General features: G+C 36.3%; 4 protein-coding genes across 8 annotated transcripts; 2 read left to right on the top strand and 2 right to left on the bottom strand.

Moving 5' to 3' along the window:
- Positions 1–1,049: 1,049 nt before the first annotated feature.
- Positions 1,050–3,833, top strand: LOC143627189 (uncharacterized). 5 transcript variants are annotated; one of them, XM_077097071.1, is made up of 7 exons: positions 1,050–1,310; positions 1,984–2,435; positions 2,516–2,562; positions 2,683–2,767; positions 2,863–2,934; positions 3,025–3,132; positions 3,324–3,833. In XM_077097071.1, the coding sequence occupies exons 2-7, from the start codon at positions 1,986–1,988 to the stop codon at positions 3,630–3,632; spliced, it is 1,071 nt and encodes a 356-aa protein (XP_076953186.1). In that variant the 5' UTR covers positions 1,050–1,310; positions 1,984–1,985; the 3' UTR covers positions 3,633–3,833. The 5 variants fall into 5 exon arrangements, with proteins under 5 accessions (XP_076953186.1, XP_076953189.1, XP_076953188.1 ...); XM_077097074.1 differs by having other exon boundaries at positions 1,063–1,301; positions 1,984–2,420; positions 2,686–2,767; XM_077097073.1 differs by having other exon boundaries at positions 1,064–1,301; positions 1,984–2,420.
- A 7,969-nt stretch (positions 3,834–11,802) lies between these two features.
- LOC143627188 (fasciclin-like arabinogalactan protein 16) lies at positions 11,803–14,782 on the bottom strand. Its single transcript, XM_077097069.1, has 2 exons — positions 13,398–14,782; positions 11,803–11,911 (listed from the first exon to the last, which is right to left on the bottom strand). Exons 1-2 carry the CDS (start codon positions 14,674–14,676, stop codon positions 11,847–11,849), a joined length of 1,344 nt encoding a protein of 447 aa, XP_076953184.1. The 5' UTR covers positions 14,677–14,782; the 3' UTR covers positions 11,803–11,846.
- A 34,424-nt stretch (positions 14,783–49,206) lies between these two features.
- On the bottom strand, positions 49,207–51,220 carry LOC143627202 (sucrose-phosphatase 1-like). Its single transcript, XM_077097084.1, has 7 exons — positions 51,107–51,220; positions 50,731–51,030; positions 50,342–50,638; positions 49,974–50,258; positions 49,689–49,875; positions 49,560–49,606; positions 49,207–49,490 (listed from the first exon to the last, which is right to left on the bottom strand). The coding sequence occupies exons 1-7, from the start codon at positions 51,164–51,166 to the stop codon at positions 49,398–49,400; spliced, it is 1,269 nt and encodes a 422-aa protein (XP_076953199.1). The 5' UTR covers positions 51,167–51,220; the 3' UTR covers positions 49,207–49,397.
- A 16,468-nt stretch (positions 51,221–67,688) lies between these two features.
- On the top strand, positions 67,689–70,727 carry LOC143627187 (nicotianamine aminotransferase 1-like). Its single transcript, XM_077097068.1, has 6 exons — positions 67,689–68,003; positions 69,181–69,520; positions 69,624–69,842; positions 69,927–69,986; positions 70,083–70,238; positions 70,363–70,727. Exons 1-6 carry the CDS (start codon positions 67,738–67,740, stop codon positions 70,570–70,572), a joined length of 1,251 nt encoding a protein of 416 aa, XP_076953183.1. The 5' UTR covers positions 67,689–67,737; the 3' UTR covers positions 70,573–70,727.
- The last annotated feature ends 1,362 nt before the right edge of the window (positions 70,728–72,089 follow it).

Genomic DNA, 72,089 nt, shown 5'->3' with positions numbered 1-72,089 from the left:
ACCCATGAAAACTATGCCTCAAAATGTACTGAAAGATCTGAAATGGTGGTATGTGGATTGCGAGACAGCTGAGGCGGTTATGGAAGATGAGGACGAACAAGAAGTACTTCGGATTTATGACCCGATGCATCTTGTTAATCTATCGCAGGCTGATCTGGAAGTGCTGAACAACAAGAAGATCTTCTACATTCCTGCTTGGAAGGATCAAGCGAGGAAATATCAAGGAGTTGTGTCGGTTTGTGTGAGAGAAGGGGCGCACGCGTGAAAGTGCAAGATTACAAGACTCAGAGATCAAGATATGAAGCTACTGCCAAGGGGGAGTCTGTTGGTACATGTTTGTCAGTAGTTCATAGTCTAGTATTTGTTATCGAGTCTGTAATATAGTTAATGGTTTGTTTATGGTTTGTTTTGTAAACTAGCGAAGTTATCAGCAAGTTCGCTATGGCGAACTTGCTGATCTAGCGAGGTTACTGACAACTTCGCCAGTGGCGAAGTTGTCGTGTTTAAATAGAACGTTTCAGCAGAGAACGTGGGTTAGGGTTTTGGTGTTACGTTTTGTTTCGTTTTGTTCTCTGTAACAGTGACCTACTGTCACGGGTTTGGTTATTCAATATAACGTGTTTACCTTATAGCTCGTGTTCATTGTTCGTGTATTCAATCTCTACAATATCTACACTCGTACCTATATACGCAGGGATTCCGCACCTGCGTTGTTAGAGATTTCCCGTGTACGATCCGCGTTCAGGAACCTTCAAGTTTAAAGCTTGTGTACCTTCAAGCTACCAAAAGAATGCTAATCTTTTGAACTATATAACATAATATTTAATTTCATAAGAACCACAATTTTGGATGACTAATGTACCCTGGACATGAGCTGGCAGCACATGGGTATACACCATCCATACACACACCAGCTAATAATTTGATTAATCATGAATCAATGTACCAAGATTTCTCAAGGGCATATTAGTAACATTCACTAAGTCATGCTTGAACCATGCAAACTCATGTTTCACGTGTTGTAAATCACTGTACAAGTAATTGTACTTTAAGCAATAAAATGTGTGCCAATGGCTAAACACATACTTATCAGTCAATCACTACAGGGGCATATCAGTCATTGCATATTCAGTTTACCCTTACCCCATCATTTTCATACATGATCTGCTCACACCCCACTGAAATCTTCTTCACACACTCATCAAGACTCAATTTTTATTAGCAAGATTTGAATTTGAAGGCCAAGTCTTTGTTTGTTCTTGAAGCACAAGTCAAACCCACAAAACTTTCAATCAAAAAAGGTAATCTTGGTATGTTTTGTTCTAAATCTTTTAACATTTTTCATTTAAATGTGGTTTTACTCTGTTTCTGATCTTGAATTGGGTTGAGCTTGTATTTATCTAATGATTTTAGTATTAGTTGTTGTAAATTTAGCATGAAAGTAAGTGTTGCACATGTTGTTTGTTTGTCTAGGGTGAAAATGACAATAGTAGCATTAAAATCCCGGGAATCTGTAGTTTTCATCATCATCGTACTCAGTAAATCCCACCAATAGCAAAGTTATGGATGAGTTTGAGGAGGGTAAGATGTAGACAGCCTTACCTATACCCCGTAGAAATAGAGGGGCTGCTTCGGCCCCGATTGGTGCACGTGCCTTGGTCTTTCGGCTATCAATGTCACCACATGGTGCATGATTAACCTTCCGCCACTTTTAACGTTATTATCATGAAACTAGTAAAATAACATCAAAACTAGTGCAACTTCACTCTTGCCCGCCCGAGGGCCCACACATATGTACATTATATGCGCACAGGGCCTGGGAATCTGTAGTTTTATAAGGTTTAAAACGTTAAATTCAGTAAATAATTTATCTAGGTTTTGTTTATTTGTGTTTAATTTTTGTGGGTTTCAAATTTTATGATCCGTGAGTATGGCTAGCAAATTGATCTTGAATTTGTGTTTTTTGTGACTGAAATCGAACAGAAATGGAGGCTGGAAATGGGGTTCATGTGGAAGTTGAAAATGGTGTTGTGGATCAAGAAAACTCAACTGAAGTTGAACCATCAAAACTGGAAGTGAGTGAATCTTGTGAGGATGTTAACGGGACAAAAATCCCAAATTCGGTTGAGGTAAGTAGCAATGGGGTTGCTAGTAATGAGGTTGTTACTAATGAGGGTGCCTCAAAGAACAAAAAGAAGTCCAAAGACGGTGTAGCGGTTAGTCTATTGGCCCGTAAACCTAAATCCCATATAACTCAAAGTTTATCTTTCCCTGCTAAACCGCGAGCCCATGACTCCATGAGGACTAGCATGGACGGGCACCCTGTGAAGGGTCGACCCGCATTGTCAAATGCAAATGCTATGAATCCTGCTAATAGAAGAGCTTCTACTGGTATGAAAGCAAAGGAATCGGGTCCAAATGTGCGCGTGTCAAGGGTAAATCCGTAAATTCCTTTTCTTGGTTCTTTTGGTTTGTTATGTCATTCATATTTATTATGTTTTCTTGTTTGTTTTAGCCAAGGAAGTCAACTGGAAATGAAGATGGTCCTCCTGCAGACAGCTTGTATGTTTATTTCAAGAATTTGACCTTTTTTTTAATAAATATCTTGTTGCTAAAGTAATATTGTTTCTTTTTATAAATTTCAAGAATTTGACTTTTTCATGAATCTATCTTCATGATTAGAAGTGTTGCCTCTAGTGGGCAGCATAAGAACAGTGTGGTGGGATTTTCTTCTAGGCTGGAAGAACGGGCTGAAAAGCGAAAAGTGGTCATTATCCAACCATCTATATGTTTATATCTTTCGTTTCTTTTTCACATAACGCGTATATCAGTCGTTAATCATGTTTATTTTGTGTGCTCTAGTTCTTTTCAAAGATAGAGGAAAAGATTCATGCAAAAGAAGCAGAGAAAACCAATTTGCAAGAAAAGTCAAAGGTTTTAGCTTGTAAAATCTTTAGCTTATGACATAATGTGTAGAACTCAAGCACTTAAATCATGCGATAAAAATCGGTTTTTTAAATGCAGGAAAGCCAAGAAGCAGAGATAAAACAGTTGAGAAAAAGCTTGATGTTTAAAGCTGCACCGATGCCGAAATTTTACAAGGAACCCCCTCCAAAAGTTGACTTGAAGAAGGTATTCAACTATTTATAACATCCTGAATTTATAATTCATGCTTGCATCATATATTCTACGTCAATATGTTTATCTGTCAAGATTAAATCTTTATGCTGTTTCTGTTTTCCTGTTGATCATATCTCTGTGTAGTGAATACTTATAGATCTAAATGTATTTGGGTTATCGATTTTTAATACTCGAGTACACAGATACCAACAACACGCCCAAAATCTCCCAAGCTTGGCAGGAACAAGAGCAATGTGGCTGCAACCAGCAATGGGACCGCGGTTAGCCCACGTGTCACTAGAAACAAGACCGTAGTGAACACAACAAATGGTGATAAAGACACTGCTGTTCCCAAGAAACTGATAAGAAAATCTTTACCTAAAACTCCATCCTCTAAAACTGAAGTCAAACCAGAAAAGTCAAAGGAAAAGGTGGTTAAAGAAGAAGAGAAAGCATACAATGAACAATCCCATGAAATCCCATCTCCAAATCCTATTGAGGTTGAAGGTTAAAATGTTAAATTGCGCGGTAATTTGTTTAATATTTGTATCTATTAGAGTTCTTTTATATGTTTTCCAAATTGTTAAGTTTTCGCCTTTTCGGTGTTGTGAATAGCGACTGTATGTTACTGTCACATGTTCAAAGATCTTCTGGTTTATAACTTTATATGATGTTTGTATGAATTGTTTTTTCTCCTTAAAATCCTGAGTTGCATAATTTGCAGAAACTGTGTTTGTTCTTGTGGGATTGAAAAATGCATTATTTTCCATATGTTAGTTATATTCATTTTTACCCAGAATATACACTTTTGAGGAGAAAAAAAAACATATTTTATATATTGTATTCATTTCATCCAATATTTAGTGATATCTATAAGATAATGGTTGGTAGTATTTGCAATACTTGGTGGTGAGGCAGTAGGTGGAGAAGGTGTTGTCGGGTTTTCGATTTTGTTGATGGTGGTGGATGGGAAAAGAGGGTAACATAAGCAGCCGAAAACCCAAAGTTTGTCGGATGATGGTTTTCGCTAAGAAAGGAGGTTAGTCGGGGTGGCAAAGTTTAGGAGCTTGCTTTGTAGAATGCATTTTACGTTTAGTTTTACTGTTTCAAGAGGATGTGAGAGAGCAAAAAGATGAGACACCATGACCATTCCATGTTTGTAAAATTATTGAACTGTTTACATATTCCTTACCATTATCACATTGAAAACATCTAATGACGCGATTAAATCAGGTTTTAATATGATCGTGAAAATGAAGAAAAATAGAGAAAGCTTGTGATTTATTAGCTAGAGGTAATGCCAATTGTCAAATGCTAAATAAGTAGCATAAGTAGAATCAACAAATGACAATTTAATATGTTTATAAAAACACATTATTGACAATGTTTGAATTTTTAACAATCTTTTTCTAGGGTTGATTTTTTCATTCAATGTTATATTATCTAGCCAGGCCCGGCTCTAGCCCCAGCCAAATAAGGATTTCTCTTTGGGTCTCCATTTTTTTAGGGCCACAATTTTTTTATATAGTTCACTTTAGATTAGGCCCAAATATATATTGTGATACGTATTCCAGATTTCCATCCATTATTGTAGATTTGTAGTTTTCATAACATAAATCTCCATTCCTAATGTTACCATTTTTCTAGTTGACCATTCAAACTTGATTGTGTTTTGGAGTTATTCAGTATTTTGATTAAATGGTTATTCCGGGTATGTTGTTAATGGCTTTTTCATGAACATAAAGTGCACTAGTGATGCTAATCGTCAAGGATTATTATAATTTTAATCATGCTCTAAAATGCAACTCTATTAATTTCATTGGAGTTTGAGAGGTGACATGAATTCTTTTTTGTAAATTAGAAGTTAAAACAATTTGCATTTGCTTAATTGCTTACACCTTAAACCGAAGAAGGCCCCGATTTTAAATCTCGCTTTAGGCCTCTGGAGGCATTGAGTCGGCCCTGTATCTAGCGTAACTAACAAACGTGGTCTAAAATTGTTAATGTTGGATGACGATGGGAATAATTGTGATAAAATAAAAAATGCTGTATATAAAGAGATTTTCTCAAATTTATAAATTTGTGATTCTATCATTCATATTGTTTGTTATATATATTTCATTTATTTTTTACTTTCAATTGTTGTTTCTTATTTCAAACAACAAACCTGAATTATATTTATCAAATGTAATACACGGATTTAAAAGTTAGTTAGCTTATATAATAACTATTATAATGATGCAAAAGAGACCAATAGAAAACCTATAGTAATGTAAAAATACAAATACATCCATATGTGTGTTTTCTTAATTAAAATATTTACCAAAATGCCCTTATACTAATATTAATATTAATAAACCAATTCTAGAAAACTCTCATTAATAAAAAATAGTTTTCTTGGTTTTATAGAATCTGTGTTTTTCTTAATCCTTTCCCATATAGATTATTAGTCATTTAGAAAATAACAAACAGCAATATATTAAAAAACACACACAAACACAATAGATGAATAAATTGTTTCAGTAAGATCATCCTTTATGGTGAGGGGCTTCGAAGCCCCTCCACCGTGACACGTCAACGCCACGTAAGCAACAGGTGGCATCGAAGCTCGCCCCGCTATGGTTTAATGCCCCCAAAGGCGCGCGCGCGCGCACACACACACATATATATATATGTATGTATGTGTGTGTGAGAAAGGGACCCACATTCACCATGAACCGCGCCGGCCGTTGGAACTACCCAACCTTCGACGCCCTTGGTTGGACCGCGCCCCACGGCGGTGTTCCGCGCTCATCAGCGCCCGCCACGTCACCCGGTGGAGCCCCATAGTGGGTGGTCTAAGGCTATCCTCAATGGTGTAGGGCTTCGAAGCCCCTCCCCAGTGCCACGTCAGCACCACGTGGGCACTGAGGGCTTCAAAGCCCCACCCCAAAGATGCCCCTCTATGGTGAAGGGGCTTCGAAGCCCCTTAATTTTTTATTTTTTTTTATAAGTTTAATAAACCAACAAATTTATTAAATACAATAATAATAAAATACAAACTAAATTAAAATTAAAAACATATACCTAAAAAAACAACTATTTTTATTCGTCGTCGTCGCCGTTTTCTTGTTTGTTTCTCCAAATATTTTCAACCAAATCCTCGAAGACTGAAATTCGTTTATTTTTTTCGTATTCTTAATAAATTAGCAAATTTCTCATCTTCGTTTAGCGTTGTCATCGGATCCGGCAGAAGTCGGGTGTCGAAGATAAGTCGGAAGACATTTTTTGAAGAAAATTATATAAGTTTGTAGATAAGTTTGAAGATGTTTAAGTTTGAGTGAATGATATATATATATATGACTTTTTTTTACCGTTGTTAGAAGAGCCGTTGAAGGGAGGGGGGCCACCAATTTTGTTTAATCTCGCCGGCCGTTTAAAAGACTGGATCCTTGCCGCCCACCCTCTAACCGCGCCTCACTACGGTGTTCGCGGCCCTCGGCGCCCCCATAGCATATGGCCTAATCAATCAAATTTTGAAAGACCACAACCGAAAGCGGAGCAGATATAAAAATATTTCAAGGCCTACTTTGTAATTTACATTAATTCATTTTGGGGAAGGATAAATTTACAAATGTGGTCAAATATGGGAAAAAAAGATGTTTAAAATGAAGTAACAAAGAAAACGAAAAATTAAAAAAAAAAAAAAAATCTAAACAAATAAATTCCCGGTTGGTGATGTTCATCAATCATAAACCTAACAAATTATACATTTAACCAAATGTATCATGTAACATCTCAACAAATTAAATTCTAGTTATATTTCTAGACCCTTCATCCCCGAATTTTCCTATGCAACAAAATACATGGATCTTTTAAAAATATAATAAAAGTTGAATGATTAATTTTCATGTCTCTTGTCTTCTTTCTTTTGAACTTTGATTTATGCATCTAATAAACTATCATATCACATTATATGTTCAGATCAATCAATTTTTTGGAGTTTAAATTCGGTAAACCCATTTTAATTCAAAATAGTTGTCTAAATGTCGTGTTTATACGTAATTTGGTGTTAGTAGCGGATATAAACGACTTCAAAAAACTAATCTTTTAAATGATAACCAATGTTCAAGTCATTGATCGCACATTGTCTTTTATATGAGGTATCTTCACTTGATTTAGTTGTGTACTTGTATATAGGGACATGCATCATACATAGCAATAAAGCTAAGTGTATAAATGATATTTAGAAATGTAGATGAGTGTTTTTAGCGTTGAGTCTGAGCTCGAGATCAAGCCCGATCCCAATCTTTAGCTCAAGTTGAAGCTGATTAGTGATTTGTCTTAATTGACTCGTTCATTAAATGACTCTACTAGGCTGTGTGTAATGGGGCGTGAGATTGGGCGAAAAGGGGCGAAGAGGGGCGAGATGTAAAGCCCCGTTACCGGTAGCCTTACTTTCGTGTTGGATTTACTCATAAACGCAGTTCTAAATATGAGAGTTAATTAAAACATTCGCGGAATATAAAAACTTTCATAAAACATTTCATAACAAAACACCTCTTGTCTTAAAACAACATCTTGTCTTTCAAAATAAACAAAACATTAAACTTAAACGTCTTGAGTCTTCCGATGCCAGCCCCTTATTCAGTGCCACATGTCTCCTCAAGCGAGCTGCCTCATCCTACTCACCTGCGTGCATACTAAAAGTCAGCTACGCTGAGTGAGTTCTAGTTAATCACATAATCATACAATAGCTTCTTACATTTCATACTTAACCTCTTAACTTTCTTACATACACACGTAAGTGCATATACTTTCATTTTTACCTTCATACTTCCTTTACATACATAATCATACGTTTTAAAGAGCCTTTCGCCCTATAACCTCACAGATATTATAAGGGTCTGGTCCCTAACATCACAGATATTATAAGGGTCTGGTCCCTAACATCACAGATATTATTAGGGTCTGGTCCCTAACATCACAGATATTATTAGGGTCCCTAACATCACAGATATTATTAGGGTCTGGTCCCTAACATCACAGATATTATTAGGGTCTGGTCCCTTTGTTTCGTGTAACTGTACCGTACCTATTCATACATACTTTCCTTGACAATACGTGCAATCTCCGAAGAGCGTTCACGTACCATCATCATAACATACATACATTATGCATACATCATATATTCATACATACATCCTATCTTTCATCATACTTATCAATCATATCTTAACTACCACCTGACGGTACATGCAATATCCGAAGATCGTTCACGCACCGTCAAACAATCATCATACATAAATCATACAAGGCATACACTTACCACTTAAGATAAGTGTATTAACTATCACATCGAGTATGCACACAGCCCCGAAAACATAACAAGGGAGTGGGGCTAGAAACTCACCTCAATGCGGTTGCGTTCACCGTTTACGGTTATTCCCTTCTTGAGCTGTGCACGACTAACTGTATAATAATTATACGTTTCAGTAAACTATCACTACACATATCGCCTTTCTAGTTTAATCATTACCCTCAACGAACGGGGGTTCGGGGGCAGCGCCCCTGGCAGCGGGGTTCTAGGGGCGGCAACCCCTAGCGGGGTCCAAGGGGCAGAGCCCCTGGCTGGGGTTAAGCTGCCAGGTCAGTTTGGAAAAATTTTATTTTCATTAACTGTCTTATCACATTTTCCATTAGCATTTTTAATCATTGAATAATATGCTACTTAAAAGTTCAAGGGTTTATTTGTAATTAAATCATTCTTTTCTAAGTCCATGGACCATTCTGTCATTCTGTTAAACTACTAATTCGTTACTTATCCTTAACGAACTGACTTACCATGACGAACTGGTTCTTGTAACGAATTGGAACCTTTAACGAACTGGACTCTTAACGAATCAGTCCATGTAGCGAACCAGTCCAAGTAGCGAATTGGACCTTCTAATTCGTTATCTACTTTAACGAACTGGTCATAACGAATCAAGGGTGATTCGTCACCCCTTTCCCTTAACGAATTGAAACTAACTGTAATCAGTTCGCTATGTTCCCATGGACGAACTAGCTAGCGAATCACCTTTAATTCGCTATATTCCTGTAGCGAACTAGGGTTAGGTCAGGAATGTCAGAACATTCCCTGACATTCCCCCTTAACCTCGTACCACTTTCCGGCGCCGCCTTTCCGGCGCCGTCATTGCCGGAAAGCCGCCGGAAAAACGCGATTTCGCCGGAAAAACGGGTTTTAGCTCGTTTTTCACCGTTTTTCGTCCCGTTCAATCCAGACCTGAGCTAGGGTGACTCCTAAGCTCATCATATGTTCGATTTATACCCGAATCCACCCGGATCTCGTGACTTAAACGGTTTAACGGTGGCGGCTCGTCGTTTCATAATTATATCTAACGGATTTAAGCTCAAACAATAAAATACTATCATTACCTCGGGTCGGTTCTCGGTTTCCTTCTTGATATCGGTTTAGAGAGAGAGAGAACTAGAGAGAGAATCTTAAGTGTGTGTTTTGGATGGTGTAAGGGATATGTGTAAATGAATTAAATGGAGGATTAAGGGTATATATATTTTTGATCATGGGCTTAAGCCCATGGTCTTTCCTTCATTCCTCCATAACCCAAGTCCATAACCCATATTCATTTACCCAACACAAGTTCATCTCGTATTCTATTCAACTAAACCGATAATGGCCCAATAAACGAACTTTATTTTATTAATATAACCGAAAGTAGGATGTTACACGAGAACACCGTCCCCCGACGATATGTGGGCGAAAAGGGGCTCCGGCGAGTTCTGCTTGTCGCCTGGAAGAAGGGGCGACTTTGAGGTGGTGGGGCCGGCGAGTTCTGCATGTGAGTGTGTTATATATATATTATTAAATTCATATTTGTAGCCCCTACACCATTACTCCCCAAAAACAAATTCTCAACCCTTGCTGACTGGGCGTCACACGACACAAAACGCCAAAATTTATAGCCCCTTCATTACGCATAGCCTTATTGGCAAACGCTTGAATAGTTTTCTACATTGACAAGTTAAAAGTGATTTTATTATTTAGCAGTTAGCATACCTATATGTTTTTATTTTTATAGAAAACCAAAGAAAATAAAAACGATATAAATGATTTAAAAAGCGCAAATGATGTAAATCTCGATTTTTTTTTTTTACTTTTTTATTTTTATATTATTTTTGTTGGTAAGCTGAAATACTTTTAATGTTGAAAATTTTAATTAAGAATTTAAGATGGTTGTGATGTCTTTTCTTGATTAGATATAACATTGATTGTAGAATATTTAAAATATAAATTGACTTCAGTTTTAAATAAATAATGAAAGGACAAGCGTACTAGCTTCCCACATTAAAGTTTTCTAATGTACAAATATTAAAAGAAAAAATTCCAATTTACTTATTATTTTTTATTAATGTATTCTTGATATTTCATCATTTTACGATTACCAACGTATATTTCATTTTATTTCAATACACTTACCAATTAAAAGTGCCTCTAATCACTAAGTAAACCATATTATTATATTGTAATGTTTTTTATTATAACTTATACATACTTATTGTATAATCATATATTAGGGGAAATGTTAACGTACAAATGAAATTAACGTGTTGAACGTGAGAATCAAGTAGAGTAATTATGTAATTGCATCATAAAGTAATTATTATAGTGTAATTACATAATTACTCTACTTGAATATATAATTACTCTACTTGATTCTCACGTTTAACACGTTAATTTCATTTGTATTTGATCAAAACCCCATATATTAGTTATATACTATATAAAAAGTTGCAATATTTATATAAATAATATGCCCGTTTAGCCTCACGACTCATAAGCATAGCCAAACTCAAAATGTAAAGTTGATGTTAAAGCTCTTTATTAAACGAACCGTGATTTAAGCTCAGGAGCTTAGGCCGCTTAACCTTAATCATTACTCGTTTCAAACTTTTAATGAGGCGATCTTGTGTCACAACTTGTTTCAAGCTTTTAGCAAGAAATTTCAAAATTAACTAATAAAGGTAGTAATAATTCTACTATGGGTTTCAATAATTCATACCACCGACACCTATTTTCTATATGGTCCAACTAAATTCAATACTATTTATTTATTATTTAAACTAAAAACAAAAGTATTGGTTAATATTATTGGTAATGGCCACCTAACAACAAAGAAATCTTTTTTAAATTTCTTTTTTATAAAATATATTAATTAGTTTAGACTTTAGAATAAAAAGTGTCAATTTATGAATTATTTAATATAAAAAAAATCAAACTCAAATCTTTCATATGGAAAATAATTGTGCCACAAGATTTTGCAGGTTTGGGCAAATACAATTTCTGCAAAAAAATCAAACGTATCTACATAAAAGAAAAAATCACTTTTTTTACTAATTACAGTATTTATACAACACCATTAACAAATAAAATTGTGAAAATTATTGTAAAAAATAATAAAATAAGAAAGGTTGTTTTGTTTTGTTTGTTCTCATGTGAAGGGATCTGATTCTCTGGGAAAACTTGCTTCAATGCCAAACTGCACCATTCGTTTCCCTTTATGTCCTATTTTCCACACAGTTTTCCTAAAAAATAAACTGCCAATTTAAATAATATTTAATTAATCAAATTATTCCTTTTTAACTGCCACCTTTTTACATAAACAAATAAATAAATTCCCACCTTTTTTTTTGCATAACAATATATATTTAAGATGTATATGTATATATCAATTACAACTTGTAAAACTTCCGAATGCTCCAGCAATCGAACATGCCACTTCCAATAATTTCCCTGCATTTACCAAAAACATGTTATTATTGCCTAATTCAAGAATAAATAAATGTGCATTTGGTATTTATGCTTTTATTCTTGGACTAATATGTTAAAACATCCATTAAACTAAAAGATGCTTAAAAATCAAGACGTTTTTAGACAATGAGTTAACTACACTCAAAAGTGGGCATAAAGATTCTACCATTAATAGTTGTGTAGCTTGTGCTTTAAAAGTTGTACTTTTTAAGTAAAACGAGGAAGATGACCAAAACGTCCCTTCGATAAACCAATTCTTGTAAGGCCCACCTAAAACTCGCCGGTCTAATCGCATTTTAATCATTACTTGACGTGATAATTAACCTACCAGCATTTGTCGCTTGTCCAAAAAATCTCGTTGGAATTGAAACATAAAAATACATGGTGGGAATCCAAAATAAATCTCGTCGGACTTCAAAATAAATAAATATCATTGGACGCCAAAATAGATCCCATCTGAAGCCAAAACAGGGCCAGCCTAGGGGTGTGGCCGGGTAGTCGACGGCCACAGGCCCGACACCCGCTAGGCCCGAAATTTTTTTTTCTTGAAAAAATTATATGTATTTTTATGAAAAAATTTATGTATAATCAATGTTTCAACATAATTTCATAACCACTAGCTTGGTCTAGTGGCAAAGAGGCATGACATCTAACCAAGAGGTACTGGGTTCAAGTATTAGTTGAGATATTTTTATGTTTATTTTCATACACAAGTTTTTACACAACTCAAATCATAACTAAGTAAGCCCACTTAAAATTAATTTGTTTAAATCCAAAAAAATGCTCCTTTTACTTAATGCCCAAAAAAATTTTCGCCTTTGGCTCAAAAAAAATTTCGTCTTTTCAGAGCTGGCCCTGAGCCAAAATAATTTCATTGGACGCCAAAATAATCATGTGGTCTTTGATGATTTTTTTTAAAACCAGCGACCTAGCAATTTTATAACGCATGACAGAATCTGGTTGGTTAAAAATCTCGTCGAGTAATGATTAAAAATCTCGTTTTAGAGTGAACATTTTGAAAATTAGCCAATAAAATGAACATTCCGTTAACACTGAACGCTCAAATACGAACATTTTGGACATTATCCCCTTAAAAAGATTATGCCTTGTGTTATGACTTATGACAATAGCACTTCCAAAGGGGTAGAGGAATAATGGTATGTGAGTGATGTGACCCACCAGCCCACCCTAAAGTTATACCGTGTACCACCGTCACTTAAAAATATCACCATAGTTCCGGTGAATCTATAGTTGGATTAAATACAAATTAAATTAACGTGCTAACTGTGAAAATCAAGTAGTGTAATTATATATACAACGTAGTATAATTATAGCATAGTGTAATTACGTTAAGATGTAATTACACAATTACACTAATTGTAAATATACCACTTGATTCTTACCGTTAGCATATTAATTTAATTTGTAAATTACCAACAATTTGACTAAATTAACGTTAAAAACTAACCTCGTCTTTGCTTAGCAACGACCTTAACCGCCGCCGTGGTCGACACCTTACTCGCCGGTTTCTCCGTCGTCTCCTCCACGGGAAACAAAACCCCATCAATCCCTTGAACCGATATCCTCCCATCCGTATATATATCCGGGTCAAACAAATACGCCGACCCATCACCCGACCCGAACTTAACCGACCCATCAGCCTCCTCCGCCACCACCTTGTGCGGCAACCTTAACGTATCATACTTCACCTTCCCAAACCTCCGTACAGAATTATACATACTCTCTTCCGTCTGATACTCCGGTATCAAATGATAATACATTATCTGCTCCGGTGCACCCGGGTCACTCAACTGATCCGTCGTCAGTTTAGCCATCGCCTCATCATTTGGCGCCAACACCGTCAAAACATAACCCTCCGACACTAGTCTACCCATCTCCGTCGCTAATGACGTCAGGTTAACTAATATATCCGCTAATTCATTATACCCACCGTAATGTAATAAAGTATGAATAAAATCCTTAACCTGACTCTCGCCGTCGAAGTGGTGACGTGGCCCTCCCGGTCCGGGTGCCGGAGCCGGAGCCAACGACGGACCCGGCGCCATCGCGTCGTAAACCGGTAAAACCGGTGGTGAACCGGGTTTAACCTGAACCGGTTTTTTCAACCGGTGGGTTCTCGGATCCACCACCGGAGCACCTTCCGGTAAGACAGCGGATATCGAAGTCAAACTCCTTCTCCGGTTGAACTCCTCTTGTACGGACCGCGGGATTAATAATCTTTCGATCCCGTGGATCAGCCCGTCGGGTCGGGTTATGTCGTCGGGTCGGGTCAGTTTGGATACACCGGCTATTGACTTCACACCGGAAGTGGTTTCTTCTAACGGGAGATGGTTTTCAACCTCTTCGGTGCATAGTGTTTTGTGATGACCCGACCATTGGTTTGACCCGACCCGGGACGGGATGATGTGGAAGAGTAGTAGCTTTTGTAGTGACTTGATGTTACCGGGTTCAAGTAAGAACCGTTTGAATTCGGGATCCATTTGTTTCTCCAAGGCTTCATTGTCGGGTGCAAGTATTGTGATGTTGTGACGTGAGACTGCTTGTTCTAAGGTTTGTAATAATAAGGCTTTCTCAACGAGTTCGGATAACTCGGTGTAGTGTGAGTCAAGTAGTGCCACGAGGACCGAGTTGGAGTTGATTTGAGTTTGACTCGGCAATGCGGTTGTTGTAACAAGGATTGTGAAGAGTACGAGGTTGAATGCTGCATCATAGTTCATGGAACACATGATGCTTGCTCTATGGTTTGTGACAAAATATGTTGTGGTTTGTTTGTTTGTTTGTTTCTCTCTCTAGGATGATGATATTAGGGGGTGATTTACAGGTGGTGGAAGGAAATGGAACGTAATGATACGGCAAGAGGTGATGTCGTTTAATGAGTTAGGAAGTAGACACAGGCTGGAAGTAGGGCCCACGTGAGTGGAAGAAAGTAAGAGGAGTATTGTGGTTCGGTTTATACAATTATACGGCTTGTCGGCTTGGCTTAGAAGGTGATATTTTGTTTTGAGGAAACGGGTTGCATTAAATGTAACGTTCTAAGAATAAACAGGACACATGTTCCATGGCTTAATAAATCAATATGAAGGATTTAATGACTGGTTGAGAACTTGATTATATTTGATTAGTTTATGATTTTTGATTCTTTGTTTACGGTAAACATTACAAAATCAATAATATATATTTGTCTGACAAATTTGATTCCATATATTATTTGTTTATATATTAAAACACTTTCATACCCTATGGTTGTAATTAAGTTTTAACTAAAATGCAAATTAGTTACTCCGTATTTCTCAAGCTGAACTTTTAGATTCGTTTCATTTATTTATTTTAATTGTATTGTTTTCTAATTTAGTTACATTAATAGCTATATGCATATATTGATATTTATAGGTTATGTATATGATATCTATAATCTATAATATACTAGATTAGATACCCGTGTAGAACACGGGTTAAAATAAATAAATTTATTTAAGTAATAACACAATATGAAATATAAAAAAGTATGTTCTACATATATAAAGATATAATATATGGTAGAATAAATTACACAATATAAAAATGTTGAAAATTCGTAAATCTCTAAATTACGATATTTATAATTTTAGCTGTAACTTTATCCTTCATAACTGACAATGTGTTAAAACATGTTGTCTTAAAAACAAACAAAACATCTAAAGCGATTGATCTTAGCTTTTATTAATCTTTATTGAAAAAAAATAAAGTGAAAATTACCTTTTTTAAAATTTGTAATTAAATATTTTATCTAAATTAACGTGTAATTTCGTTACTTATACAAGCTTAATATTAATAGCTAATACAATATATTTATATAAAAAAAGTAATATATTTATGTTGGTATTAAAATTTTTAAACCAGGAAATATTTATTAAAAATAGAAAATAATAAATTAAAAGAAAAAAGAACAAAATACAAAACTAATTTTTAATCAAATATAAATGTCTAAACATAGCATTTGCTACTCTATAGCAGTAGACATCTCACCAAAAAATAAAATACTTTATAATAGCATTTTTGAAACCTGCTTGATACTCGGATTCCGTTTAAAGAAAATTATGAAATGAAGATAAATTTATAGCAATATTTTTACTATAAATTATATGATAATAAGTTACATTTACAATTTACAAATGTACTGCTACAAATACAAATATCTAAAAACATTATATACAGCATTGGATGAGCTTTTCAAGCAAATAAGTTACCTATTCCTTGGTTTTTCAACATACAATCAGCAAGGTGCTGAATTGAACCAGTCCCTAATCATATATGGATTAACTCCGTTATTATTTAACATTAATCCATATTATTCCTCCTACACATAAAATTGTAATGATCTAAGGGCACGGTAACGATACACCTTGTATGCATCAGTATGACTGAGCAATACACGAACTCCCCCTGGCTCTTTGGGCAGAAACGGATGGTGTGCTTGAGTCATCGGCCTTTATGCTTCTTCCAGACCCATTTTATCAAGCAGGAGCTACATTTATCTTGGACCAATGATTGCATTACACCTTAAATCTTCCTATGCGGAAATTGCAGCACTTCGAATGGGCTTGGTCCATCAAAATTTTGTGTTTCTTTCTGAGCTATGTACTATTTTATAAAGCCTCCAATTCAAGTCATGATAAGTCCATTTGGCTAGCTTCTCTTATAAACCAATCTGCAAAGGACCTTTTCCACCATGCTGTTTAATCTCTTGTATTAATTTTGTCTATTCCATAATAATCTGCAAATGGGCTTCTTTCATCATTTGGTTGTGCTTGCTATTATAATGCTTCCATAAAACTGTGCAAATAGCCTTGTCAATATTTTAACACAAAATTAATAGAGTTGGATATATCCTCTTCAGTTCCACCACTTGTGAGAACTGAAAAATGTTTCCATAAAACTGTTGCTTTATTCTTTATATCTGCACTATATTTCCTTTCCCTAATTGATCATGATTAGTACCAGTGTTACAAATTTATTAAATCAATCCCCACACCACAAGGAAAAAACTCACCAATTTTAAACCAATGGCAATGTTTAAGCCCAAACTTGCGCCAATGAAGAATTTTATGTCCACGTGGTGTTTTTTGATTGGGTTATACATTCATGTAACGGTGATACCTTTCAATAGATTTGGTAAAATGCCTAATTAAAATGGCCATTATTATTATTATTACTATTATTATTATTATTTTATTTACCTGCTAGTGCAGAACTCGTTCACTCTAGGAACTCAACAGCAGAGTCGAGCAACTTTTTCTGGGATGCAAGACCGGTCCCGTGTTGAATCTCATCTCGAACCTAAATAGCGAAAGTCTAAGTATGAATAATTACTCAATTGAGAAATTTTCAAACTTTTTTTAACAGCTCCACCAACCATATTCACTTTGGATTTTAAAGGCGGCAGGTAAACAAAACAACTTCATCTCCTTCCCTTCATGTATTTACTGGTAAAGAGAGAGGATATTAAATAATTATAATTGTAAGAATTAAAATTTGTAAGATTTAAAATAATACTTTCTGAAGGGTACACATGGAAAATGTGAAGCAATTTAGAAGCTCATTCTTTGCATATCATGGAAGGATACGAACCGAGCCTTCTTTGTTTTATCAAATGTGAAAATCAACGTTTTTTCCTTCACCATGCCCTAAGAGGATTTTAATAATTAGATATCTTAATGAGCTTATTTAGATAAAAACTAAATTAAAGCCTAAAATATAACTAAAAGTGACAAGAATATCAAGATTGACATACTTTTGGTCTAAAGTGCAAAGGCAGATTCATGAAGACTCGCAAACTCATGCATCATTATTGATTCTAGTATTGTTACTGGAACATGATTATTCATAACACCGTCCTTTGAAATCACACCTAGAACAAATGTTAATAAATTTTTTTAACTATTATAAAACTAAGCAGATGATACCGAGTAGGATGCAGAATTTGTAAAGCCATTGGCAATGACTCCGATTTAGGAGCAGACTTTGTAGATTCTTAGAGAGCAGGTCAAGGGGTTAATTCAAATATATGATTACACGGAACATAACCCACCTATTGAAAATGAATCGAAAATTTTGCCATTGATTTTCTTAAGCAATGAATATCAAATTAACACAGTTCAAAGAAAATAGAACCCAATTAGATGAGTTCGATTTGCTAAGGAAAGGGGCAAGAATAAGAATGGTTTAGGGTTTATGAAACTAAAACATCACGATGATGAGATAGGTTGTTCGGGTTGTAACTTCAAATTAGGGTCGGGTAGAGGATCCGTTTCGTGATTGAGAAAGGAGTATAGGAGGCGGGATTTCAAGAGTGAGGATAGGGTAGGTAGATGACGTGGTAGAGGAAAATATTTATTTATTAATTAGTATAGATAGATATAAATAAAGACATAAAAATTCTATGTTCGTGATGTGGTTGCTCCTCTTTTTTTAAGTCACCAGATTTGCTTGATTTTTAAATTGAGACTTCTCATGCATTTGACCCGAATTTATGGGTATGAGTCTTACCAAACCCAGATATTCCTTAAACGGGCTATAAAATCTCATTAAATTAAAAATTATTCTCACCAAATTATTGATGTAAAAATCCTATAAAATAGGATATACTAAAAATTAATATCTTATTTATTTTAATATATATTATTTAAATTAAAAAAAACAATTTGATAGTAAAAAAAATAAAACGGGTCTTTGGTACCATCAAACTATAAGTACATTATTAACTTTCATAAATATTAATTATAATTAAAAAACCAATTTTATAGTAAAAGAAATAAACGGGTCTTGGGTCTCATCAAAACATATAGCTTTTAAACCGGGATATAACATCTCATTTATTTGTCAAACAATTTATCATCAAGTATATTATATTAACTTTTATACAATAAAAAAATATAAATGCAAAAAATAAATAAATATTAGAACAAATAATATAAAACAACCTCGTAATACGGGGGATAAAAACTAGTATATAAATAAACGAAAACACAAAAATCATATGTGTCGCGATGTGGTCACTCCCGTTTTTTGGAGTTATCAGATTTGCTTGATTTTTAAATGTAATTTTCTCATGCATTTGATCCGAATTTACGGGTATTGGTCTTACAAAACCCAGATGTTCCTTAAACGGGTTATAACATCTCTTTAAATTAAAAATTATTCTCACCAAATTTAATTTGATGTGAAAATCCTATAAAATAGGATATACTAAAAATTATTATATGATTTTTTTAAAGAATATTATTTATAATTAACAAACAATTTTATAGTAAAAAAAACAGGTTTTGGGTCTTACCAAACCCAAATAACTTTTAAACCGGGTTATAGCATCTTAGTTATTTGTGAAACCTTTTTATCATCAAACTCTAAGTATATTATAAATTTCATTACAATAAATAAAATTAAACCCAAAAAAATATATAAATATAAAAAACGAGTAATGTAAAACAGTCCCCGTAATACGGGGGATAAAAACTAGTTCCTTGTATATTGGATTTTAATAATCCCTATTGAATGGTATTGGCCGATAATAATCCCTATTCATTTTATCGCCCCTGGCGGTCCCAAGTTCAAAAAAGTTGGCCCCCAATGGTGGTCCACCGTTATAAATGACTTAACGGCGTTATACTTTTTTCCGAATTTCAAACTAACTTTTTTGGACTATTAATCGGAAGGAAAATACGAGTCGAATGATATAAAACTTAGCTCCAAACAATGATCTAAACGACTTGATTTTGGTTAATTGTAAGTTCAAACACCCGAATTGAAGCATTGCTTCGTCATTTTAAAACACTGTTTCGAACTAATCGACTCGTATCCTCCTAACAATCAAAAGCCCTAAAACATTGGTTTGAAATTCAGAAAAAATGATAACGACGTTAAGTCATATTTAACGGGGGACCGCTGAGGGCCAACTTTTTTGAATTTGGGACCGTCGGTGGCGATAAAATGAATAGGGATTATGATTGGCCAATACCATTCAATAGGGATTATTAAAATCCAATATTCCTTATTATTATCATAATTTTGTAACCTAGCTAATTTGTTAAATTTATTTTCAGGCTTGAGTTTGTTTAAATTTGGGTTGATTAGACTTTTGAAGTATGTTTTCGAGTGGCTAATGAGTGTCTCGGCTCATTTATACCCTGACCTTTGTGTACAGTTTTGATACTAAAAAGATAAATTTAGCATGTGTTTATTATAAAGACTAATTCAAAAACTGTTACGAGCTTAAGTCGACGCCAAACATTTAACTCGTTTATAACCTTAAAACACAATTTGTACATGACAGGCTTGTTACATATTGTATGCCCATGAAAATATTCAAAACAAAAATGGTACATATAATCGTAGCACATAAATACCGTCTTAATTCAACTTATTAACGTATAAATCAACTTAAAAATGTATTTACGTCACCTTTTTATAGTGTATCATGTTATCTTTAAAAATATACAGTTCCACTATTAAAATAATTTCTAGAATTTATTAAATTTAATTTAGAAATCAAAGGAGGAAATTGCATAGTGAGTCACGTGTAATTACCTAAAAGATCTATAAACCATAAAGTAGCAAACCGAGTGATGTTTGTATAATAAAAAGAAAGGGGTTAAGTAGAAGTAAGAGTAGGAAAATAATTTGCTAACTCTTTACTAAGGTTGGCAAACCCAACTCAAATGAATTGTTTTGGGTCAAGATGAATAAACTTTAAAAGTTAAATGGGTTAGGATGGATTATAAAATTTCTTCAAGTGGGTCAGGATGGGTTGGAAATATCCAAGTGAGTTTCATTTATAAGTTAAAATGGGTCAAAACAAAATATCCAAGTTATCCAAAATTTATCTAATTCAAAATACCCAAAATATCACGTGCGAAACAAAACTCATCCGAAACCCAAAAAACGATTAAAACGAAACAAAAACCCCGAACCGACTAAAGCGAAACTGAACCGAAATAGAAAAACGACCAAAACGAAACAAAAAAAACGGGAATGAAACCGAGAAACTTACCAAAACGAAACAAAAAAAGCGAAATGCAACCGAAAAGCTAACCTTAACAAAAACAACGAATCGACCAAACCAAAACAAAATTGAATAGAAAAAAAAAACGACAAAAACGAAACAAAAAAAACCGATATGAAACTGAAAAGTTGACCAAAACGAAAAAGAAAAGCGAAATGCAACTGAAAAGCGCACCAAAACAAAACAAAAACACTGAACCGACCAAAACGAAACAAAAATACCAAAACGAAACTGAATTGAAATAGAAAAACGACCAAAACGAAACAAAAAACCGATATGAAACCGAAAAGCTGACCAAAACGAAACAAAAAAAAAACGAAATGCAACTGAAAAGCTGAAATCAATATAAAACAAAAACACCGAATCGACCGAAACAAAACAAAAAAACCAAAACGAAACTGAAACGAAATAGAAAAACGACCAAAACGAAACAAAAAAAACGAAATGCAACTGAAACCTGACCAAAACAATACAAAAACACTGAACCGGCCAAAGCAAAACAAAAAAACCGAAACGAAACTGAACCGAAATAAAAAAACGACCGAAACGAAACAAAAAAACCGAATTGAAACAAAAAAACTGACCAAAGGAAACATAAAAAAATAAATGTAATTTAAAAACCGGACCAACACGAATCAAAAACACCGAACTGACAAAACGAAATAAAAAAACTGAAACGAAACTGAACCGAAATAGAAAAACGACCAAAACGATACAAAAAAATCGATATGAAACCGAAAAACTGACAAAAACGAAACAAAAAAAACGAAATGCAATAAAAAACTTACTAAAACGAAACAAAAAAACTGAAATGTAGCCGACCAAAATAAAACAAATGAATTGAAACGAGACCGAAAAAACTAACTAAAACAAAACAATAGTGAAACCAAAAAACCGAGAAATTGAAACCGAAACCATTGAAACCGACCGAAATGAAAAAAAAACAAAACCGAACCGAAAAAACCCCCGTAAAACTCGAACCTAAACCGGTACAAAACGGTTTTTTTTAATGAACGAGGATGATGGGGGAAACATTTTAATTATTTTACATTTTACGTTTTTTATTTATATTTTGAGTTATTATTTTTTTAATAGTTTTTTTGAATATTTTTTTGAGGGGTTTTTAAAACCCTTTGTATGTCAACTTTCACTTGGGTCAATATGGGTTAGTTTTACCCATTTTGACCCATATCCATCCTAACCCTGTATTTAAAAAATTCATCCTGACCCCATATCCATTCTGATCCATCACCCAAATCCAACCTAACCACTCCCATTGTCACCTCTACTCTTTACAATTAATTCTTCACCAACCCTGTCAAAACTACATCACTTAATAATCCACTAAATAATGAACAAATATTTTTTTTAACGACCAACTAAGTAACGCCGGGTACTCCGTACGCGGCCCCCATTGGCTAAAGGTAGCTCGAGCCTGGCACTAGTCCAAACGGACGGCCCCTAGCGGTCCACCTATTGAGGGATTCACCGGATAAAAACCGACCCCCACCCCCGTCAAATGGCACGACAGCGATGAGCCGGTAAAACCGGGTGAGATCAGGACTCGAACCCTAGCAATCCAGGATCATCCCTCATATCTCCCATATAAATTGATGATAGTGATGTTTAAACTTTCTATCTCTCACTTGTAAAATGAGTGCTCTACCATTGAGCCACATCCGATTTATAATAATGAACAAATATACTTGCAATGCATTGTTTCTCGTTGATAAACGTTTTGTGCATTTAATAAAATAAAAATAATGCCATTGTAAATGGCATGTGAGTCATGATACTTTATTTATTTTATCAAAAAATTTCTAATTGGAACTTGAAATTCGATTAAGATAGTGGTGTATCACTAACAAGTTGGTTGACATTTAAGTTTTCCATAACCCACGACAAATCGATGGATAGGTTAGAACGGGTTCATGTCAGAACAAATTGATTAACATACGGCAAGTCAAACAGGTTCGAATTAATATGGATTCAAAAAAATTACTTCGGTCTATGACTAAATGAAGTGATAACATGTTACATGCGATATATTTTAATGACGGCTAGCTACGAGGAAGGATGTGGTCTATGTGGTTGCAGTGAAGACGTCAACGACGGTGTTGGCAGCAGTTGCGTCGACGATGAAGGTGGCAATACTGACAATGATGGTATAGATGATAGGGGACTGGGGAGGACGTCGTGATTGTATCAATGACCAAAGTGAAAGTCTTCGCTTCCTTCGACCCTCTTTAAGTGAACTTAAAGAGAATGAAATAACAATCTTTAAAGTTTTACTAGCCACTTGATCAAGGTCCATTATTAACATCTATGGTCTCTAGACTTCATTCAAAAACTACACATTCCAAAGTTGTTAACTAAGGTTCTCAACAGTACTTCGTACACATGCAAATGTCTCGTTAACATTTAAAACAAGTCTGTCGTGCATACAAAATATTGCTTAAAAAATATAACAATTATTGAAAAATAAAACCCTTCTCCATATTTTAATTTTTTTGTATAATATACTAAAAAATAGAATGTTATATCAAGCACATTTCGCATTGATGGGAAGTGTCAAGTGTGTGTAAATAAGTACAGGAAGTTACAAATATTAAAATATATTATGAAAGGATGATCTACACCATTATGTTTATGATAATATCTTAAACGTTAGATCCAAATCTTAACTATCCCTGTAGTGGAGATCTCACACGTATTAATTGGTCTACCACCTTTTAAAATATTATGTAATCATTTACTCAATTCGTACTTTTTTAAGATAGTTTACAGAACATCATATCAAGAGAGGAAATTATCACTGTGAGAAAATCCTTTAAGTTTCAAACATAAGACCTTAAGTTCACAAGTTTTAGTAATCACATCATCTAACTATATAAGTGACAATCAATACGTATTAAGATATACCAATGGAATATAAGTAAACTCATTTAATATGAATTAATTTTGAGGATGTGTATATATAAAAGTAAAAGCAACGTCTACCCCATGTAGCAGGTGAAAAAATAAAAATAAAAATTGTGTGAGTAATTAGTTTAGCAATCCTTATCCTTCAACTGCTTTGATGTTGTATTCTTTACCTTTGTGCAAAGCAAACCGTCCTTCACTTTCTTTCCTGCTTTCTTATTCTTATTTTACATGGGATCGAGTAATCACTAAGTCACACCCTTCTTCATATAACATATTCATTTCATTTTATTATAGTTTCTAGACTTTAATAAACTTATAATGCACATAACCTATTGAAAAAGATCGCACACCTGTATAAAATATGGTCTGTTTAGGACGATTACTTACAAACGGCTAAAAATGTAAACTTGTAGGCTAAATTTAGCATATTTGAAACACATGTCATATTTTGATCGATGTTGTAAAAGTAGGATTACAAGGCCGAGGCCGAGTACTCTCCGAGTACTCGCTACAAGGTATGTCACCGAGGCGAGTATCTGTAAATCCGCCTAGTTACTAAGAATCGGTCAAATGTGATCAACCTCAACCAGAATCACATCTTATCGGTGAACTTGGGCCGATTTTGACTCAAAAAAATAAAACATAGTTGTTATTTCAATAATATTATAGAACAAATATCATTTTTTTTAATTAATGATTAGTAATTTTTTGAATATTTTATATTTAGATATATATTTCTTTTATTTATATTGATATTCATCTATTTTGTTATAAATATTAGTAAACTTATGATATTTGACATATATATAATAACCAAATATTAATTTCTTTATATTTACCATGTCCGAGTACTCTCCGAGTACTCCCCGAGTACTCCGAGTACTCCCTCCAAGAGAGTCGGCCGCCTAGAGACCGCCTAACAACTTTTGCAACATTGATTTTGATTGGTCCAGACTTAGTTTTTACTTTTATCATTGCCCAAAAATTAACGGCTAAGACTTAGCCCTTTAGCCGGCTTGTCTCTCGTGATACAATCTGGTTATTTAAGTGGGTTGGTCTCCCTTTTTATGGTCTATTATTATTCAACTATGTTCGTATAACATGTAGCTTATAACTTATTTTATTGTTTTCTTTAATAAATCTGGTTCAAAGTAATAGCACTACAAGACAAAAAGCACGTGTAATTAACCTTAAACTAGAAAACTAATACTTGCAATCAAACAGCGGCGGATTCACGAAGCTTCGGAGTTTTGCAGAATGACGGTTGGCTTTAATTAAGCCAAGCCACATAAGCCGAGTAAGGAACTAGCTCGCTTAGCTGGAAGGCAGACTGTCATTGTCGTGATATTTGTTTTATTCTTTTTTGTTTGTGTTTCATTTGTGATCCTTCAAAGGGTTCATTTTATTTTGATTTACGTCTAACCTTCTTTTGTTTCCGATCAATCACAGGAATTTATTGGCGCCAAAAACAGATATAATTTTTAAGAAAATCATCATAATAACTAGGACCGGCAAAGTAGCAAATGGGTTGGGTTGGGTGGGTTTTGGTCACGCGTCAGAACGGATTTGGATCAGAACATGTTAGGGTCGGAATAGGTCGATTCAAAAGGCTGGGTTATTTTGATTCAGATCAAAATGAATCCTGTTACGCGTTAAGAAAATGAGGTATACATGTGAAAATGAATTGGATACATTGAAAACAAAATATAGAAACTCGACAACCTTTTTGTGTACAAGTTCTTTTTGGAATAGGACGCATTTTTGTTTTTGTGTACAAGTATAAACAAAAAAGAAAATAACTTATGATATTCGATATATTTTGATGATGTAAGAACATATGAAGTAAATATGTAAAATAATTGAGTGTGTTGTGTGATTATGGAGATAAATATTGTTGGACATGAAAGCTGACATATATATCCGCAGTTATTCGTATAATTTTCTCTTAATTTTTTTTTCATATAGTCTTGATAGATTATAGACAATCGAAACCAATATTAAAATCAAACTTTGGTTATAAACTTGATGGTATAGAAGTGAGCTTGCAAATTAAACCAATTATTGAATTGAATAAAAACAATTAAAAAAAACTAAGCTTAATGTTGGACATAACATCTTATTGCCTCCCGTGATCACATCTCGCCTAAGTAGTTGCTTGTAAAATGTGATTGCCGGATAACTGCAGGGTCCCAAATAAAAAATGAGACTCAGGGCCATCCATAAGAATCCTCCAAAATTCAAGGGTGGGCGGGGTGAGCAGCAATCGCCCACCTGCGCCTCCTCCGAGTTGGCCTAATGAGACCGAAACAATGTAACACATAAAAATATGAAAAAAGAAAAATCAAAAAACACTATGAATGGGTGATTGTGTGGGGTGCATTTTGCATAAATAACGAAAGAATATATGGAATCCAAGAAAATGGGACAGCTCTCAGGCTAGGGAAATCAATTGTCAACACACATTACATACATGTTAAGTATAACTATTGTAACACTTTTGAGGGCAATATTTGATTATTAAGTGTTTAACTAACAATAATCATTAATTAAAACCAAAAAGAAAATCATATATAAATATATATATGCAGTTATCAGCAAATTAGAAAGGAAATGGTTGCTTCTCAAGTTGGGATCTAACACAAGTGACTGATACATTCTTTTCTTTCATCCTATGATTAAAGTCCCACTCCTATGTTCTGCCCACATGTGTTTCCCAATATTACATAGACAATATCTTTGTCCTTATAATACCAATAAAACAGAATATTGGTCCACTGCATGTGTTTTTTCTAGCTGCTCTCTTGGTTGATAAGCCTGATCTATCTCTAATGATACCCAATACCATTATACCAGCCTCATCCGACCATTTATCGTCTTAAGTAGCTGGCCATCACTATACCAGGCCTTTCTTAATTTGTCATCAACAAGGTATGTGGGTTCACGCTTCGGCCTTGTGACAAGCACCGGGATAGTGAAACAAATTATTTAACATCTCAAATTAATGAACATTGTCACGTGATACTTTTAAATTATATGACGTCGGCTTCACAAAACAATGTTACTATCCTTTATATTCGCATATAGTTTGTGATGAAATATACAATTATTGTTGTAAATATTCGCTAATATCCTATATATTCGTATAGTTTGTGTTGATATTATTCTTGCTTGAATCATTATTATTTTCACTGGTAATGGACTGGGCTTTTGCCTTATGGATTGGGCTAAGGCTGCTGTTGAATATGGATGGATTTGCTTGTGAAGCAGCTGGCTGTTGTGCTTAGAAGCTGCTGGGCTCAGAAACTGTTGGGCTTAGGAGCTCGTATTGAAGTCCGATTCATGACTTTGGCAGTTGGCACTCACTATATAAACGAAGAGAGGGGGGGGGGGGGGGGGGGGGTTGAGAAAGATGTAAGGCCCTGTTACCGGTGCCTCACTTTTGACGTTGGATTTACTCATAAACACAGTTCATAATATCAGAGTTAATAAAAAAACATTCGCGGAATATTAAAACATTCAAACCATCATATTACAAAACCATACTTTGTTGTCTTAACGGGCATTCAAATTATTTAAAACATAAAACATTGTCTTTAGAATAACATAACATTTCTTGAGATGCCAGCTTCTTCAAGTTCATGCCATGTGCTTCCTCTTATGCAAGCTGCTTAATCTACTCACCTGCGTGCATACTAAAAGTCAGCTACGCTGAGTGAGTTCTAGTTAATCATACAACATACAATATGTTTCACATACTTGCACACGTGCCCGAAGGGGTGTACATTATTCATACTTAGTTTTCATACATAACTATCCGTCCTATTTAAAGAGCATTCCGTTCGATAACCTCACAGATATTATAAGGATCTGGTCCCTAACATCACAGATATTATAAAGGGTCTGGTTCCCAACATCACAATATTATTAGGGTCTGGTCCCTACAATCACATATATTATTAGGGTCTGGTCCCTACCATCACAGATATTATTAGGGTCTGGTCCATTTGTTTCATACAACTGCACCGTGCCTATACATACATACTTTCTTTGACAATACGTGCAATCTCCGAAGAGCCTTCACGCACTATCAACATAACATACATACATTATGCATACATCATATATTCATACATACATCATATCTTACATCATACTTATCAATCATATCTTTAACCACCACCTGACGGTACATGTAATATCCGAAGATCATTCACGCACTGTCAAGCAATCATCATACATAAATCATACCAGGCATACACTTACTACTTAAGGTAAATGTATTAAACTATCACATCGAGTATGCACACAGCCCCGAAAACATAACAAGGAAGTGGGGCTAGAACTCACCTCAAGGCGGTTGCGTTCACCGTTTACGGTTATCCCCTTCTTTAGCTGTGCACGACTAACTGTATAATAATTATACGTATAAATAACTATCACTACACATATCGTCTTTCTAGTTTAATTATTACCCTCAATGAACGGGGATCCGGGGGCATCGCCCCTGGCAGCGGGGTTCTAGGGGCGGCAGCCCCTAGCAGGGTCCAAGGGGCAGAGCCCCTGGCTGGGGTCAAGCTGCCAGGTCAGCTTGGAAAATTTTTATTTCTATTAACCGTCTTAACACATTTTTCATTAGGATTTTAAATTGTCTTCTAATTCGCTAACCCATTTCTTATAACGAATTAAGCCTAATTCGCTAGCCAATTCGTTATCTTTTGTGATCTGGTTCGCTAACTGATTCGTCATCTGAATCTGACTTGATTCGTTAATTAGTTCGCTGTCCCAGTTCTTTAGCCCAATTCGCTATCTGACGTAGCGAACTGATGAGCTAATTCGTTACTCCTTTAGCGAACTAACTATCACGAATCAAAAGCTAGTTCGTTATCTCCTACTTAACTAATCACCTGGCGAATTGCTTCTAATTCGCTAATTACTCCTTAGCGAACTAGGGTTAGGTCAGAATGTCAGGGAACATTCCCTGACATCCTTACCTCGTACATCTTTTCCGGCGCCGCCGCTGGAAGGCCGCCGGAAAAATTCGGATTCGCCGGAAAAACGAGTATGGACTCGTTTTTCACCGTTTTTCGCCTCGTTCGATCCATATCTGAGCTAGGGTGATCCCTAAGCTCATCTTAGGTTCGGTTTATACCCGAACCCACCCAAATCTCGTGACTTAAACGGTTTAACGGTGTCGGCTCGTCGTTTCGTGTTTATATCTAACGGGTTTAAGCTCGTATGATATTACACTATCATTACCTCGGGTCGGTACTCGGTTTCCTTCTTGGTTTCGGTTTAGAGAAAGGAAGAACTAAATAGAAAGCTTAAGTGTGTGTTTTGGATGGTGTATGGAATATGTGAAATGAATGATTAAGTGGTGATTATGGTTTATATATTTATGGGTCATGGGCTTAAGCCCATGGTCCTTTCCTCTTTCTTTCATAGCCCAAGTCCATAACCCATCTCCATTTAACCAACACAAGCCCAACTCATATTCTATTTATCTAAACCGATAACGACCCACTATTAAATTGACGAAATTTATTTTATTTTTATAATCAAAAGTAGGATGTTACAAAAGATTATAAGGCATTTTTTAAGAATATTTTAGTGGAATATTTTAGATTCCACGACTAGTAGAGTTTTAGTTGAATTGCAAAATAGCTTGGTTAACTAGAGTCTAGAGTCGGCAAAATCGGTTTGTTGTGTTACAAGGTTGTGTTTGCCGAATCACTTATAAAACAAACCTTAGCCCGAACATGACATGTTTAATAAACATATCACTCTAATACTAACAATCATAAACATGTTTAATAAATAAGTGAGTTTCACAACACGACAACATGTTTAATACGATTAACTATAGAAAATTCAATAACACAACTCATTTAACGCAATACTAACATGACACACTTAACATTGTTAACAATGCATCTAAGACGAAGACGATATAGTAATATTTGAAAAAACTTTCAATCCACCTTATGAACTACTTAGTTGTTTGGGAAACGAACTACTTTAGGATACATTCAATTATTTATAAAATTACAAGTTAACATCGTTTTGATAAACAGGCCTTATATGCATCTTGTTAACATGTTAACTCATTTAACATGATTAGTTAAACGTATTACATGTGTCATGAACTTATTAGACAGGTCCGTTTAGACTATTTTTTTTCACACTTTATTAACCGACTCAAATTAGATTATTTTCTTGTCAAGTCATGTATTGTTATCGATTATGTAACAGTCAATTTTTAACCGAATTAACTTTAATATGAATTTTGTACAGTACATTTTTTTAAAATTTGGTTAGTATAATGATAATCCCGCCAAACAAATGGGCCTGGGGCTTTAATGTTTGGGTTTGCCTAGGAGCCAGCCAAAGTTTTGACCACTCCTTGGAACATCCCACGTGAGTAGAAGTTAAAACTGGGTTGTTGGTGTCAGTCTCAGGTGCCCGCCTGAAAGATAAATAGTAAAACAGGGACCACTTTCCCAAATTTACCCACTCTTCATGTACTTGCTACAATCATATAAAGTAACTATTTACTGGCAAGGTTATACACACCAATATACCGCCCAAGGATACGGTAACTAATGTGATACTAGTGTGTTATGTTAAAAGTTGTAAAGTCCATATGATAAGATAATTTGCTTGATGTGGTTTCCAAAGACTATACGGGTTGTATAACCTTAGATGGTTTAAAGCTCGTATGACATGACAATTATGTTGTATGCAAAAGTTATACTTGATACGATTTGCATGATACGATAAACACACTAATGTGCATATTTGGAGGTGGTGTATATATAGCATCAACTTTTTTAAATCATCCATGTCGAAGCATGAAATGAATCTGACCTGATCCATGACGATGTTTCCACGGATTTTGAGATGAACGAACCGCATCTTGGTCTTCTCCTCCTGCTGCTCCGGACCTGCAGTGGCTTTTTTGGGGGGTGTGGAGGTGACCGCTAAGATGATCTTGAAGATCTCTTTTTCACAGACACAAAAACTGGTGGTGGCACTTATTGAGCATGGCCCTAATAAGGAGGTGAAGACCTCCTTATATAGAGAGCCTCATGGCCACCATCATGGTACCCTAAATGGGCCAAGCCCAATTAGGGTTACCTCCACAAAACCCCCTCAGCCCAATAACATTGTATTAGTCCATATAATAAGATAAGCCAAATATATAATAAATTTAGGATTGTAAAACCGGGTTTAATACCATACCCCTACAAGCCCCCCCAAGTCCAGCGTTGCTCCTGGGCGCGCAAGCGCTTAGGTGGAGCGCTGGACTTTATAAGGTGTGTTAGGGCGGTTTTTTTCCCTTTTCTTCGGCCTTATCCTTTGAGTTTTGGGAGATTTTTCCCATGATGGTGACGTGTTGTGGTTTAATGATAATGATGGTGCGCTAGTATGAATAAGATATAGCACGCATCATAATAATAGTGGCGCGGGGCCTGATAAAAGATCGAGTGCGCATCATAACTTGCGCGCGAGGAAGCTTACGAGCTATAAAAATGATAAAGCTTGCGCGCGAGGCGACTTACGAGCTGACTAAAAAAGCCTGCGCGCGTGAGGCGACTTACGGGCAATGAAAATAATAAAAGCCTGCGCGCGGGGCGTCTTACGGGCAATGAAAATAATAAGCCTGCGCGGGGCGTCTTACGGGCAATGAGAATAATAAAAGTCTGCGCACGGGGCGTCTTACGGGCAATGAAAATAATAAGCCTGCGCGGGGCGTCTTACGGGCAATGAGAATAATAAAAGTCTGCGCGCGAGGCGTCTTACGAGCTACAAGAATAATGAAGCTTGCGCGCGTGGCGTCTTACGAGCTGATAATAATAAAGCGTGCGCGTGAGGCGTCTTACGCGCTATGAGAATAACAAAGCTTGCGCGCGAGGCGTCTTACGAGCTGATAATAATAAAGCGTGCGCGTGAGGCGTCTGACGCGCTATGAGAATAATGAAAGCTTGCGCGCGAGGCGTCTTACGAGCTAATAATAATAAAGCGTGCGCGTGAGGCGTCTACGCGCTATGAGAATAATAAAGCTTGCGCGCGAGGCGTCTTACGAGCTAATAATAATAAAGCGTGCGCGTGAGGCGTCTTACGCGCTATGAGAATAATAAAGCTTGCGCGCGAGGCGTCTTACGAGCTAATAATAATAAAGCGTGCGCGTGAGGCGTCTTACGAGCTAATAATAATAGAACTGGCGCGTGGCCAACGGGTTTATGATGATTCCCAACCTTTAAGTATGGCGCGGAGCCGTATGGGATGTTATGAGGATTCCCAACCCTTAAGTATGGCGCGGAGCCGTATGAGAAATTATGAGGATTCCCAACCCTTAAGTATGGCGCGGAGCCGTATGGGAACTTATGAGGATTCCCAGCCTTTAAGTACGGCGCGGAGCCGTATGAGAAATTATGAGGATTCCCAGCCTTTAAGTACGGCGCGGAGCCGTATGAGAAATTATGAGGATTCCCAGCCTTTAAGTATGGCGCGGAGCCGTATGAGAAATTATGAGGATTCCCAGCCTTTAAGTATGGCGCGGAGCCGTCTGGGAAATTATGAGGATTCCCACCCCTTAAGTATGGCGCGGAGCCGTATGGGAAATTATGAGGATTCCCAACCTGTGTCGCTTACGCACGGCCTGCGCAATGCCTCCTTTATTCTCACGCGCAGATGTGGTGCGTGAGCGTGCATGATGCGTGAGCATCTGATATGCATGAGCATACGTGGAGCCCAATAACGTATGTGATGCGTGAGCATAGGAGATGCGTGAGCATACGTGATGCGTGAGCATACGTGGTATGCGTGAGTCATGCGTGATGCGTACACGTGTGACATGCGTGAGCCGTGGCGTAGAGCGATTGCCGGGAGCGCACATGCGACCCGCTGTGGCGTAGTAATCGCCGGGAGCGCGTATGCGGCCCGCTGTGGCGTAGTGATCGCCGGGAGCGCGTATGCGGCCCGCTGTGGCGTAATCGCCGGGAGCGCGCATATGACCCGCTGTGGCGTAGTGACCGCCGGGAGCGCGCATGTGACCCGCTGTGGCGTAGTGAACGTCGGGAGCGCGTATGCGGCCCGCTGTGGCGTAATCACCGGGAGCGCGCATGTGACCCGCTGTGGCGTAGTGACCGCCGGGAGCGCGTATGCGGCCCGCTGTGGCGTAATCGCCGGGAGCGCGCATGTGACCCGCTGTGGTGTAGTGATCGCCGGGAGCGCGTATGCGGCCCGCTGTGGCGTAATCGCCGGGACCGCGCATATGACCCGCTGTGGCGTAGTGACCGCCAGGAGCGCGTATGCGGCCCGCTGTGGCGTAATCGCCGGGAGCGCGCATGTGACCCGCTGTGGCGTAGTGATCGCCGGGAGCGCGTATGCGGCCCGCTGTGGCGTAATCACCGGGAGCGCGCATGTGACCCGCTGTGGCGTAGTGATCGTCGGGAGCGCGTATGCGTCCCGCTTTGGCGTAGAGACCGCCGGGGCGTGCATACGTCCCTTTCTGGCGTAGACAGCCGGGGTGCGTATACGTCCCGCTTTGGCGTAGAGACCGCCGGGGCGCGCATACGTCCCTTTCTGGCGTAGACAGCCGGGGTGCGTATACGTCCCGCTTTGGCGTAGAGACCGCCGGGGCGCGCATACGTCCCGCTTTGGCGTAGAGACCGCCGGGGCGCGCATACGTCCCGCTTTGGCGTAGAGACCGCCGGGGCGCGCATACGTCCCGCTTTGGCGTAGAGACCGCCGGGGCGCGCATACGTCCCGCTTTGGCGTAGAGACAGCCGGGGTGCGCATACGTCCCGCTTTGGCGTAGAGACAGCCGGGGTGCGTCTACGTCCCGCTTTGGCGTAGAGACAGCCGGGGCGCGCGTGCGTCCCGCTTTGGCGTAGAGACCGCCGGGGCGCGCGTGCGTCCCGCTTTGGCGGAGAGACCGCCGGGGCGCGCGTGCGGCCCGCCTTGGCGGAGAGACCGCCGGGGCGCGCGTGCGGCCCGCCTTGGCGGAGAGATCGCGGGGGCGCGCGTGCGGCCCGCCTTGACGGAGAGATCGCCGGGGCGCGCGTGCGGCCCGCCTTGGCGCGGGTGATCCAAAGATTCTGAGTATCCCATCAGGTAGGTTTTATAAAAAAACCAACAGATCTGATAGGGTTTTCAGACTTACCAATATGCAGTGTGGCTGCTGCTCAAACGAACCCAGATCTGTGTTTCTCAGATCTAAAGGTTTTTCCCCAAAAGCTCGGCGGTTTCTTCCTGTACATTTCCAGATCTGGAAATACTTTAGATCTACGGGTTTTTGGATTTCCGTAGAACATATCTGAAAGAAGAAACCGCGTATCCGAGGTATCAATGAACAGATCGGAGGGCCGAGACGAGAAGCAACGTGCAGTTCATTGCTGTCCCACGGATGGCGCCAATGTCGAAGCATGAAATGAATCTGACCTGATCCATGACGATGTTTTCACGGATTTTGAGATGAACGAACCGCATCTTAGTCTTCTCCTCCGGCTGCTCCGGACCTGCAGTGGCTTTTTTGGGGGGTGTGGAGGTGACCGCTAAGAGATCTCTTTTTCACAGACACAAAAACTGGTGGTGGCACTTATTGAGCATGGCCCTAATAAGGAGGTGAAGACCTCCTTATATAGAGAGCCACCATCATGGTACCCTAAATGGGCCAAGCCCAATTAGGGTTAACTCCACAAAACCCCCTCAGCCCAATAACATTGTATTAGTCCATATAATAAGATAAGCCAAATATATAATAAATTTAGGATTGTAAAACCGGGTTTAATACCATACCCCTACAATCCAGTTTCTCATATTAAAATATAATATTTACAAGACTCGTCTAATAAAGAATTGGTAACAATTTTTTTAACAACCAATACTCCTAATCCTGTAATAACAAAAAACAATCTCTCGGAACTTGAACCCATGACCTTCCCATGCAAACTAACAATAGACTTTTGTGACGTAACTTCATATTAAAATATCATAAATTCTTAACTTTTTGGGTTCAAAATGAGTTTATTATCCAAAAATTCATTGCGTTTGCACTATAAATATATATAATTTCATTACATATAGAAAATTTACCATGCATTAAAACACAAAAACGGAATTGAGACAGCTCCACGAGAAAGTACAAAGGACCATTCGAATTGTAAAAAAGGGTCTTTAACATTATTATCCACAATACAACCAAATTGTACTAATTCATGTTCACCTATACAAAAAAATTTCGGTTCAAATTAATTAACGTTAAAAAAGTATAACTATTACAAGTTTTACCGTTACAGTAGAAAAATGCAACGGTTTAATACTAAGGTAACATCAATTTATTTCCACATTGAACTACATAAAAATATAATTAAAAAATATCTCGTTTTCTTATACATGCACAAAACAACTCAAATACGAACTTCACCCGTTTTCACTCCTATAAATCAAAAGAAATACTGAGAATAGTAAGAGTAAATTGTACAAAGTCAAATTTATTATAAAGTATGACAGACTGATATCATTTATCCGTTCAATTGACCATTTGAAACAGCCTTCTAAAAAACCTTGTCTCCAATAATTTTTCCACGTCTCATTTTCCAACTCAATAATAGATTAATTCTTTTATTTACGGTTACAACACTAAAAAAAATTGCAAAGATTGTGACTAAACATCAAATTCTTTCCACATTGAACTACATTAATTAATATATAATTAAAAAGTGTCTCGCTTTCTTAAACATACACAAAAACAACCCAAATTCCGACTTCACCCCTTTTCACACCTACAAATCAAACGACACATCAAGGGCAATAAGGGTAAATCTGTACATTACAACTTCGTTTAGACGTTTTCAGTTTTTTTAAAAAGACAAATTTCTTTTACTTTCGAAGATTCATACCGTTCAGTTGATCCTTTGAGAAAGACTTCTAAAAAACCCCGTCCCATAAAACTTATCCCACATCTCATTCTCCAACTCGATAAACTCCTCATAGGACTCCATCGATTTCGTCACGAACCACTCCGCCGTCGGGTCATGTACAATGCCATTTTACCTCACCCACACCGCCCTGGCCGGTTTCGATCAACATCCCCTTTTTAATAAGCTGCCGACGCCGCTTCTTATTAACCGCCTTTCGGTACAACCCAGCCGGGACTTTGTACACGGCCAACACGATAAAATGAACCACCGTGCATGGGAAACAACACACCACGGCTGCACATTCGGCCGTGGTGCCTCCAGCCACCTCGGCTAGCCGATGGCGTGATAGACTCTCGTCTTGTTCTAAGAGAAACTCGCGACGATCCATCGGAACGTGATGAAACGTACACGATCTAATGGTTTGTCATTACACGATGGGTTTGGGGGATTTGGTGGACATGTTATTCGGGTATCCGTCGTCGGGATGAATTTGGTTTGAGTAAAATCACGACGACGGATCAATTGGATTATTAGTTGATGAAATGTTTTTTTTTTTGTTTTTGTTTTGGTGAATTTATTGATTGATATAAATATAAGTATGAAGGAATGGAAGTGAAGAAACACTAACCGGACCCCGGGCAGATTACGAGTAACCTGGGGGTTAGATAGATGTTTCCCATGAGGGGTTAGACCCAGAGAAGATGGTTCTTCTGATAACCTGCAAAACAGACACCGTGAGCTTGTCACTGAGAAGGGGGGGTTCCTCCTTGTGACCACCCTCCGGCGTGAGAATCAGACTAGATTGCTCTTTAAATATAAATGTATATTAAGAGATTGCTAGAGCAGATATCAGGTATAATATGAAGATACAAGATATGATAAGATAAGATAGTCATACCATTTGTGGTATTTATAGCCGAAGGTAGGTCTCCAAGGAGGTGTGGCCGGCTGCAACAGTGTTCCTGTTCCACCAACAGTGGCCTACGCACGTGCCCTGCTGGTAGTTGGTGGGTAGGCAGCGGCTGATAGTGACCAGGCCTGCTGTGTACTATTCATTTTCCACCAACTGCCGGCTACGCACGTGGTATGACAGGAGTTGGTGAGTAGGCAGCGGCTAATAGTGACATACAGTGCAGGAGCATGCTGCTCGCCATACTGTTGTCAATAAGCTGTCGTATCTTTAGTCAGATCTTTTGCCCATACCTCGTCAGGTACAGTACATAAGATCTTCCTGTATCGTACGGACTGGCTTATTTGGGCGGGAGTATTCCCCCTCCCGCCACTGTGCGGGATTGTTCCCGGCTTTGCTCATTCCTTCAGGTGACACTGAGTGATTGAGAGCTAAGTGCCTTGTGCGTGTAGCCTTGCTGCGCGGGTGGCCTTCCCTGATGGCTTGTATCCGAAGCTGCGGGAACAGGCGGAGTCCTTCACCATCGGGAGGCATTTCCTGCGGGAACAGCTTGCGTACTGGGCGTAAGGACGTCACGTCTCTGAGCATGGTTGGTCCTGCGGATCCAGTTGGTTTCTGCGCAGACGTCCCTCTTCAAGGTGAGTCTTGCGGGTCCAACTGGGCTCTGCTGGGACCTACCTCTTCAAGTCCCCCCAGTCCAATGTTCTTCTCATGAGTGTTTAATAAAGTGAGGTGAACTTTTGGACTTAAGCAAAGGGTTTTTGAAAAGGGGTTTTTTAAGGTTTTCCATGGGGATTCCTCCCGCGGAAGTCCTTGCCACTTGCAGAAATTCCCGAGTTTCCTGCTTGATCTTTGGGTATGATGCGGGTAGGTCTATAACCTCCTCGCAAGTCAGGAGCGTTGAGTCCCACTTGTGTGGATTCTCCATGAGGTTTTGGTATTTTTGAACATAGTGATCAATTATGTTAAAACCACCAATTCCATCCTGGAGCTTCAAACAACGTAGTTCTCGACGTTCCCGCTATGCGGGGATGTTATTTCCGCTTCCGCAAGCATTGCCCAGAAGATCCTTCTTGGTTTCAATTCCCAGCGGAGCGCTCGGTATGTGAAGGGTTTTGCCTTAACACTGTACCCGCGCTCGTCTTACGGTTACTTTACTTCAAAGGTATTCCTGGCGTCAATTCCTTGCGGGTGCTAGGTATGTGAAGGGTTTTGCCTTAACACTGTACCCGCACCCGTCTTATAGTTACTTGGTTGCCGAGGTATACTTGGCTTCAATTCCCTGCGGGTGCTAGGTATGTGAAGGGTTTTGCCTTAACACTGTACCCGCATCCGTCTTACGGTTACTTGTTTACCAAGGTTTTCTTGGCTTCAATTCCCTGCGGGTGCTAGGTATGTGAAGGGTTTTGCCTTAACACTGTACCCGCATCCGTCTTACGGTTACTTGTTTGCCAAGGTTTTCTTGGCTTCAATTCCCTGCGGGTGCTAGGTATGTGAAAGGTTTTGCCTTAACACTGTACCCGCATCCGTCTTACGGTTACTTGTTTGCCAAGGTTTTCTTGGCTTCAATTCCCTGCGGGTGCTAGGTATGTGAAGGGTTTTGCCTTAACACTGTACCCGCATCCGTCTTACGGTTACTTGTTTGCCAAGGTAAGGGGTATTTTCCCGCTTACTTTTGAATCTTTTTGAATTTTGAATTTCGAAATTCGAAGAGTTGGTGGAAAGATAAGAACAGTCCAAACATCTGAAACGTCGTGCGACGGTTTCTTCTGACTGTGTCAGGACGTGCAGGAAGTTATGGTGACGTGACAGTACATGGTCATTCCAGACGCTTTTTCAGGCGCGTGGGCGCGATTTTTCGGGCGCGTGGCCGCGAAATTAATGGTATGCGTCCTGTCAACAGCTGTTGCCAGCTTGCTTTTCGCCACGTGTCATAGTTTCATTGCACCTTCGATTTCTCTCTCCTCCGCATTAAATTCATCGCATTAATTGCGATTAGTATATAAAGGGGGAGAGGGTTCTTTGTAATCCACACTTTCACTCTTCTCTTCATCTTTTAGGCGATTTCCGGCGAATACTCCCCTTTTCAGGCAAGCATTCTCTCGAAATCGCTTTCTTCTTTCCTTTGCAAGATGTCGTCTCGTGATCTTGATTCTACAGCCGATGACAAGAGTACTGCTGGCGAGTGCCAGTGTGCTCTGCCTGGCGATCTGTATCGGTACGTCGTCAAGAAGTTCATGCTCGAGTCTCTCGAGCCTGAGTTTCCTGAACCCCATCAGACGGTGTACGATGCCCCCAGAGGCAAGATCGGGGTTTATGCTGCATTCTTTGTTTATGGGAATCTTAGGTTCCCATTGACAAAGTTTGTTTACCGTGTCCTTGAGAGGCACGGTGTTCATTTGACCGAGTTGCACCCCATGGCGATCGCCAAGATTCGCCACTTTGAGTGGGTGTGCCGGATTTTGGGCATTGAGCCCTATGTTGACCGCCTGATGACCTTCTACACTTGGAGGTGCATCCAGGGGTGGTATACCCTGATAACCCGAATCAAGGGTTTGAAGATTTACGCGACCGAGCGCAGTCTTCGCGCGTGGAAGCGGGAGTTCTTCTTCATATCCGCTCGCGCCATCCCCCTTGCCATGAAGGTTAAGAACGGGCAAGCTCTTCCCAGCCTTCACGCCTCCAACTACGAGGAGGCGGAATGGTTTTCGAGGATTTCCCGGGTCCAATCTCCGGTTTACCGGTTTGCGGAGTCCGGGATGGTGATGTTGGGGATGAGCCGGGTGTGGAAGGCGGCGGATGCGCAAAAGGTTCCGATCGTCCTCGAATACGGTTCGAACTCTGTTCCTTACGGTATGCTTTGTTTCTTTTTGTTGATTCTGAATTTCTTCTAACTTTTTTCCTGTTTATTTCAGAGGGGAACGACCTGCAGTCGCTCCTGAACCCGCGGGAGGCTGACGGTCCCTCTCGGATGGGTACTCGCGCTCTAGACGAGAACGAGTTGCCCATCCTAGAACAAACTGCGGATCGGTTCGTGGAGGTCTACCCGCTAGGCCACGAGATCCTGAGCGCCAGGCGGCCAGGTAAGGCGCTCTTCAACCCTCGACCCCTCAATGTTGAAACCTCTGCTGGAATTCCTCTAATCGTATGTTCTGATGAGGAATCCGCAGATGGTCCTCCGTTGGTGCGGAAGAAGAAGGCTGCCGGCGGGAAGGGAAAGGAGAAGGTGGCCTCCACTGCCGATCCGGCGCCTCGGTCTGATTCGGAGACCGAGAGCGAAGAGGTGGCGGGGAATCCCGGTGGTGATAAGACCACCGCTCCGGAGGCTGCGACTGTCACCTCCGGAGAGCCCAAGAAGACGACGGTAACCGGCGCAAAGAGGCCGGCTCCATCGGGTTCGTCCCCGCCTCTCCGTACCTTTAAGCTCAAGAAAACCCGTAAGTACAAACTTCTTGTCTTTTAACTTCATAGCTTAATATCATTAACACTTATCTTCTTTACGGAGGCGTGGATGTTGACGCATTCCAGGGTGGAGCGCAGAGGAGTACCTCTCCGCCAATGACGGTAGGCTTGGTCAGCCTACCTGAGGCGACGACCCAGGCGCCTGCGCCTGCTTCCGCTGGTTCAGTTGCTCACTCCTTTGATCCGACTGTTCCAGCTGAGATGACGTCACCGCCGGCTGTGAGTGCTATTTTTACAGCATCTTTCACTGAGCCGGCGGTCACTCTTGCTGCGGATTCCGCGGCACCGACCGCGGCGGCTGCTACCATGCCCCCGTCATCGGCAACGACGGCCGATCCATCAGGTATGCATGGGGCTTCTCGCCAATCTCTGCCACCTTCCCATCTGCCTGACCTCTTGGATGGATTTCCCTTGGGTTCAGGTGATGGGTTCGGCGGCTATCGGCCTGTTATTGACCCTACAGGTGCGTAGGGTTCTTTTGGCCCTTTTCATATTTTTTTATCATCTTTTCCTAACTGCTTTATGTTTTTTGCAGTGTCGGATTCCAATGAAGTGTATGTTCCACGATGGAACATTCGCCGAGGAACAACCCTTCGCACCCCTGTGGAGTGCGTGGAATGGGCTCGTCACGCTGCTCCCAGTGGTGCGTTGGGGGAAGCCATGGCTAGCTACCAGGAGGGTAGGCTAACCAATGAGCTTCGGGTTCTCCTGGCCCAGATGCAGCCGCGCGTCGAGCTGCTTTGTCGTGAAAACGACAAGTTAAAAGCAGCTCGCCTTAAAGAAGTGGCTCAGGCGCGGGCTGTCCGGGAGGAGAATCAAAAGCTTTCCGCAGTGGCTGCGGAAAAGGAGAAGGCCTTCAAGGCCCTCGAGGTTGAAGTTCAGGCTCGACTCGAGGCCCGTTCCAAGGCTGCCCAAGCTGTTAATGAACAGCTTCGGCTGGCTAAGGAGACTACGAGGAACGCAACCGAGAGGACCACCAAGGCTGAAGCTGTTGCTGAGCCTCTACGCGTGGAGAATGAAGAGCTTAAAGCCAAACTAGAGGCTCTCCAGCAGGCTCATGATGCCTTGGCGATGGAAGACGCCAAAAAGCTCCAGGAGATCTTGGACCAGAGGGGGGTGCTTGACCATACTGAGCGGAAGCTAAAGGGCGTCGAAGAGGCTGCGGCTAAAGAAGTGTTGCTTGCCAACCTCAACAAGAGTGAAGCCGAACGCGCCCGTAACGAAGCTCAAGCTGCCCTCCAAGAAGCTCTGGTTGCCAAGGAATGGCTTCTTCGAGAAGCGTTGTCTCAGGTATGTTTTCATGTCTTTACGCTTTTCTTTGTAAATAGAAAAGGTTTTGACACTTGTATATTTTCTTTTGTAGGTTGTGCATCGGGTCTTCTCAGAGACATCTTATGACGATGCTATGAGCGCAGCCCTCAACGCTTCTCACGAGGATGGGGAAAAGGCCGGCTTCCTGCTGGGTCTAGGGTTTGTTGAGAAAGGCATCCCGCCTTCCAACTTCCCTTTATTCGATGTAGATACTGAAGCTGTATACGACCAAGCAGTAAATCAATACGCCGCCTTCCCGCATCCGGTGGTGGAGAAGGTAAACGAAGTTGCTGCTGCTGATGATGGGCTAGCTATCCTTAAAGCTTTCCTTGAACTGCCACGCTCTACTGATGGTGCTGGTCCAAGTGGAAGTGGCCCTGAAGCCTGATCCTGAAGATCCCTTCCCACTGCTAGGATAGATTTAGCTTGTATAGATTTATTTTCTTGTAGGCGGGTAGTTACCCGGCCATTCTTGTAATGATTCATTGTGAAATATAAATCTTTTTGCGGGTAAGACCGCTATTTTCTTTGGATTCCTTGCTTTATAAACGTTATATGACTTGCATACTTTAGTTTAAATTAGCAATTTTCCAAGTGTAGAATAAGTTAACCTTTGAACGTGGTAGATAATAGGTTGAAGTTTTGCTTCCTCTTTCGTGATTGTGCGGGTAGGACCGTCACTTGCACTTAGTAGGATGGCTAAACTTTACCTATATCTGACCTGCGTGTAGGTTTTCCTCATCTTTTTTGAAATTTCTAAGTGTTTAGGATAAGTTAACCTTTGAACGTGGTAGATAATAGGTGTGAAGTTTTGCTTCCTCTTTCGTGATTGTGCGGGTAGGACCGTCACTTGCACTTAGTAGGATGGCTAAACTTTACCTATATCTGACCTGCGTGTAGGTTTTCCTCATCTTTTTGTTAGAAATTTTCTTGAATAACCGTTCGACGCGCGGTTGTCAATAGGTTAGTGTTTAGTTTCCTCTCATGATTCATGCGGATAGACCGGCACTTTCATTTAATGGGATGACTGAACTTTTCCCCTTCGACTGACCTGCGTGAAGGTTTGCCGTTTTTTGGGTTTATGCGGGTTTTGCCGCCTTCCCCATGCAACGACTTTCCACGTAATTATGCGGTGAAAACCGGCATACCCGTGTTGAATAAATTAACCGTTCGACGCTTGGTTGTTGATAGGTTAGTGTTCAGTTTCCTCTCATGATTCATGCGGATAGACCGGCACTTTCATTTAATGGGATGACTGAACTTTTCCCCGTCAACTGACATGCGTGAAGGTTTGCCGTTTTTTGGGTTTATGCGGGTTTTGCCGCCTTCCCCATGCAACGACTTTTCACGTAATTATGCGGTGAAAACCGGCATATCCGTGTTGATAGTTCATAAAAGTATAAATGTAAAATCATCAGCATCGATGTTTTAAGGAGAATCATTTCCATTAGAAGTGGCTCTTGGCCTTTTCTTTACAAATTTGGAATTGATTTACATGCAAACTGTGTAAATGAGCTCCCTTCCATGTTGTTGGGATGGGAGTGCCATCGAGCCGACACGCACCTGGTTCGGGATCTCGTTCTTTACGCAGCATGTAGTCTCCACATTGAAGCTGGAATTTTTATTCGTGTTTTCCTCAGCTGGGGTTCTACACGCATCAGCCTGCTCAGCGTTCATTGCGCCACTAGGTGCGCGAGCGTCCCATCTCTGACAAATGCTTCGACCATGTCCTTTACGTCTATGCATTCTTCGGTGTTGTGGCCTTTTGTCCTGTGAAAGTCACAGTATTTGTTCCGATCAGCATTGTGACGATGTCGGATTATTGGAGGCTTTGGCCATGGGAGCTCCTCAGTGGCGAATATCTCGGTGACGCTTTTGGTGAGCGGCGTCCATCTGGAGTTCTGGTTCGACCGTACGTTATCCCTTCCGCCTAACCGATGTTGCAAGCCGGATGAGGTGTCAAAGTTTACCCTTGACTGCCAAATGCCTAGCTTTCGCTTTTTGTTTAATCGGGCGGTAAGGACGTTGTCTTCCCTTGTCTTCTGGGTGTAGAGGTTTGTGCTTTGTGGGAGATCTCTACCCAGTTGCTTCTCAGTTTCCGCAAAGCGTTTGGCTGCTGTCATGATGGCATCCCATGTGGATGGCATGCCATCTTTACCCGTTAAGGTGCGGATGAGCTCTGGGTCGTTCGCGCCTTGAATAAAAGCAGCGCGAACAAGATCTTCGCTAATGTTTCCCAGACTTAGCTTCTTCGAGTTGAAGCGAGTGATGAAGTCTAGCAAAGATTCATCTTCCTCTCGAATGCATTTGAGGATTGTCCATTGCTCCTCGGTATATTTTCTTTGCTGGCTGAAGTGTTGGCTAAACTTCTGTTGGAAGTCTGCCCAGTCTATGATGTGGTTAACCGGTAGACGATCGAACCACGCTCTAGCAGCCCCAACCAGCGTCATTTGGAACATGTAACACCACGTAGGTTCCGTCCAACTACTGACGGTTGCCCCCGCTATGAATCTGTTCAAATGATCATCTGGGTCAGATATGCCATCATATGTGCCTATGCTTGACATTTGTTTGGCACTTTTTGGGGCGATTGCTTCCGCAATGTCCCTTGCAAATTTGGACGTTCCCGCATTTGCAACGTTTGGTCTGAATGTTTTGGAGAAGTCTCGTGGACTTCCACCTGTGCTTTTTGGTTTGAAGGCTTGTCCAAAATGCCTTCTCGGTTGGGAGTCCGTTTCCTTACGCTTCCCTTTTGCCCTATGGCGAGGGTTCGCGTCTGAGCCGAATTCCTCCGAGTCATTGTCCAAGTATTCTTCGAATTCGTCGGCCTGTTGGACGGAACGCAAGCGTTCGTCCAACTCGGCTTGGAATTCCTTTTGACGTGCCTCCGCCCATGCCTTAACTTCATCGAGAGTTTGGCGGGGGAGTCTTCGTTTCTCTAACTGGGTATCAGTGAATCCCAGTAGGCGATCATTTACTGCACTTGCCCCAGCTTGGGTAACTGGGGTAGTGTTCGTAAAATTTACTTCACTTGCCCCGGCTTGGGTAGCCGGGGTAGTGTTTGTAAAAACTGTGTAGCCGGTATTCCCCCCAGTAGCTGGGGTTGTGGTTACCGGAATTTCTTTAACCATCTTTCTAAAACTTTGAAAAAACTGGAGAAAAATAAAGTTCTAGCTTTATGCACGGATGGCGCCAATGAAGAAACACTAACCGGACCCCGGGCAGATTACGAGTAACCTGGGGGTTAGATAGATGTTTCCCACGAGGGGTTAGACCCAGAGAAGATGGTTCTTCTGATAACCTGCAAAACAGACACCGTGAGCTTGTCACTGAGAAGGGGGGGTTCCTCCTTGTGACCACCCTCCGGCGTGAGAATCAGACTAGATTGCTCTTTAAATATAAATGTATATTAAGAGATTGCTAGAGCAGATATCAGGTATAATATGAAGATACAAGATATGATAAGATAAGATGGTCATACCATTTGTGGTATTTATAGCCGAAGGTAGGTCTCCAAGGAGGTGTGGCCGGCTGCAACAGTGTTCCTGTTCCACCAACAGTGGCCTACGCACGTGCCCTGCTGGTAGTTGGTGGGTAGGCAGCGGCTGATAGTGACCAGGCCTGCTGTGTACTATTCCTTTTCCACCAACTGCCGGCTACGCACGTGGTATGACAGGAGTTGGTGAGTAGGCAGCGGCTAATAGTGACATACAGTGCAGGAGCATGCTGCTCGCCATACTGTTGTCAATAAGCTGTCGTATCTTTAGTCAGATCTTTTGCCCATACCTCGTCAGGTACAGTACATAAGATCTTCCTGTATCGTACGGACTGGCTTATTTGGGCGGGAGTATTCCCCCTCCCGCCACTGTGCGGGATTGTTCCCGGCTTTGCTCATTCCTTCAGGTGACACTGAGTGATTGAGAGCTAAGTGCCTTGTGCGTGTAGCCTTGCTGCGCCGGTGGCCTTCCCTGATGGCTTGTATCCGAAGCTGCGGGAACAGGCGGAGTCCTTCACCATCGGGAGGCATTTCCTGCGGGAACAGCTTGCGTACTGCGCGTAAGGACGTCACGTCTATGAGCATGGTTGGTCCTGCAGATCCAGTTGGTTTCTGCGCAGACGTCCCTCTTCAAGGTGAGTCTTGCGAGTCCAACTGGGCTCTGCTGGGACCTACCTCTTCAGGAAGGTTGATGTAAATTTGATATCCTAAATTGTTGGAAAGCTATTAAATGTATCTAACTGTAAAAATGCCGGAATCAAATGCGAGTATATAATGATTCATTTTCTCATGTCTTCTCTCTCTAGTAGTACGATGTATTATTTATACAATCTAGACAAAAGGTGACTAGACAATGGGTCACGTTAATTGATGTTAGTGTGTGTGAAAATGAAAGTAGCGATGCAGTAACAATCTAATATGTATTATACAATTTTCGGTTCGGTATTTATGTTAAGCTACTTTATCAGTTATTTCGATTGCCATGCTCAACCAAACCAAACCAAACCAAACATTTGTTATATTTTTATTAATTAGTAATTTATAAGATGCGTCATTTGTTTAGGATTTTAGTGTCGTCAAGTTACTTTGAGTTATCAAGTTTTATTTGTAGACCAAATGAAAAACCATAATGTAGATTGGTACAAGTTATGAGATGTACATGCACATTTGTCCAAGATTGCTGTGATTTCAAATACAAAACCTATATGCCTTGGAATCGATCTTGGATACTGTTAGCTGGTTCTAAGAAGCGGATTAAAGAACCTCTATGACTTTGGTACCATTAAGACCATTTATATTGGTGACCCAAATGCTTTTTGGTGTTGCCATGTCACATGTGGATTTAAAAGAAAATATAAAATCAATTTATTTTAACAATCTTCCACAATCTAGGCTACAATGGTAGAGCACTTACTTGAATATGGCTCAATGGTAGAGCACTCACTTTATAAGTGAGAGGTAGGGGCTTCAAACCTCACTATCACCAATTTATATGGGAGATATGAGGGATGACCCTGGATTGCCAGGGTTCGAGTCCTGATCTCACCCGGTTTTACCGGCTCCTCGCTGTCGTGCCACTTGGCGAGCGTGGGGGTCGGGTTTTATCCGGTGAATCCCTCAATAGGTGGACCGCTAGGGGCTCAGTCCGTCCGGACTAGTGGCCGGATCGGGCTACCTTTAGCCAATGGGGGCCGCATACGGAGTACCCGATGTTACTTAGTTGGTCGTTCAAAAAAAAACAATCTAGGTTACAACCTTTGTTTTCTTTTCTAACAATTAATGTAATATATAATTTGATTTTTGTTTAATAATTTATAACATTTAACATTTTAAAAAAAAATATAAGAACACAATATTGTTTAGTTCTTTATTTTTAGAATATTCCGACATAAAGTTTATAAAAAGTGAAGCTTAAAAAATCGTCTTTTTTTAAATATGGTTTTGATATAACATATTGGTTCGTAAACTTACTATTAATTTAAAAAAATTATATATTTTAAAGAATCGCAAAGCATATATGTTTAATAAAAAAGTTAGTTTATGTTGGGTTGTGAATGAGAGTGAAAATTTGAGTTTGGTTGGGTTATGTATGTAGAAGAGAGATAAAATAATTTTTAATTAAAAAGCGGGGTTGATTTGATTATGAATAAAGATAGTCTGAGGTCACCACCGATTTGACAGATCTAGGGCAGCGCCCTAACAAGGCCAAGCTTGGTGGACGGACATTGGACAATGCCCCTGGCTGGTAGCAACCTTATGTTGCGGTGTGGTGGCATCTTAGAAGTTTGATAGCTACCCAATAGGATATTTAGTATAGTGGTATCAATGTAACTATATCAATTCGACAATTCTACACCCCAACTGTCATAATGTTAATGAAACATCGCGACACTTAACTCTAATCAGTGTGATGGTTCAACACGTGAACAAATAAATCATCTAGCCTCAAAATTCATACTTCAAATTTTTATAGAAAATAACATTTGTCTATTTGAATATTTGACTATTGATATCGTGTCAGTATATATAAGCGTAAAAGAACTTTACACGATCGATATATAGATATTCGAGAACACTAAATCGACAATTTGAAAGTTATCCAGGATTACTCATGACGCGATTGCATATCATGATTTTCTCATTCAAATAATATAATGTATTGAAATCATTGCTAATAAATATGCAGCAGATATAGAGCCATCAAATTCAAGCAAATAAATAAAATATTAAATCTAAGAAATTGGTAGCTAGGAATACATATATAAATAGAAGCAGGTTCCGGTTTACCGCGGGCGAATTAAGAAGACAACTAACCGGAGGAATGTGATTGATCAATTAATCAGTCATGTGGCTGTGAGATAGAAGACTGGCTGGAGAGCAAGGTGGAGCAGCATGAAGAAAGCACATGATACTGAGATGAATGCCATCACGTACACCACTCGGAGACCCATCGATCAATCAATCGGAATCGGATACAACTTAATTAATTAGCAAATTTCAGATCCAGATCACTTGTTTTTATTATGAAAATTAGTTAAGTGACGCATTGGGTAGTCGATCGATGTGGCTGGTTTTCAACTGAGTTGCTCACGGTTAGCCATACACGTGTCATTCTCCTACCTACTCCATTGGATAGGAATATATAGGATTGGATTGGATCAGATCTATAAGCGTCACCTGGCTTCACACACATATATATTTATAATATACTTATTATTACTGTATGTTCGTAACCTTCACCTTCACCTTTTGACTGTTATATACGTCTTAAACTAGAGGTCGTTTTATATGAAAACTTTTCAATTGTCTAAGGTCTTAATATATATTCGGGTGAACGGAGCCGGGTAATGAAATAGTATCACCTAATCACATCCTCTCTCTTAAAACGATGAACATTTCTAATACCCATATCATACTTGTTTCGAATAGTCCGGGTTTGAGGTTGGGATATTTTAACTATACCTACTTGAAAATGTTAATTGTTAATACTTTTACTCACACACCAACATCCTAAAATATTTAAAGGAGCATAATATGCACGTTTAAAACGGCAACTTTATCTATACAGTAGGTCTGCCCATGATTAGCATATAATAAACCATCAAGGTTGCAATAGAAATTAATAACACGCTCAACTACGACATTTATATTTTACTTTTCAACTTTGCAATATCAACTACGAATGTTGACGATACATTTTTTTAATAGATGTGTCACATTTATTTTTCGGTGATTATAAATTTCTTCACTTCCACACAAATAAAATAGAGCAAATGAGAAAACAAAAGGCAAGAGAGCCAAGAGGTGAAAGAACAACAAAATTCGTTCAAAGAAGTAGACTCTAACCAGGGCAATCAAAACACGAGTGACTACAAACTTCCGACTAGAAGCGCCAAACGACAGAAGATGGCAATTATGAAAGCCACGAGGAACACCAACTAGAAGCCATTTAATCTCTTCAATTTCTTTTATAAATTTACAAAACAAACATCACAAAATTAGTTCATTCAAATTCCAATTGGGGTGCATTTGTATTCTTTATCTCCATATTTAAGAGATGGGATGACAGATAAACTTAAATCACACATATGGGCGGCGTTCGGCTGATTTTTAGGAATACAATTCCGATCCCAACTAGTTATTTACTAAAGTTACACATTCCAAAACCAAAACGCGCGCCCTACAAACTAGATAATGCGTGATTTTCATACATTCAAGTCTACATTTTGAAAACATGCCCTTAATCAATCTGAAAATGTATACAAATATCATCATATTGAATCAAGTACATTATAACAAACCAGCTATAAATATTCAACTTACTACATTGCGTTCGTCATTATAACTCCAAGACACCTCAAAGGCGCGCAAGTAGTACAACCTTAAAGAAACCAATTCTTGTCATCACTCGCTGACCCATCTATCCATGTCTGGTGCACATGAACCCACTTGAGCCCTTGTGACGGCTCCACATCCTGCAAAGAACAATAACAAAAATACATCAAGAAACATTCACACGAAAAACAACCTTAACAAAACATTACCTTTGAACTTAGTATAGCCGTAGTATAGCAACCCTGTTGTTCTTCACCTACATTGTTCAACCCAATGTTATATACTTTTCATAAACCTACTTTCAGTCTTCATTTTATAAATTATAAACATTTCCTTACCGGTTTGTTCCAACTTCTTAAACTTGACAAGCCACGTGTTTGAATCAATTTTAGTAGGGAAAACCTGGTCAACCCAAACTCGGTATTGTTTCCCTTTTCGGTCTCCATAGCAGTCTTTTAGCTTACCAATGACATCATCAAAAACTTGCTCAATGCCAAAAGGATTAACATATACACCAGCAGGAGACTGAATAAACAGAAACGTTAATAAAAAAGTAAAAAAAAAAAATTTGATTAAAAGCCAATAACAAATACATAGTCAAAAAATAAATACGATGAACATACACAAACAGCTTTCAGATGATTCAAATAATTTTCTGAAACTTCTGCACGTCGCCACCTCTCAAGAAACAAGTAAAACTTCACTACTTCATACGCAGCGTCAAATTGGTCCAACTTAGCATCTAAAAGATCAGGTACATCTCTAGGCGATGTATTCGGGCCAAGGTTAAAATGACCAATTGCTTGTATGATACCAGCTGCACATCTTTCATCTGCGTGTATGATTTTAGGGTTATTTTTGGCATTTTCAGCATGCCACTGCAAAAGCTCTTCCTGTGCATTCTTGACCTGCAAGAACAAAAGTTATAAGCATGCACATACTTTTCAAACGAACGGAACAATGGAGAAACAGACGAGTCAAAATCAACAACCATGACACCGTGCACATCTGGAATGGTGAATAGTTCAGCATCATTCCCAGAATCACCACATGTGAGGGTATTTTGTGGTAATTTCCCCTCAGCCTTCAACTTTTTATGCAAATAAGCAAGAGCTTGACCTTTTCCCGCACCTTGAGGCAATATATCCAAATCCATCCCGCCGCTGTAAATGATTTTCACATCTAACCCTCGTTTGACCAGTGTTTCAGAAAGACTTTTCATTATTTCTTGAGCCTTCTCTTTCTTAACATAAAAGCTAGCTTTGTGAGGACGTTGCTCAGTTTCAGACTGCATTTTAACAAATTATCAAGATCAAAAGAGTGAAATCCCCATATTACCCTTTAAAATTGGTTAATGTCAAATACGACGTGGAACGATACCTGCAGAGTGAGTTCAGGAAACTTGCTTGTTTCCTCTGTAACTATCTTTTTATCCCATTTATGATTCAAAAAGTCAACCCAACCTTCATCCGGAACCATTGCATTACCATACGTTATCTCGGTTCCAACCGACATGATCGTGATATCAGGGGTTAGCATGGGTTTTTCTTTCCTTAACTGCTTGTACAAAGTCGGTGATCTCCCAGTCGAAAACACAAGTAACGAATCATGACGGTATTTAGCTTCCCATAAAGCATTAAACCTTAGTATAGAAAGGTTTTCAGGATCATGATGATCAACCTACAATACAATTCATCACCTTTATTATATATATCACATACTTAAAAAATAACAGAGGCTAAGATAGTTCCTGTACCATAGTATGGTCAAGATCCGAGACGATCATGAGGCGCGCAGAACTCTTGAGTCGGTCCATGAGTTTCTCTGTTACTTAACCCTATCAACCATAAAATCACCACTATCATTACCTTAAAAACCGATTCGTAAATCGTATCAGGGGCGAAGGACAGTGGTCCCCCCCTTCTTGTAGTGCAAATTTACCCGTTTTCTTTCGAAAATTTGCAGTGTGAATTTACCCGTTTTTGTCCGAAAATTCTGAACAACCCCCCCCCCCCCCCCCCCGGGCAATTGAATCATATAATATATGAAATGAATCATATCCAGTATTACTGAAATTCATATGTATATAAAAACAATAGAGATCGAATCGCTAAACCTAATTTAATTAATTATGACAACTGATGAAATGGGTCACGATAAATCAAAGGGATTATTGGTAAAGTATAATAATTTATTTAGGGACAATTTGTTGAAATAAGTTGTTATGAATTAGATGATGAATCTGAAGCAGTAACAGACACTGATTAAACCAACTGACATGAAACTGATATGTGATTGGATGGTTTTGAGCATCAGATTACTTACCCACCGGAAGGAAAATTGAATTGAAATTGAAAGAATGATAATGAATGAATGATGTTTGAGATATGAAAGCATCGGATCCCACTTATTTGGTTTGGCGCTTCATATCATATCATACATAACAAAAGCATAACCAACGAATATTATTAATATCAGCTTTTATTCCCGGTATCTTTAAATAATATTAAAGCAATACAATTGTGATATATGGCCTTCACGTAAGCTGTCCACATGTGCAATTCATTCATCAAGTTACTATTCTCAGAAGGTCTAATATTGTGCCACGTGTCCTGGTCTCCAAACTCCCAAAAAAACAAAACCCGTTTTTTTTTCACAAACAATATTGATTTCCACCACCGATTCTCTCTCTAATCTCCCGATGATTATACCTACCCTAATTCCGCCGGTGAGATCTACAATAAATTCCACCACAGTTTTCCAGTCTAACTTTCCGATGAATATACGAATCCTACATCCGTCGTTCAGATCCACCATCGAACCTCTACAGTGTTTACCAACAATACGGGCCCTAATTCCGCCGTTCGGATTCGAACCAATTGGAGACATCAAAATCCTTGGAATTTATTCTCCGATGATTATATTCAAGGTAACTAACAATCTAACTTTGCAAATGCAATTAGTTTTTATAACAAATTCTCAATCTTTCCCTCCAATCTGTTATACGCATATTTTATGTTTACTGATTATTCCGGTCAATTATTTATTGTTTTGTTATTCAAATCTTTATAATTGAATTTCCGGCTAATTTCTGTTCAATTAATTTCTGCCGGTCATTTTTGTATTGTTTTTTTTTATTAAATTTAAGTAATTTATATCCGACCAATTTCAGGATATATTTCTGTTAAATTTATAATTGTTTTGTTTGACCAATCTTAATTTTTTCCGGCTAACATGTTGTTATAGTTTACTTCTGCAAATTCTGCAAATCTTTATATTTTGATTTCCAGCTAATTTCCGTTCAATTTATTTTTCCGGCGAATTTTTTTTTTTAGTTTAAACAAAAAACAGAAACTTTTCATTTTGTTAAGATTATAAGTTTAGTAAGGTTTCTAAATCATAATTTTGATTTTGTAAAACAAACAAATAATTTTTAATTTTACAATAAAGAATTTATGAATTCAGTAACTGATTTCATTAACCAATATATAACAATAAAATAATTATAAATTAAGCAATATATTTTTCGAATATATTAACTGATTTCATTAACCTTAAATATTGATATCAAATTTTTTTGTATAATAATACATTTTAAATTTACATTTTGAATATATTCAATCGGTTATTTTTGAAAAAAAAACTTCAATAAACCGGTTTAATGATATTAATAATGGTTTTCAGTTACCTTAAATATTTAAATATTTTTCTTGTATAATAATACATCGGTTATTTTTGGAATAAGGAATTACCATAAACTGCTTAAATTATATTCAAACTTTATTTAGAAAGTTTCTAAACATAATACGTTTACCAAAATTTTTATTCTCTATATCCTACTATATAATACTTAGCTAATCGCATAAGCCTTTATCATACTGTAGAGGATTAAAAATTCTCCAACAATGTAAACTCCTCCCTTTTTTAATAATTTTGTTTATGTTTCAAATAATTTATTCTAATATTTTATATTTTAATTTTATTCATAGGACAATGGAAGCTCAAAAATTTACCATGCTTAATGAGATTGATGTTCTCAAAACATTACCATCAACTCTGAAGGTTAGAGTTATAAGACTGTGGAGCATAAAAGACAATAAAAATGTGAATGAGGATTTTCTGATCTAGATGGTGCTCATGGATGAAAATGTACGTATCTAATTATGAATCTGTATCTAATTATTGATTGAATTTTAATTGTAATTCTCATATATATTTTTTGCTTTAATGACAGGAGAATCGAATCCAAGCAACCGTTTACAAACAGGATATCTTTAGATTCAAAAGATTCCTCAATGAAAGCTCAACTCTGACTATAGTTAATCCGAGCGCTGGTTTAAATGGATCGAACTACCGTGTGATTGACTGTTCCAACAAATTGGTGTTGGGACCAAACACACATGTGAATTCATGTCAGGAGTTTGATGGTCGTCTGTTTGGTTTTAAGATGATTTCTTTTGAATCACTAATCAATAAGATATTTCTTTGAAATCGACAGTTGGTATAAAATAATTTTCTGACATGCAAATAAATAGATTTATAATGTTAGCGTTAGATTTCCATTAAATCTGTTAATTAATTATTTCTTTATTTTTCTTTGTGTTAGATATTATTGGTCACGTGGTTCATGTGTTCAAGAGCAATGCTTCAAACGTAAAGGACAAAACAAGCGTACAATGGAGATATCTGATTTGCGGTATTACTATTATACCTAACATTTGATTACATATTTTTGTTAATAAACTTTATACTTATGATTGTTTCTAACGCTTCTGTAATTTCAGTGGAAATTGTGTGTATCTCACACTATGGGATAATTATGCGTCTGAGCTCTCCAAATATGTAATTGAACATTTTGATGAAGGCCATGCCATTATTGTACTGCAGTTTGGTAGGGTTAATTATTACACCGGTTCTGATGGTAAAGGTAACTATGTCTATTGTTTTGAAGTTTCTTGAGTTTAACTAATGTCACTAACTTTAACTAATGTTTCGTTGTATAATTTTCATTTTTGTTAGAGAAAGTGTATGTTTCAAATTCTTTTGGATCTAATGTTATTCGTTTCTTTATAAACGATATTTTATTTGAAATAGAAGAATACAAAAACAGGTATATTATTAAACCAGTAATTATTGTTTTTGTTAGTTCATAGATATTGTTATTTTAATTTTATATTATGTTACTTATTCCTAAATTATGAGAATTTTTAATTTTGTAGTTTGTTGGGTTTGCTAAATGGCAATGGTGTTTTTTTTCGTAAACCGATTCCGGTGAAGATGCTGTTGTCTGTTGATGAGGAGTTTTTGAGAGCAACAGATTTTTTTAATATCGGTGATATTTGTACCATTATATTTGTAAGTCAATTATTAACTTCACTATTTGTATGATTATATTGCATAACTTGTTTTTTAATTATTTGCAGCCCAAGAATATCATTATCCTTTGTACAATTAACGCCATATGTCCAGATACAGAATGGTATTACATTGGCTGTAATACTTGTAGCCGTAAACTCATGAAAAATAATGGTGAAGGGGGAAATAAGTATGAATGCAAAACAGAAAGATGCAACGTGTTAGGTGTTCTTCATACACCTATGTACTTAGTGAAAACAAATTCAAATGTTTATTGACAAAATATACAATTTTTGGTTTTGCTTTAAATTAAACTATTTTATAAATTATGTAGATTCAAGATCAAGATAAGGGTTCAAGATTCGACGGGAGTTGTGTCGTTGACTCTCTTTGATAGAGATGCTAGAATGCTGATCAACAAAACTTCAGCTGAATTGATTGATTCTCAAAAGCAGGTTTGTTTTCAATTACTAAATTTTATAATTATTATATATAATAATTGTTAAGATCTTGAAAAATTAAGTTTTTTTTCCACTTATTTTATTACAGAATGAGGTTCAAAACGGTAAATTCCCTGCTGAGTTTGATTGTCTTTTAGAAAAGAAATTTGCTTTTAAGGTCGATGTGGCAGAGTTCAATTTCAGAAACAATGTGGAAGATTATGGTATAAACAAGCTTACTGATGACACTAATATTCTCACTGAATTAAAGAAAAGGCAGAATGGACGTTTGGTAATTATTTAAAACTAAATTCATTTTATAGTTAATGTTATTTTAGAATTATTTTCATTAACCGATTTTGTTGTAAAACTTTTAATTTTCAGCAAACCGATTCTAATTCTTTTTCATTGGGAGCATCTATGTCAGAATTTCAAACATCCGGTTCTGTTTCCGTCATGGTAAATATGTTTGTTACATATTATAATTTAAACTTATAAATATAGGTGACACAAAGATGTTTGACATGATTTTGTTATGTTGATTACTTTGTTAATTGTTAAGAACAGATTTCGGATATTGGAGATAACAAAACTCCAAGTTCAAATGTGGATGGTCAGGATGTGGCAAATGAGGAGAAATGAATGTCAACGTCTTCTGACGATAAACTTAAGAGAAATTGGTTGAAGTTTTTCAAGTTGAATATCAACCTAGCATGTCGGCCAATAAGTTTAAGTCAAAGACATTTGAAGAGATGGGCAACACCAGTGAATCCTGTGATGTTGCAACTATTTTAAGTCCTAAGTTGGAGAATGATTCTAAGTGAACGGTTAAACTTTGGTTTTGAAATTATTCGTTTTGGTTTTACATATTTATTATTTTTAATAGTTTTGGTATTTTATGTTTGGTTTTTTAAACATGTGTTTTTTTGGAGCGCCTATCTCTGCTACTTGGTTGTTTTGAACGATTTATCCTTATTTGAATGTTTGATTATATTTATGTTTCGAGTTATTTTTTCTTAATGGTTGGTTCTTTGTTGTATATATAATCTGTTAATAACTAATCTGCCATGCATTTTGAAGTTGTCACAAACATAATTCATATTCCAAATTAATTTTAATTTACAATAACCTTATATTTGTATAATTTGAAAATCGTGTTTGGTTGATATCTTTAAATATATTAAATTTTTATAAATAATGTTTGTACAAATAAACTTATATTTGTATAAATTTTGGATAACATAATTAAATATTCGATGTCAAAAATGTAATTACCTTCTTCCAAATATTAAAATTTAAGACAAATATAAACAATAGATATGCTATTTAGGTATTATTTGAAATATATTCAAATAATTAAATGTGATGGTTATATTCTCAAGAAACCCGTTTACCATATAATGACCCGTGTTAAAACCCGACTTTTTATATCAATTATAACCAATTTTAAATTGTTTTAATCTATTTTTACCATCCGATCAAAATCAACAAGACTTTTTGATTCTTCTTCCACGTTTTGAAGGTAAGTTCGCCCTTTCAACCATATATACAAAATGATTTTGTCCTAAATAATCCGTAGTTTTAGTTTTTTCTTCATTATTACACATATTCTTCATCATTAATGTCAATTTCATATATTTGCATTACTTACCATGCACCTATCTTTATTTTGATATTTGCTAAGCAGATGTATTATCCTGCATTAGCTGTGTTTAATCAGCCATCCCTTGAAGATATGGTTAGTATCTACCAGTTAAAATAGTCGTAATTATCATATACTTCATTTTTTGGTGTTAATATATGCTAATAGAGTTTCTGTTATGTTGTATAGAAAATTCACAAAGATTATTTTAAGCTTCTTTTTGCACATGATTATGTCCATGAGACTGTTATCATTACGCGTCTAAATCAAGAGTGGAGGGTTGATATTGATTTTAGCATTGATAAGTATGTATTTGGCAATGGATAGGTCCCATTTGTAAAAGACAACGGTTTCGGATTTGGTGATGTTTTTGTTTTCTGTCCCACTAAGCCACACGAATGGGGAATGTTGTATGTTCTAGAAAATCCGGAGTTGCAGCATGAGATTTTTGATGTCTATGTATCTTATCCAACAATGAATAAGTTGGTATGTTAAACCTTATTATTATTCGGACGTTTATATAAATTTTAAATTTTGTTTATATTTATTTGTTTATTTCTTTAAATTTATCTTTTAAATTTTTTTTATTAACAATGTTTATTAAACTTGTATGTCAGCAATTAAGAGACGATCTGCTTGTACGTTACCTTCCATATCTGAAACGTGGAAGATCATCTGCCAACTGGGATGTTTCTGCAGTTGATGGAAGTAGATGGACTCTTGTGTTTAAAAGTTTCAAAAACAGTATTCCTGGATATGCATTTGTTGGTGAATGGTCCGGTTTAGCAAGGCATGTTAACTTACAAGTTAATGATTATCTTGTGTTTTTACCAGTTGATTAGAATACTCTCAGGTTATATGTCTTTGATAGTCGTGGTGTTGAACGTACACAGTTTGTTCAACCAAATATTGTTGTTGGTCAGTCGGGCAATCTTGATATAGTTACTATTTCAGGTTAGTTTCCCAATATTCACGTAAATTGTATAACCAAATATAATTATTTGTTAACTTTTGTTCTATATTTTATAATCAGATGATGAAAGCTTTGGTGTTGTTGATCTAGAAGGTGAGCGTGTTAGGACTCAAGATGAGCATGTCAGTAACAATTTTGTTGAAGTTGTTATTAGAGAACGTTTGGTAAGTTTTTTCCCATGTCATAAATTTGTTATGGCATCAAAACTTTTTTTGTATTTAAGTATGTAATATTCTAAATATGAAATGATTTTGTTTATATATTTACAGCGTTTACCTGTTGAATTTGCTCGTGACAATTGATTGAATAAAGAGATTGAGTTGGTGTTGATAAACCCAGATGGTGAAGATGTTATGATTAGAATCCACATGGAATACAATCATGGTAATTACAAGTTTAGAGTTCATGACTGGCCAGAGTTTGTTCGTGTTAATTCACTTGTGTTTGGGAAGAAATGTCTACTCGAGTACAACCGTGCCACTCATTCTCTAATCCTGTACCAATTATTTGAATAGGTTTAAACTAAGCTTTTGTGGTTCAAGAATATTATCTTTTGGTTGTTTAAGTTATGCTACAATTGACACTTTTACTTTTTTCTGTTTAATATCTTTGTTAATTATTATGTTTTTGTATAAACTTAACAACTTTTATAAAACGTATGTTTATCATATGCTTAGATTCGTCATACAAGTTGATGTTGTTGAATACATATCATAAATGTTATAGTATCTTATGTTTAGTATTTATTAAATTTAATTATTTTGTATATGTTTTATATTTTCATAGTTTACTTATTCAGAATTTTATTTTAAGTGACAAATAAACGTGTTTAATTTCCTAATTTAAAATGATTCTTCTAGAATAATATTTTCTTTAATACCCACCCTTTTGATTTAATTTTATGTTAATTCGTATCCTAATAATATTACCGTCTATTAGCTAAGTTAGACTATTATTTTTAAAAGTTTTATAAATCCCTAAACATCTTTTAGGTTTAACATTTTCATTCTGTCTATCGTCATTCATGTATGCCACCATCCCTTGATTTCTACTTTGCTATTTTTAATATATAATTAACTTCTGGCGATTCTTATAGTTATTATATTTTTTAGATTAATACGTCAATAACTAATATTATATTTAAATTATGGTGTTTCATGTAAAAAGAATATGTTGATAATGACAACTTCTTTTGTCATGCTTATCGAAGATCCGAAATTTCCGATTCAGGTTATTTTTAAACTCTATAATAACATTTTTCAATAAGCATTCAGTATCTTATTTTTGTAACTTTTAATTTTGTCATTAGGAAATTCCAAAAGAATTTGTCCTGCAAAATTCTATGATGTTTAAAGAGTTGCCGAAAACCATTGAAATTCATCATTACAAAGGATCATTGACAGCGGAGTTAAAAAAAATGAAAAATCAGTTTCTTTTGGTGATGGATTCACTGATCTAATGTGTTCTTTGAATATTCGTCCTTATCAACGGATTGTTTTTGTTTTATTTGAAGATGAAAGTACATGGTTACTTAGAACTCCTTTGAAGAAGGCCATTTCTACTGGGTATCGACAGGCATTTGTTTTATACGACCATAATAGAATGAATGATAAATTGGTAAAATTCAGATTCTTTGTTTTCACTTAATAGTCACTGTTATAAATTTATATTAAAACGGTTTTAACATTCATTAATATTTTCTTATTTTCCTAACAGGTTAGAAGAATATTGAATCCCAGTTTCAAGACTCGCTTTAAATTGGAGTAATTAACTTCATTTTTTATCATAACCATTCATGGGATATCAGTTTTAAATTTTATAAAAAACACTATTTGTTTGGTGACGGTTGGAAACAGTTGGTTAAAGATTTGTGTTTCAGAGATGGTGACGTTCTTTGGTTGAATTATGTGAACAAGTCTACCATTGATTTAAGAGTGTATGACAAAAACGGTATTCCTTTATTGTTTCCACATCTACCACCAGTTATTTGTCATAAATTATCAAACTTCAATCCACATGGTGAACATACCGTGGAGTCCCCATATTGTCAATCAGTAGTTGCTTTTTCTCACAATCACGTTTTCAATCATAGTGATAAAAATATGGCTGAAAACTCTAATTGATATTTAGAGTTCCATAAGAAGATTGAATGTCGTATGGTAATAAATATAATGCTCTTTTATGCTTTCGTTATGTTTTTGTTACTTTAATTTTAAAATAATTATATAAACTTTTTTTTTGTTAGCGCTTACCTACTGAAGTCGGGAGACTTGCAAATCTGAAAAAAGAACGCTTAATTAAGTTAAGGAATTTAGCTGGGATTGAAACAATCTTCAAGGTTAAAAACGAAGGCAAAAACGAGAAGGGTCGCTTTACGTTAATTGGATGGAAGGATTACGTGATCAACAATCAATTACCTTTTGGCCGGCGTTTAGTCATTCGTTTTTATAAGAATGATGTTGTTTTGGTTGTGATTAAAATCCATTAGTGATGGGTTTTTGTTTTTCTTTTTTGTTTTTATTACTTTCGTCTCTATTAAAACTTTATTATATTAATGATGATATTATAATTTAATTTTGTCTGCTTTTGGAATAATATGTTTTTGTATTGTTATTTCTTTCATTAATTTCTATTCATACATAACTATTTGCTAACATAATTACAATAACCAAAACCTTTGTGTAACCTTAACCTATGACAATTTAACAATTTTCGTTTTTCCTATTTTATAATAATTATTTTTTAAGTTACTCAAAATATCTTTAAATTAAACCTTTGACTTACATTAATATTTAGAATATATACCTCATACTGATTTCCTAAATATATTCATAAATTTAATAACATAAATCGTATTCCATTATTTAAGATAGTTTCCATTTGATTATAATAATCACATATCAAAATATATTTAATATTATCAAATCGTTAAATATTCTATTATAATTATCTTCCATATTTAGCAATGTCTTCATCTAACATATTGTAAAGACCTGATCAACCATTTTTCTCTATTATTTCTCTAACCATGTTTTCATATTCAAATAAACGTAAATCAGTTCCCTCCACCTCACAGAGCAACAACTACGATCGAAATGTTTTTTTAGTTTTTGTTTAAGAATCTATCAACCCAAGATATTGATTACCGGTATTGCTTTTTTGGTTTAAACTTTATTTTCTATATTTGGTTTAGATAATCTTCCAAGAAACCCATTGTCTGATGTTTCAAACACATCACGGCCAAACAACATTCAAAGTGTTTATTTTAATCCTCGTAACACATGTTTCTTGAACTTATACTCATCGCCAATGTATCATTACAATCCATACAGTAATTTTAAGAAAGAAGAGTCAACATTTGAATCATAATTTTAATCAAGTTGAATTTGTTTGTTTTGTAGTATTATATTTTTATTTTACATTTTCTTAATTTATTCTATATTTGTTTAAATAAAGGTCAACCTCATGTGGCTTTGTCAAGAGTGAAGTGTCGAGATGGTATTAAGTTATCGATACTCGACAAAGAATCAAAGCTTATAAATAAAACAACAAATGTTGTGTACAAGGAGATTTTCGGAAATGTAGAATGATAAATATTATATTTTTCCTTTATTTGAAATTGTTCTATTCAACTTTAAGTGTTATCATGTAACTTATTTTGTTATATACTTTTGTTATGTAGTTGTAAAACGTTTCTTATATTTGTTTGTTATCCTAACTTAAAAATTGTTATTAAGTTATAAATAAATATTACAATTTTCGGATATAAATGTTTTATAAGATACCATTTTTTATATTTCAATTTTAAGTTAAAATATGTAAAATAGTTATAATAATAATATCTAATAAAATATTATAAATATAGGGTAACTATACATGATAATTAGATAGATATAATCATGTACATCATTGGAAAAATAAACCGTAACTTCTTTTCTATATTTGATAATTATTAATTTAATTAATCATCATCTTCTTCTTCTTCTTCTTTTACAATCTAAAGATTTTCATAACAAACTAGGAGTATATTGCTAAAAAATGTCGACCATTGTCAATTGGAAGTTTTCTACGGTTTTACGTAGATATGAATTCCTCTTTAGTGATTTCCTCATGATACACAAAGATAATATCGAATCTGTGATGATCTTTAATAACCTACTTAAGCATCAGATTCATGAGATTGGTGTTCGGAAAGTTTCTCCATGTATACAAGAAACCAATCTCATAAATCTGTTACGTGATTACCTAGATGATCTCCACCAAGATGTTTTACCGTTTGAACATGTTAGGGATTGGTTTTTTTATCCAAATCAAAACAAAGTTGTTATCAAGTTTGAGAATGGGCAACATAAAAATTTAAATCCTAAACAAGTATTGTCATGTGATGATTTGTTCCTTTTGAGAGAGTTAGATATGTTGAAGTTATCTAATCATAGAAAACAAATTGCACATTTTGAGTTGGAACGGGAGGTGAGTTTGAAGGTGAAATGATTAGAGGAATGTGAAAACCTTGAAAGTGATTATGATGGTTATCCCGAAAGTTTATTTTCCGATGATGAAGTAGAAGGTAATATATTAATGCTTTAGATATTGTTTATATATTTAATGAAAGAAGTTTATTTCAAACATCTTTATAGACTTACTAATAACTAAATTTATGAACTTTAGATTTGTAGGTTGTAGATAACAACTTTGTAATTTTTAGATTTTAGTATTTATTAAAAATGTTGTTATTTAAAGTTTAGTTTAATTGTGTTGATATTAAAAATTTCCAGGTGTTTAGGAAAGGGCAGTTGGTGTTGGTATAACTTTTTGAAGACTTTGATGATGTTTTAATATCAAACAACATGATTAGTGTTTTTGTTAATGTCTTTAGATGGTTTGGTTTAATTTAAGTTATTATTGTAATTTTTAAGTTTGAATCTATTTACAATGTAATTTTTTAATAGTTTGTTAACAAACTATGAACATATATTATGTTAAGTTAACCGTATGTTTAAGGAATATATGAGAAGTCTTCATTTAAATAATGCAATATGGTGATTTGAGAGAATGTAGGGAGTAACTAAAGAGCTTTTAAAGATTTCATTTATATATATTACTAGTAGAAAACCCGTACAATATTGAAGTGGCGACAATAATATTGAACAATTTGCTACAAAAGAACATCAATTTGTTTTATGTATGCAACATATATTATTAAAAGTATAATTATGACATTGAAGATGATTCCCATATCAGACCTCAGTCAAACATGTTATACTATTTTGTATTAACTTAATAATTTTCCAACCTATTTATGGTCTAATTCAAGGTGAAACCCGTAAAATATAATTAAAGCACGGATGAAACTTACTATGCTTTAAGATAAACGTTGAACCCATCGAATGTGCAGTTAGAAATGTTGCATATTTTGCATATGCTTGAAAAAAGAGGGCGGAAAAAAAGAATAATGCTTGAATAAGTAAATGTTTATTATTTGGTTAACAAAACATTAAAATCAAGAATGATCAGACTCATATCAGTTTATATATTATTGAATGCAGAATGGTTATTACATATAAACCATACATGAACTAAAACTAACTCGATTCAGATTTCTACAATACCTGAACCATACACGCATTTATCGGCTTCGGTACGTATAAAAAGTGTCTTTCAATAACTGATGCCTGAATGCGGGTAACGGTGGTGAAAATAAAGAACCAAAACTGAAATATATAGTAATTTTAAATAAAACATTTTTTAAACCAACTCGTTTTGACCCGAATCCCGTTCTGACTTGGCAACGTTCTGACCTGTCCTCTTTCGACATGAACACCTACTGATATAATATTATTGTTATAGAATTTTAATAATTTTGACATATATTTTTTTTATTTCTAATTTTATTTTTACTTTGTGGTTGATTTTTATTTTTATGGTAACGATGTCACCAAGTGGATTCTTAAACATTCAATTGACTTTCTATATGTTATTTTTTGTGATTGTATTTAAATGTGAAATGCTAAAACAAAAAGAGTTTAAGGATCATAATAATGCTTGCATTCTTATTTGATCATTTTCAAAGAAAGTTTAGTGAGAAGTTCAGTAAATGAAATATTATAATTATTAGCAATGACTTACTACACATTCTATTTTTGGATACATTTAAAAAACATGACATTTATATAAATTTTTTTGTTCATATAAATAAAAATTCACAATGTATTTCTATATATTAACATATATTTATAATTGACATTTTTATATAATTTTCTCTCGTGCAGTACACGGGTCACTAACCCATAACCTACTAAAGCATATATTTTTGAACGTTTTTCTTAATGTTACAAAGTTTTATTGGCATTTAACATATGAATTAAATAAATTTTACATGTTTTTCTTAATGTATTTTTTTTGTTCATGGTTTAAGTTATAAAGATGATTGAACTTGTAATTTTATTCTTATAAATACCTTATAATTCATATATAATTATATTTTTTTAGAAATGCAACTTTTTACAATTCATTATAGTGTATAACATATTATATATTTTCAACCTGTGTGGTAAACGGTTCTTTGATTTACTAACTCGTGTGGAACCTTCTCTTTTTATTTTAAGATAAGTATTTACAACAAAATCTTAGTCTTTGTAAAATTTTATTTTAAATCTGTGACAATATTTTTTTTGAAATATCATTTTTATACACACAAAATGTAATATAATAATATTGGTATGATTTTTTTTATTTCTATAATAAATCACACCAAATTTTGGTTTGACACTTTGAATTAATAGTGGATAAATATATAAAAAACTTATTAAAAAATCATAAATAAAGATTATTATATGAAATAACTGAATTTACGTATTGTATATCATAATTGTCACGACTCAAGGTGGATCTTTAAAACATCATTTATTATTTTCAATATATTTTATGAACAATCTATTATTTTTAACACATAATCATTTTCTTACGTAACGACTTAGAATCAAGCTCAGAAATGTTGGATAAATAAATAATGAATTACTTGAAGATAATGTTGGATTCTTAAAATCTTTTGGTTCAAGGATACCGGATGATAAGCGATTGTTGTAAAAACGATCTCGGTATGGATTTAAAGTTATGCATTATTGGAATAAGACAAAAAGATGCAAGGACTTACAACCTGCCAAAAATTTCTAAAGTTGCAGCGTTAATCGTTGGTGATATCGGTGACACAATAGATTAGCGCGGTATAATTGTAACGACTCAAAGCAGATCTCTAGCAAGAGTTGGAATCTATATGAGAGACCATTTTTCTACTTTTGGTCAACAATATGTTGCTTTATCAAGAGTGAAGAGTAGATATTGTATTAAAATGCATATTTTGGAAAAGTAAGGTAAAGTTACAAACAAGACAACAAATATGGTTTATAAGGAAATATTTAGCAGTTTATGAATTTGTAATTTTTAGAGTTTTAAATTATGTTTCCAAACAATGTATTATGAATATTCCTTTTTAGCAAGTTTTTGTTTTAAGTACTTTGTTTACATAGGAATATGAATTGCAATTATATCAAATAATTCTCCCAATAAACATATGAAACAAACTTTTATCATCTTAAATATGTATTTAGTTGACAATTTCTATATTCCACCCGTGTCATACACGTGTCAATAACCTAGTGTTATATTATTTTGTCTTAATTTCATAATTTTGCAACCTATTTATGGTCTAATTCAAGGTGAAACCCGTAAAATACAATTAAAGCACGGATGAAACTTACTATACTTTAAGATAAACGTTGAACCGATCGGATGTGCAGTTAGAAATGTTACATATTTTGCATATGCTTGAAAAAAGAGGGCGGAAAAAAAGAATAATGCTTGAATAAGTAAATATTTATTATTTGGTTAACAAAACATTAAAATCAAGAATGATCAGACTCATATCAGTTTATATATTATTGAATGCAGAATGGTTATTACATATATAAATCATACATGAACTAAAACTATCTCGATTCAGATTTCTACAATACCTGAACCATACATGCATTTATTGGCTTCGGTACGTATAAAAAGTGTCTTTCACTAACTGATGCCTGAATGCGGGTAACGGTGGTGAAAATCAAGAACCAAAACTGAAATATATAGTAATTTTAAATAAAACATTTTTTAAACCAACTCATTTTGACCAGAATCCCGTTCCGACCCGGCAACGTTTTGACCTGTCCTCTTTCGACATGAACACCTACTGAATCGAACCAATTTAACCATTTTTTGTATCAACTAATTCTGACTCTTATCCGGTATTACTCATGACCAGTGGTCGCCCGACTTGCCCTGCTGTCGGTCCTAACTGGTAATCGTGTAACATGTTAACTTTTTATAATAAAAAAATATATATCAACATTATACTCAAATTAAACAGAATAAAATGTTTGTTTCTATGGTCTGATTATTTAAAAAAAATTTTAATGTGTGAAATAGTTATGGTCGTTACAACGTCGTGAGGTAGTTGGTTTTGAATAAGGGTAGCGTGTAATTGTTTAAAAAATTAATAAAAGTTGATTAACGTTTTGGGTGAAAACGTGTAATTATTTTTAAATAACACATGCTATCTTAGAGTGTGAGTGAAAAGTCATGAATGCGCACGCTCCTTGAAATTGAAAATTTCATGCAACAAATTTTGTAGTTAAAGCAATCAAAGTTGTACCTCTTAACCTCTTAAAATTTAAGAGGTCATTTACAAACAACAACAACAACAACAACAGCAACAACCGTACCTAGTAAATATCACACATAGCAAAAACTATTAGTAGGGTTTGGGGATGGTAGATGCATGCGAACCTTATCTTTATCCCTGGAAAATAGAGAGGTTGCTTCCAAGGGACCCCCGGCTCCAAAAACAATCAACATAATAGTAGAATAGTAAATAAAGTATAAAATAGAATATTGGAAACTAGAAAAGAGTAATATTCAGTACTAACGAAAAAAAGAATGATAAGTAGATAAAATAATTATAATATATAGCAGTATTAATAGTAAAAATAAGCAATCATAGTAACAAAAACAAATTATACCAAGTAGGTAAGGTTATGACTCTAAGACATGTTTCTAAACCAAAACTATATCATCTCTCTAGCAGTCCTTAACCTTAATTCTACGTCTCCAAGAAGTCCTATCATCAACCATATCCTCGTAGAGATGCAGGTTTATCAATACTCATGTCTAATCGTCTCATCCCAAGTCAATTTAGGACTACCTCTACACCTCTATAGTAATGTTTTTTACTGATCTAACATGATCTATCAATTGTCTTCTCTTCACATGTACAAACCACCTCAATCTCCCCTCTCTATATTTACTTTATATACTATAAATATAGATAATACTGTAACACGTAAATGGTAAATATATATAAAAAACATTTCATTTCTTTAAGCGTGACGGCATATATTCATGTTATATGTGTTGTAGTATTTTTATCTTCAAGTACTTAAACAACTCATATTATGCTTACATCTATAAAAACAAACCCGCACATCCTACTTATAATATGGTGTACAATTACAAGTTAACATCTATGAAGTATAAACACAAACCATCGCAACTTGCAGGTTATAAAATTTAGGTTATTATTAAATAAAAAAATATAAATACATATATAACACACCTGTGTAGATAGTAGTCATACACACACACATATCAGATTTTGCCATAAAAGTTGGTAGTTATAACATTTCGTCCAACCATCGTTAATTCATGTCCCATCCGGATCAACATGTGACTCATCGTACATAAAATGACAGAAGGTAAAATAAAACCAAACACTTCTTTCTTTAGCTTCTTCGACCATGACAAACACCCAACATGTGACTCCCTCATTGTTTGTTAATTGGTACATGCATGGACCCACCAAACCAACAACATTTGATCCCATATGAATATATGATATAAATCACACCATTGTAAACATAACCAAAAGAAATAATCTAGGGAAAATGGGGAAACAAGAATGGGGTTTTGAAGAGAACCATGAAGTGCATGCCGCTGCAGCTTTCACCATCAGGAACATTCTTGAATCCATCATGGGAAACATCGATGAAAAACGATCTGGGAAACCGATGATTCATCTGGGACATGGTGATCCCTCGGTTTATCCTTGCTTTCGGACTTCTATATCGGCTGAAGATGCTCTGGTGGAATCCGTTCGATCAGCCAAGTTCAATTGTTATCCGGATGGTGTTGGAATTGATCCTGCAAGAAGGTTAAAAATATCATGCCTCTATTTAATTCTTTTTCTTAAAAGGTTAATAATAAAGAACACAAAATTGCACGCCATTAACCAATTCCCGGACATTTCTCTAAAGATTGATTTGGGGTGTGTGCATGCGTCGGTTTTGGGTTTTGAAAACCTTTCAATATTTGATTTTGATTTTCACTATAGTGGTTTGGTTTGGTTTGGTTGGTTGTTTTTTATGGTTTAATTATCATTTGTGATTGAAAAGTTTGGGACGAATATAAAATGGCAAAAAAGAGTGAACTTTAGCTAAAACTATTGATAATTAGATCTTTGGATTTTGGATCCAAAATTTCGGGGTATATATATACTATTAATTAATTCTTATAAATGACTTAATTTTTTTGGGATGTGATCCTCATACACCACCTCCACATGTCTATAAGGCACGTATAGGCCTATACGGCCGTATAGGGTACGAATGATTGACAATGGAACAAAAAAAAAACAGTTTTTTGCAGCATATACGACCGTATAGACCTATACAAGCCGTATATGCATTAGATAACTCGTATTGCTCCCTGATAAACCATAAAACCTATACGGTCATATAGGGCTATACGACCGAATGGAAAGCATTTGCAGAAAATTTTAGATTGCCTTTTGACCACTATTATTCACTGCTGGAAAACGACTATACGAGCCTATACGAGCCGTATAGACAAATTTTCAGTGGTGCTATACAACACATGAAAGGGTCGAAAAGAAGAACGTTTAAAATTGCTAAAAAATATTATGCAAGTAAGATAATATATCAAAAAAAATTTCAGAAAAAATGTCTATACGGCCGTATAGGCCTATACGACCCGTATAGGGTCATACGAGGCACTATATATAAACGATGGCCGACAACATCAAACACAAACCGACACTATTAAGATGTTATACGAGCCGTATAGGAAAAAAAATGGTGTGTGAGAATCATAGGTGGTGTGGGAGATTTTTGGTTGATATAAAAAAGAAACCAAACCCAAAATATCGACTTTTGAAAACACATACAGTCGGTAACTAAGAAATGAAATCTACGAAATCTCTATTTAATTCTAACTATGAAAGATCTTGAATCATTGAAAATATTACTACATATTATCCCTTTGATATGCATAATTTTATGAAGAATTTGTTCATTAACATTAATTAACAGTGCAATTGCTGAGCATCTGTCAAAAGATCTTCCATACAAGATAGAAACTGATGATGTTTTCCTAACTGCTGGAGGAAACCATGCAATCGAAATCTTGCTAACAGTTCTTGCTCGCCCGCATGCCAACATACTCTTTCCCAGACCGAACTATCCCATATATGAAGCCCAAGCAAGATTTAGCCCGCTTGAGGTTCGTCATTTTGATCTCCTCCCCGAGAAAGGATGGGAAGTTGACCTTGATGGTGTCAAAACATTGGCAGACCGTAAAACTGTTGCTATTGTTGTAATAAACCCCGGGAATCCTTGTGGGAATGTTTACACATTTGATCATCTAAAAAAGGTACAATCACTTTGTTGTAATCCTTGATTCAATACACAATCATTTTGTTGTAATCCTTAATATCAAGATATTTTTTTTTATTTTTGTTCTTGAATGATCAAAGATTGCGGAAACAGCAAGAGAACTTGGAATTCTTGTAATATCAGATGAAGTTTATGCTCATCTAGTATTTGGAGATAAACCCTTCATCCCCATGGGTGTGTTTGGTGACATAGCACCGGTTCTGACCCTTGGATCCTTATCAAAACGATGGATCGTTCCTGGATGGCGCTTTGGTTGGATCGCCATCACCGATCCAACCAGCATTCTTCAAGAAACCGGGGTTTGATTTCCTATTAATTTCTCAACAACAGTCTTTGAACATGTATCATATTTTATTTTCATAACCTAACATATCATGTGTCAGGTCGCGGGATCCTTAAAGAGTTGTCTCACAATATCGGCAGATCCTGCAACTGTTATTCAGGTATGTGATCATCAATCATCATACAATCTATTAATGTATATGTGAATAACTTGTTTGATTAATTACTTGTGTGATTTTGATTGGTTAACGAATCAGGGTGCGATTCCTAGTGTGATCAAGAACACACCCAAATCATTCTTCTTAAACATCAACAAGTTACTTAAGGAGGCGGCGGACTTGTTTTTCGAGAAAATTAAGGAAGTACCGCTTGTGACATGCCCACATAAATCAGAGGGATCTATGTTCTCCATGGTAACTAATTTTAATTGAACTTAATTAAAGTAATTTTATATAACTACAATGAATAAAGGAATTTGGTATAAATGTTAATAAACCCATTAACAAAATTAAAACTCTTGTTAATTTGCTTGTACAGGTGATGTTAAACATACCCGCTTTTAAAGACGTAGCTGATGATACTGACTTCTGTATGAAGTTGGCTAAAGAAGAATGCATGATTCTTTTCCCTGGAAGCGCGGTTGGATTGAAGAACTGGGTTCGAGTAAGTTTTGCGACTGAGCCAAAAGTGCTTGAAGAAGCAATTGAGAGGATGAAAACGTTTTGCTTGAAACATGCGAAGTATTAGTTACTAAATTTATGTGACAATGGGAAATTGGTGCATCCTGAATAATAAGGGATTTAACGTAGACCCAAGTAATAATGGTCGTCACTGTGTTAAGGGGTAGCAAATGATTGTTATAGTGTTATTAATATTATTATGCATTGAACTTTTCTAGGGAACACCTAACTTAAAAAAGTATATTAAAACAATATAAGAATATGTTAGATCTTAAATATATATAAATGAAACTTTTAAAAATTCTATAAATGCACTCTACATTTTTTTCAAGCCACTAGATTGTTTTATTTTGTAAATGTAGACTTCTTATTATTTATAAATATGAAACAATTTTACAGTAAAATAAAATAAGTGGGCCATGAGTTTTATCAAAACGCATATAGCTTTTAAACCAGGTTATAACATCTCATTTATTTGTGAAACTCTTTTATTATCAAATACTAAGTATATTATAAACTCCTACAATAAATTAAATTAAATTCCCAAAAAATATATAATATGAGAAACAAATAATGTAAACAACCCCATAACACAGGGATAAAAGTAAGTATATTATTACGGGGTTGATTTACATTATTTGTTTCTAATATTTATATATTTGTTAGAATTTTTTTAATTGTATTTATTGTAAGGAAGTTAATAATGTAATTAGAATGTGATGATGAAAAAGTTTCATAAATAAATAAGATGTTACAACCCGTTTTAAAAGCTATCTGGGTTTGGTGAGACATATGACCCCGCTTATTTTTTTTACTATAAAATTGTTTCTTAATATAAATAATATCTTTTTTTTTTAAATAAGATATTAATTTTTAGCATATCCCTATTTTATAGAAATTTTATATCAAATATTTGATGAAATTGATTTATAATTTAATGAGATGTTGTAACCCGTTTAACTGATAACTCATGATATTTTAATGTGTGCTTTTAAAGATAATATGTCTTTATTTAAATAATACTTATCGATAACTGATGACATACTTTAATTTGTTTGTAATATATCTCTAAGTAAAAAATTGGTGTTATATAATGATCATAGAATACCCATGACCCGTTTCGATCCAACCCATTTACCATCCCTCTCACGCATCCAAAAAGAATGCAGAGAAAAAAAAAAGCTAGTGCTCAACTGCTAAATTCAACTAGCATAAGTCCAGTGTCAACTTAGGTACAATTTCTCCTTTTGCATTCTAACCACTCAAGTATCGCTCTTTCTTCCATTTTTGAATCATATGTACGGTTGATTTGTAAAAAAAAAAAAAGAAAACTTGTACTTATTCAAAATTGATTTCTCAAAATGCTGCATTGGTAAAGGTAAATGGAATTGAAAGACTGCATTGGTTGTACTTTGAAGTTGAGATTGTTATATGTTATATGTACGTGAAACTACATTGGTGAATTTTTGATTCGTGAAAAAAATAATAACTAATAGCTATTCTGTTTGGTTTTATCTTCAAACGTTTCGGTTTTGGTTTTCTTTTGGCTCACAGTTTGACCTAAAACTGTTACATCTCTTTGAA

Source organism: Bidens hawaiensis, unplaced genomic scaffold (genome assembly GCF_021521415.1).
Source record: "Bidens hawaiensis isolate Kalapana, Puna unplaced genomic scaffold, B.hawaiensis_p1.1 tig00004617_1, whole genome shotgun sequence".
Lineage (NCBI taxonomy): Eukaryota > Viridiplantae > Streptophyta > Magnoliopsida > Asterales > Asteraceae > Bidens > Bidens hawaiensis.
Note: the sequence above shows the minus strand (reverse complement) of the source record. Positions and strands in the feature narration are given on the sequence as shown.

Excerpts from the sequence above, each read along its gene's own strand:
- LOC143627189 (XM_077097071.1), top strand. The coding sequence starts at position 1,986 with ATGGAGGCTGGAAATGGGGTTCATGTGGAAGTTGAAAATGGTGTTGTG. Across the intron at positions 2,563-2,682 it reads GGTCCTCCTGCAGACAGCTT|AAGTGTTGCCTCTAGTGGGC; the intron begins GTATGTTTATTT and ends CTTCATGATTAG. Across the intron at positions 2,768-2,862 it reads GGGCTGAAAAGCGAAAAGTG|TTCTTTTCAAAGATAGAGGA; the intron begins GTCATTATCCAA and ends TGTGTGCTCTAG.
- LOC143627188 (XM_077097069.1), bottom strand. The coding sequence starts at position 14,676 with ATGTGTTCCATGAACTATGATGCAGCATTCAACCTCGTACTCTTCACA. Across the intron at positions 11,912-13,397 it reads CGTTGCTAAGCAAAGACGAG|GGAAATTATTGGAAGTGGCA; the intron begins GTTAGTTTTTAA and ends TGGTAAATGCAG.
- LOC143627202 (XM_077097084.1), bottom strand. The coding sequence starts at position 51,166 with ATGGACCGACTCAAGAGTTCTGCGCGCCTCATGATCGTCTCGGATCTT. Across the intron at positions 51,031-51,106 it reads CGGATCTTGACCATACTATG|GTTGATCATCATGATCCTGA; the intron begins GTACAGGAACTA and ends ATTGTATTGTAG. Across the intron at positions 49,876-49,973 it reads ATCATCTGAAAGCTGTTTGT|TCTCCTGCTGGTGTATATGT; the intron begins GTATGTTCATCG and ends CTGTTTATTCAG.
- LOC143627187 (XM_077097068.1), top strand. The coding sequence starts at position 67,738 with ATGGGGAAACAAGAATGGGGTTTTGAAGAGAACCATGAAGTGCATGCC. Across the intron at positions 68,004-69,180 it reads GGAATTGATCCTGCAAGAAG|TGCAATTGCTGAGCATCTGT; the intron begins GTTAAAAATATC and ends ATTAATTAACAG. Across the intron at positions 69,987-70,082 it reads ATCCTGCAACTGTTATTCAG|GGTGCGATTCCTAGTGTGAT; the intron begins GTATGTGATCAT and ends TTAACGAATCAG.